Raw genomic sequence first — 72,089 nt, 5'->3', positions numbered from 1 at the left:
ATAGAGTCACTTAATACATTTTTTGAGCCCAGATACATATTTTGCGCCTTTCCTTTTACATTTTTATGTATTTTATTCTTTGTTGGATCAGAGGAAGTATGTTAAAGCATGAACTAACTGGTGTACTTTAACCAGAGTAGATGAAATGCAGAGTGCATTGTATTTATTTTAAACTAAAATATTTATGAAATATCCAGTTTTACTATATTTGGAGTATATTTAGAGATGGATTATCTTTTGATGCTTCTTTGAAACACATTGTAATGTGCAGCAGTAGTAGTTTAATTGAAAGAAAAGGAGTATTTGCTCATAAAAGCATTTTAAATGTTTTTGGTCAATATGAAATTATATCTTGTTTTTAAATTCTAGTAGGGGGAAATTTTTCATATGAAATGTGAAAAAGAAGTAGGAGGAAATGAAGAACAAAAAGAGAGGTAGAGAGAAAAGGAAAGACAAAGAGGGAGGGAGGTATTGGAGGGGGGGGCTGTCCCCATGTCCTGCAGGAACCTTTGAGTCTTTCCGGAATTCTCTCAGCTCAATTGTTGAAAGGTGTCAGGTTAGTGGTGGAACCTGTTGCACACATGGCCTACACACTCCACAGGAACATATTTGGAGGGAACGATATGGGCCACGACCCTGGTACTCTCCTGGACTGTAAGTCATCCTAAAGAAGGTCTGTCGAAGGCCGTGTTAGAGTGGATGGTTAACAGCTCCAGCATACAAGACTTCCCAAACTATTCCCACTCAAATCCTGAGGCAAGGCATATGGTTAGGCACTAAGGAATAGAGCAGACAGATGGAAGGACTCTGGTCACGTCCTGTGTCTTTAACTTCTACTTTTTGTGCCCTTCCCATTCCTTGCTCATCTATAAACTTAAACAGGAAGCAAGAACGGATATCTCTAAGGCTCACCTGTAAGAGAATGGCTGATTTGTAATTATTGATCCAGCTATTTAATCACATTAAACAAGAAGAGATTTGGCAATGGGTTTATGAAACGATGCTGATGGCCAGGCTTCAGTCGACAGGGCTGTGTTTTCTGAGTCACTCAAATGTTCTCCTTAGTTCCTCTTCGTTGATTTGCATCAGCCAAACACTTGAGGATGGGAAACTGAACTTTGACAAACTCCCGGATGCTGAAGAAATATCTAAGTGAGGAAGTCAGTGCTGAGTAGTTGGGGTTGACTCATAGCACCTCTACTTCTGGGAGCTGGAAGCACAGCATAACACTCTGTAATTCGTGAGACAAGAGTAAGTCAATCACAGTCAAAGTCTCCAGAGAAGAAAGACGGGTGTGGGGGGGATGGGTTCCATCAGAACTCCTGGAGAGTTGGTGTTACTGCCTGAGAATTAGCACAACATGGGCTATGGTTATTTTAGTTTCTATGATGCTGGAAATAATTTACTAGGAAATAATTGATTCTTCTTGTGATTATTTTTCAACAGGGAGGGAGAGAAGTCACATTTACTTAGTCCCCTGCACATAAGATTCCCCTTGCATTAGTACTTTCTAATGCATTGGTCTCCTTTTAGATATGAACTGGAGATCTGAGACAAATACTTTGGCCAACATCTTTGGCCTTAAGTGAGATGTTTAGGATTGAAACCTGGCCCTCATAGTATACTGGGTAAAAATAGAAGCAGCATCAGGAAAGAGAATTAAGTCAATCAAATTTCTAAAAATATAGTACATGGCCTCCAAGATACATGGTTAGAGAAAGAACAGAAGGATATCATAAAATACAACTACACTAATCAGCCAGTTGGGTTTAAGCTTGGGTGTATAACACATATAATAATGGTTGTATGCATGTGTCCAGGGACCTGGTTGGCATCATGAGCCCTACAAGGTCAAAGTAGCAGACATAAGAAACACACTGAGGCTTAAGGTCATTGCATGATTGGCGCCACTCTCCCAGAGTGTGTATGAACCACCTGACTCCAGTTATTCTACACACATGTCTGGCTTTTCTTTATTTCCTTCCTACCCCTTATTAGTGTCCAGGGATAGGGTATAGCTATATAACATTACATCTATTGTCTTCTAAGAGCCAGTTTTACCAGGGGAAAAATTATATTACTAAATAGTTAGCAGGAATCTTGATTTTAGATAGAGATGTCTAATGAATTTTTACAAGTCAAACACTTCCCTCTTTGTTGAGACTAGGAGGAAGCTGGACCCAACATGGCTGCTCTGATCACCATTAATGCTCTCATGTGCTTTCGCTCTTTGGTTTGATTCTGTTACCCTTACCGTAAACATCCCCTTCCTCTTTGCAAAAACAATCCATCTCAAGTAGGTTTCACTAGAGCTAATACAAATGGATGAAATCGCAGACGTGAGCTTATTTTTTCCTATTTGTACTATTGTTTCTCCATTTCCCTAGGTTTCTAGAGCTGAGGCAGAAGTCCATGACATGAGTTTTGGCTCAATCCACTTGCCATCTGCTCTCTCTCTGCCCTTAATCCTTTGCCTATTTTCTCCCATTCCCTCCCACCAAAATGCTGTCACAAGATAAGGCTTCCTTTGCATTTGCTCCTGCTGCTGCTACCAACTCCGATACCTTAAGATCCTGCCCTGTGCCATAAGCTGGTGTTTTCCCTGCGTGCTCCTACTCAGCTGTCTCCCCTTGCCCTGCTCACACCAACACATTTGCTCAGTCTTTACACTCTTCTTTTGTAATATCACTAATGCTCCCACAAGGAAAAATGTCTACCAAAATAAGACCCATGCCATTCCCTTATCCTTTTCCGACCCTTGAAACCTATTTGCTTTTACAGCAATTCTTCCAAGCCTTGGTGTTCCTATCCATCGATCATTAACCTGAGTTTCTGACATCATAAATTATTATAATTATACTCGGTTGCTTGGTTAATTGTCTTCATGAATAGTCTTTATGTCACTGCAAATAAACTCCCTAACCCCTTTTATCTAAACTGTGTGATTAAATAGTTGTGCATGTCTGTATTTGCTATAAAATCCTTTCCAGGAGTCTGAATGTCATAAATATAGCAGAAGAAACTATCAGGAGGATGAGAGGCCGTTAGAAAACGGAAAAGACACAGTACCAATTCTGCAACTGATTAACTGCTTCTCTATTGAGCACAGGATGTAAATGAGGACTCCAGCCTGAAAGCCGAGTGCTCATCTTGGGGATTAAGTTCCTGCAAATGTGCATGTAGGCAAATGTATTGCAGTCGGGCACAGGGTTCCAAATTCATTACTTACTGCAGAGCGTAGCATGTACTAAATTGGATCGAAGGAGACTGAAGGAGAGATTGTAGGAAAATAAAGTAGTCTTACAAAATGAAAGACCCAGTTTTTCATGGAAATTGTTTAGCAGAAGCTATTTGACGAGGTGTGTGGAAGGAACTGGAAGGAACCTGGGCTGTCTCGTTGCTTTACAAACGATGTGCTTCAACTTGACAATAAATCATCTTAGGAACCTTTTACTGAAAGAGATGTCACTATAAATTAGCTTTTACATTTTTGTCTTAAGTAGTATCATCATAAAACATTTAATCAAGACACTAAACCTATCAAAGTAGGTGAGTAATTTGAGTCATAGATTTTCTTTAAAAAAAAAATCCTTTTCTTTCATGTTGCAATTTTATTTTGTTTCTCCCTGTACATAAATTTCGACCCATGAATTTACCAGATCCTGTTGTAGTAGTAGTAAGTAGATAATCTGTTCTGGGGTGATAACATCCAAATGTTGGTAATCATGTGTACTAATTAAATATGTTGGCTGAAGACCAACATGAAACTAGCAGCGAGAATTTCTTGTTTTAGTTTGTTCTGCCACAGGAAGGAAGTCATTATCAGCATGTAGCTGTATTTAGTTGTTTATTTTCGCTCTTGTAGGCTTTCTAGATATGTCTCAATTCTACATCAAGTGTTAATAACTAAAATGATTATGATATGTCAGACTCTACTTTCAGGGTGGAACTTGATCTTCATAAGCAAGGAGAGCAGAAAACAGAAGGTTCATCCTGAGAGGGGTACTGGGTGTTACTGTTGCGATCCATGGGTTCCACCTTTGGTCGTGTTCTTCAGTACCTGCCTGCCTGTGTCTTGGTGGCAGGCCTTTGTTTTTGTTTATCCAGGTTCTTTGACTTGCAGGCTGTATGGATGATCTTCTGCCTGCCTCTGAGCTTTCCTTGACCTGGCGACTGGCTCAGCTGGGCATCTCTGACTTTGTCCTTGATCTTAATTGTTTACTCCCTGCCTCTGTAATTACAGAGGCCTTACTCCCTGCTGCCTACCTCATTCTCTCCAGCCCATTTGAACCAGGCCAGGTCTGTCCAGCCTCCCACCAGGACCATGAGATAACACACACAGCAGGGAGCAATGAGTTTGATAACTCATGTGAAGGCATTATAACAGATGTCATTGAAAATGACAGGGATCCTGAAACTGTGATTGTCATTGGTTATTCCAGACAAGGCTGAACTGGTTTAAAGAAAAAAGAAAAAGTAAAAGAAAACCGAAAGGAAGAAGAAGAGGAAGAATAATTATCATGAAAACAGATTTGTGAATGCTACTTCCCTTTAAAAACTCAACATAATAAATTCCCCTCTGTAGACTGCAAATAACATCTGTTGACTTAATTAGAGAGGAAATGCTTCAAGGATGAATTCTTTCTGGAAAGTCCACTGTCTTTTTTAACAGATGACAGAACTCAAACAATAGGTGAGGAGCAGGTGTGTAAAGCTCCGAGTGTTGACTTGCACTTGGCAAAACTCTCACCACAGAGTGAAGCCATTAGGGAATGCTGTCAGCGAGATTGATGATGCCACGCATTTGGAAACTGTCCTTGACAAATTTTATAAAACTTGCAATTCTTCTCCAAAGAGACACCACGGGTTGTGGCGAGAGGCAGCACACAGCCTATCCTTTTGCAGAGACAATGATTCGATTAACTCAAGGAGGCACATCTGGATCGAATTAAGACAGGTCTGAAATAATTCTACTGAAATGTGTCACCCCAAACAGTGTACGGCCAAGCGCAAGAGAGAAGTACAGAATGGGCTGAAAAGAAAGGAGGGTCTCTAAATAACATCATGACCCTTCTGTTATTGGATTTCCCTCTCTGTGGGGTAGGAACTTCAATCTTGACAATCACCAGAGGCAAACCAATTCCACCATTTGGGGCCAAATTTAAAGCAAGCTTTATTAAATATAAAATAAATACTGACCGAGAAATGGACTTTGATTGGGACCACTCCCTGGAATTTTTTCAGCTGAATGACCCTGAGACATGTGTTATATGAGTTTATAAGGACAAACCTATCAGTCACCATACTTTCCCATGAGGCGTTATTTTTCCAAGAACTGTATAACTCCTAGTGATGTGTTTATAAAAGCATAAAGAGAAGGGGGATATGTTCTATGGAGGTGTGGTGAGGTGTGGGAGAAGGGGATGCCTCAGTGAAAAGACATCCCTGAGGGACCAGCCACCACATGACAGTATAGTATAGAAGAGAATAGAGTTTATTCGGGACATGGGGAGGGGAGTTAAGAGCGTAGTAGAGAGAGAGAGAGAGAGAGAGAGAGAGAGAGAGAGAGAGAGAGAGAGAGAAACACGAGTAGAGGAGTGGAATAGTGGAGAGGGAGGAAGGGAATGGGGAGAGAAGGGACAAAGGGGAAAGAGGGGAAGAGAGTAAGAGAGCAAGAGAACAAGAGAGAGGAGGAGGGAAAGAAGCTTCATTTAGAGCGGCAGGCATACATGGCTGTTGCCAGGTAACTGGGGCGGAGCATACCTGGCTGTTGCCTGGTAACTGTGGGGGTGGAGCTTAAGCAGAATGCTAACATTCCAGGAAGTTACCTGCTCCTTGGGTAGGTGGGTCTTGCAGGTTAATTCTGAGCATCACAGAACCTCACATGTTAAAGCAGATGAGCTATAAAGATGATAGCTTAGTCCCAGGGCTGGGGGAAAAAACCCATAAGCAATAAACGTGAATCCATTGTGCTGCTCGAAGTGTGGGTCTTAGTGCCAGATCTGGACCACATTCACCATGTATGTAGAAAGAAACCAAAGAAATGCCTGCCTGGATTGAGTAGGTTCTTACATTAGGTTTAACCAAACATCATGAAGTACAAACTCGCTGAGATGTTTAGGATGAAGAAACAGTAACTGAACTGTTGGCATAGACTGGATTATCCCAAAGCATAAAACCCTGTTGCTATGAATCTGCCCACATTCAGTTCTTAAGTGGCTGTAAGTATCTGGTACGGTACCAGTTAGGAAAGAGAAGGCCAAATTTAGAAAGCTCAGAGCACAGCAATTTGCAGAGCCTGGGGCTGAAAACCTTATAAGGTCAGATAAATATTTTGGGTTCCTCTTCCACTCTTTGTTTTCCCTTCCTCCAAAAACAAACAACCCGAAACGATAAACAACAATAACAGAGCTAAACTAAAACAGAGAATAAGTTGCGTGTATTCCCGGTTTGGGGGCTTTTGAAGAGTCACCAAGTCCATTATACAAAAATTCCATAGGAGTCCTTTTTTTTAATTCAAGGTTTATTTTTAAATTAATTTATTCTTATTTTAAGTGCATTGGTCTTTTACCCGCATGTATGACTGTTTGAGGGTATCAGATCTTGGAGTTATAGACAGTGGTGAGTTGCCATATGGGTGCTGTGAATTGAACTTCTATCTTCTGGAAGAACAGTCAGTGCTCTTAACCACCAAGCCATCTCTCTAGCCCCTCCATGGGAGTTTTAAGAAGTGGTTTGCAAGTGTCCAGAAGAATATCTTCAAGGGCAGAAAATACTATTTCTGCCCTCTAGGAAAGCCTGTTCTCTGGGAAATGGGAGCTTGAATAAACACTGATGTCTAAAGACAGACAATAACAAGGAGAGTTGCCTTTCAAATGTGATCATCCTGACTTCTCACTCAGTACTCTCTTTAGGAAACATTAGTAGTATTCCTGATTTTAAAATGGTCTGAAGGAAACTAACTTGGCTTAACTCTACAAGGGAAGTCCACATTCAAGTGAAGGGCAAGGAGCCAGGGATGTCAGGTGAGGTTGTGAAATCAGGTCTCCCCTGAGAAACATGCAGAGCTCTCCAAACGCTGGGACAGGAAGCTACGTTGGTTTGAGAACATTTCTTCTCTTGTTCCTCATTTTCCCCTTTCCAGTTTCGGAATCAGCAGGTGGTCTAAATATAGGCTGTTATCTCAGGGAGAAAATGATTAAAAATTGTCCTTTTCAACAAAAAAACCAAAGGATTCTCTAAGAACGATTACAATTGTTGATAGACAGAAATACACATGTACACACACACACACATACACACACACACATACACACACACATACACACACACACACACACACACACACACACACACAAGACAACCCATAGATCTCACCTTCAAAAGATTAAGAGATAATTTATTCTGGAGCCAGATTAGGGTGAACACGGCATGAGAATACAGATTTATGTTATCCCAAATTCTATGCTCCAACATGGTAACAGCTTCATGGATCATTTTACAGAACAAAGTCATAAATCAAGACAAGTTTAAAATACATAGGCGGGCACATTTGCAAAGTGGCAACAGCAAGACAGAAGAAGTGTTTCTATAGGTCTCAGACACTATCTGATGATTGGGGTTGGTGGAAGCCAAGACCTTCCTTCAGTGATTTTCGAACCCTATCAGCACAATCCATAGGAGTATCTTAATACTACTAAAATTTTGGTTATGAGTTTCATATGTTACAGAATGTACAACTCTGGTAAGATTCATCCTTAGGCTGCTGAAATGACCTGCTCTTTTAGCCTCCTACTTCCTGAAGATGTTTCCAGATAATTGCTTCCGGAATAGCTACAGAAATAACTGATGATTCCAGATGACCTCATTTCATCCAGCCCTTCGGAAGGATCCGCTCAGAACGTTAGTCAAATCCTAAGCCTTCTAAACATACAGAGACTAGATAACAGATACTAAGGCTGGCGTTCTTAAGTCTAATCAAATTTTCTAACTTTCCTATACCTCCCCATCCCTTTAAAGAATTTTTTATTGCCCCTATTCATCAGGAAGAAGTTATAGAGAGTTATCAACCTGATCCCTTTGGTTTGGGTGTCTGGTTATGGTTATTTTATAAATTATAGATAGGTTGTCATTTTAATGGATAATTTGGAAGTGGTTGTAATTTTGACCTGGAGTAAATAGCTGAAATGGATTACTAAATTTATTCTTAAACAAAACATTATATAACAACAATCTTACATTAGTAAAAATCTTTATAATTGATAAAAAATTGAAGGAATAATTTTATATTGGTTCAGAATTTATAGATTGATACAGATTTAAGGTTTTCATTGATATAAATTTCTTTTATTGATACAAAATTTGGAATTAATATTGTTACTCTTAGATAAGCATTGTGTCTGTGCAACCCATTTAAGAGTACAAGGCTTTAAGAGCAGCAGGACCCCTGCGCCTGAGACACCGCCGGAACCTGAAAGAACAGACCGGATAAACAGTTCTCTGTACCCAAATCCCGTGGGAGGGAGAGCTAAACCTTCAGAGAGGCAGACACGCCTGGGAAACCAGAAGAGACTGCACTCTGCACACATTACTGATTCCAGAGGAAAACACCAAACGCCATCTGGAACCCTGGTGCACTGAAGCTCCTGGAAACGGCGGTGCAGATCTTCCTGGTTGCTGCCGCCGCATAGAGCTCGTGCGCAGCACCCCGCAAGCAAACTTGAGCCTTGGGACCACAGGTAAGACCAACTTTTCTGCTGCAAGTGACCTGCCTGGTGAACTCAAGACACAGGCCCACAGGAACAGCTGAAGAAGACCTGTAGAGAGGAAAAACTACACGCCCGAAAGCAGAACACTCTGTCCCCATAACAGGCTGAAAGAAAACAGGAAAACAGGTCTACAGCACTCCTGACACACAGGCTTATAGGGAGAGTCTAGCCACTGTCAGAAAAAGCAGAACAAAGTAACACTAGAGATAATCTGATGGCGAGAAGCAAGCGCAGGAACCCAAGCAACAGAAACCAAGACTACATGGCACCATCGGAGCCCAATTCTCCCATCAAAACAAACATGGAATATCCAAACACACCAGAAAAGCAAGATCTAGTTTCAAAATCATATTTGATCATGATGCTGGCAGACTTCAAGAAAGACGTGAAGAACTCCCTTAGAGAACAAGTAGAAGCCTACAGAGAGGAATCGCAAAAATCCCTGAAAGAATTCCATGAAATCATAATAAACAAGTAGAAGCCCATAGAGAGGAGTCACAAAAATCCCTGAAAGAATTCCAGGAAATCATAAATAAACAAGTAGAAGCTCATAGAGAGGAGTCACAAAAATCCCTGAAAGAATTCCAGGAAAACACAATCAAACAGTTGAAGGAATTAAAAATGGAAATAGAAGCAATCAAGAAAGAACACATGGAAACAACCCTGGATATAGAAAACCAAAAGAAGAGACAAGGAGCTGTAGATACAAGCTTCACCAACAGAATACAAGAGATGGAAGAGAGAATCTCAGGAGCAGAAGATTCCATAGAAATCATTGACTCAACTGTCAAAGATAATGTAAAGCAGAAAAAGCTACTGGTCCAAAACATACAGGAAATCCAGGACTCAATGAGAAGATCAAACCTAAGGATAATAGGTATAGAAGAGAGTGAAGACTCCCAGCTCAAAGGACCAGTGAATATCTTCAACAAAATCATAGAAGAAAACTTCCCTAACCTAAAAAAAGAGATACCCATAGGCATACAAGAAGCCTACAGAACTCCAAATAGATTGGACCAGAAAAGAAACACCTCCCGTCACATAATTGTCAAAACACCAAACGCACAAAATAAAGAAAGAATATTAAAAGCAGTAAGGGAAAAAGGTCAAGTAACATATAAAGGGAGACCTATCAGAATCACACCAGACTTCTCGCCAGAAACTATGAAGGCCAGAAGATCCTGGACTGATGTCATACAGACCCTAAGAGAACACAAATGCCAGCCCAGGTTACTGTATCCAGCAAAAGTCTCAATTAACATTGATGGAGAAACCAAGATATTCCATGACAAAACCAAATTTATACAATATCTTTCTACAAATCCAGCACTACAAAGGATACTAAATGGTAAAGCCCAACATAAGGAGGCAAGCTATACCCTAGAAGAAGCAAGAAACGAATCGTCTTGGCAACAAAACAAAGAGAAGAAAAGCACACAAACATAACCTCATATCCAAATATGAATATAACAGGAAGCAATAATCACTATTCCTTAATATCTCTCAACATCAATAGCCTCAAATCCCCAATAAAAAGACATAGATTAACACACTGGATACGCAACGAGGACCATGCATTCTGCTGCCTACAGGAAACACACCTCAGAGACAAAGACAGAAACTACCTCAGAGTGAAAGGCTGGAAAACAACTTTCCAAGCAAATGGTCAGAAGAAGCAAGCTGGAGTAGCCATTCTAATATCAAATAAAATCAATTTCCAACTAAAAGTCATCAAAAAAGATAAGGAAGGACACTTCATATTCATCAAAGGAAAAATCCACCAAGATGAACTCTCAATCCTAAATATCTATGCCCCAAATACAAGGGCACCTACATATGTAAAAGAAAACTTACTAAAGCTCAAAACACACATTGCACCTCACACAATAATAGTGGGAGATTTCAACACACCACTCTCATCAATGGACAGATCATGGAAACACAAATTAAACAGTGATGTTGACAGACTAAGAGAAGTCATGAGCCAAATGGACTTAACAGATATTTATAGAACATTCTATCCTAAAGCAAAAGGTTATACCTTCTTCTCAGCTCCTCATGGTACTTTCTCCAAAATTGACCATATAATTGGTCAAAAAACGGGCCTCAACAGGTACAGAAAGATAGAAATAATCCCATGCGTGCTATCGGACCACCACGGCCTAAAACTGGTCTTCAATAACAATAAGGGAAGAATGCCCACATATACATGGAAATTGAACAATGCTCTACTCAATGATAACCTGGTCAAGGAAGAAATAAAGAAAGAAATTAAAAACTTTTTAGAATTTAATGAAAATGAAGATACAACATACCCAAACGTATGGGACACAATGAAAGCTGTGCTAAGAGGAAAACTCATAGCGCTGAGTGACTGCAGAAAGAAACAGGAAAGAGCATATGTCAGCAGCTTGACAGCACACCTAAAAGCTCTAGAACAAAAAGAAGCAAATACACCCAGGAGGAGTAGAAGGCAGGAAATAATCAAACTCAGAGCTGAAATCAACTAAGTAGAAACAAAAAGGAACATAGAAAGAATCAACAGAACCTAAAGTTGGTTCTTTGAGAAAATCAACAAGACAGATAAACCGTTAGCCAGACTAACGAGAGGACACAGAGAGTGCGTCCAAATTAACAAAATCAGAAATGGAAAGGGAGACATAACTACAGATTCAGAGGAAATTCAAAAAATCATCAGATCTTACTATAAAAGCCTATATTCAACAAAACTTGAAAATCTGCAGGAAATGGACAATTTCCTAGACAGATACCAGGTACCGAAGTTAAATCAGGAATAGATAAACCAGTTAAACATAACTCCTAAGGAAATAGAAGCAGTCATTAAAGGTCTCCCAACCAAAAAGAGCCCAGGTCCAGACGGGTTTAGTGCAGAATTCTATCAGACCTTCATAGAAGACCTCATACCAATATTATCCAAACTATTCCACAAAATTGAAACAGATGGAGCACTACTGAATTCCTTCTATGAAGCCACAATTACTCTTATACCTAAACCACACAAAGACCCAACAAAGAAAGAGAACTTCAGACCAATTTCCCTTATGAATATCAACGCAAAAATACTCAATAAAATTCTGGCAAACCGAATCCAAGAGCACATCAAAACAATCATCCACCATGATCAAGTAGGCTTCATCCCAGGCATGCAGGGATGGTTTAATATACGGAAAACCATCAACGTGATCCATTATATAAACAAACTGAAAGAACAAAACCACATGATCATTTCATTAGATGCTGAGAAAGCATTTGACAAAATTCAACACCCCTTCATGATAAAAGTCCTGGAAAGAATAGGAATTCAAGGCCCGTACCTAAACATAGTAAAAGCCATATACAGCAAACCAGTTGCTAACATTAAACTAAATGGAGAGAAACTTGAAGCAATCCCACTAAAATCAGGGACTAGACAAGGCTGCCCACTCTCTCCCTACTTATTCAATATAGTTCTTGAAGTTCTAGCCAGAGCAATCAGACAACAAAAGGAGGTCAAGGGGATTCAGATCGGAAAAGAAGAAGTCAAAATATCAATATTTGCAGATGATATGATAGTATATTTAAGTGATCCCAAAAGTTCCACTAGAGAACTACTAAAGCTGATAAACAACTTCAGCAAAGTGGCTGGGTATAAAATTAACTCAAATAAATCAGTAGCCTTCCTCTACACAAAAGAGAAACAAGCCGAGAAAGAAATTAGGGAAACGACACCCTTCATAATAGACCCAAATAATATAAAGTACCTCAGTGTGACTTTAACCAAGCAAGTAAAAGATCTGTACAATAAGAACTTCAAGACACTGAAGAAAGAAATTGAAGAAGACCTCAGAAGATGGAAAGATCTCCCATGCTCATGGATTGGCAGGATTAATATAGTAAAAATGGCCATTTTACCAAAAGCAATCTACAGATTCAATGCAATCCCCATCAAAATACCAATCCAATTCTTCAAAGAGTTAGACAGAACAATTTGCAAATTCATCTGGAATAACAAAAAACCCAGGATAGCTAAAACTATCCTCAACAATAAAAGGACTTCAGGGGGAATCACTATCCCTGAACTCAAGCAGTATTACAGAGCAATAGTGATAAAAACTGCATGGTATTGGTATAGAGACAGACAGATAGACAAATGGAATAGAATTGAAGACCCAGAAATGAACCCACACACCTATGGTCACTTGATTTTTGACAAAGGAGCCAAAACCATCCAATGGAAAAAAGATAGCATTTTCACCAAATGGTGCTGGTTCAACTGGAGGTCAGCATGTAGAAGAATGCAGATCGATCCATGCTTATCACCCTGTACAAAGCTTAAGTCCAAGTGGATCAAGGACCTCCACATCAAACCAGATACACTCAAACTAATAGAAGAAAAACTAGGGAAGCATCTGGAACACATGGGCACTGGAAAAAATTTCCTGAACAAAACACCAATGGCTTATGCTCTAAGATCAAGAATCGACAAATGGGATCTCATAAAACTGCAAAGCTTCTGTAAGGCAAAGGACACTGTGGTTAGGACAAAACGGCAACCAACAGATTGGGAAAAGATCTTTACCAATCCTACAACAGATAGAGGCCTTATATCCAAAATATACAAAGAACTCAAGAAGTTAGACCGCAGGGAGACAAATAACACTATTAAAAAATGGGATTCAGAGCTAAACAAACAATTCACAGCTGAGGAATGCCGAATGGCTGAGAAACACCTAAAGAAATGTTCAACATCTTTAGTCATAAGGGAAATGCAAATCAAAACAACCCTGAGATTTCACCTCACGCCAGTGAGAATGGCTAAGATCAAAAACTCAGGTGACAGGAGATGCTGGTGAGGATGCGGAGAAAGAGGAACACTCCTCCATTGTTCGTGGGGTTGCAGACTGGTACAACCATTCTGGAAATCAGTCTGGAGGTTCCTCAGAAAATTGGACATTGAACTGCCTGAGGATCCAGCTATACCTCTCTTGGGCATATACCCAAAAGATGCCCCAACATATAAAAAAGACACGTGCTCCACTATGTTCATAGCAGCCTTATTTATAATAGCCAGAAGCTGGAAAGAACCCAGATGCCATTCAACAGAGGAATGGATACAGAAAATGTGGTACATCTACAGAATGGAATATTACTCAGCTATCAAAAACAATGACTTTATGAAATTCGTAGGCAAATAGTTGGAACTGGAAAATATCATCCTGAGTGAGCTAACCCAATCACAGAAAGACATACATGGTATGCACTCATTGATAAGTGGCTATTAGCCCGAATGCTTGAATTACCCTAGATGCCTAGAACAAATGAAACTCAAGACAGATGATCAAAATGTGAATGCTTCACTCCTTCTTTAAAAGGGGAATAAGAATACCCTTGGCAGGGAATAGAGAGGCAAAGATTAAAACAGAGACTGAAGGAACACCCATTCAGAGCCTGCACCACATGTGGCCCACACATATACAGCCACCCAATTAGAAAGATGGATGAAGCGAAGAAGTGCAGACCGACAGGAGTTGGATGTAGATCGCTCCTGAGAGACACAGCCAGAATACAGCAAATACAGAGGCGAATGCCAGCAGCAAACCACTGAACTGAGAATAGGACCCCCGTTGAAGGAATCAGAGAAAGAACTGGAGAGCTTGAAGGGGCTCGAGACCCCATATGTACAACAATGCCAAGCAACCAGAGCTTCCAGGGACTAAGCCAATACCTAAAGACTATACATGGACTGACCCTGGACTCTGACCCCATAGGTAGCAATGAATATCCTAGTAAGAGCACCAGTGGAAGGGGAAGCCCTGGGTCCTGCTAAGACTGAACCCCCAGTGAACTAGACTGTTGGGGGGAGGGCGGCAATGGGGGGAGGGTGGGGAGGGGAACTCCCATAAGGAAGGGGAGTGGGGAGGGGATGTTTGCCCGGAAACCGGGAAAGGGAATAACACTCAAAATGTATATAAGAAATACTCAATTTAATAAAAAAAAAAGAAAGAAAAAAAAGAAGTCAAATCATAAAAAAAAAAGAGTACAAGGCTTAGACCCTATCCTTCTAATAACTGCTATTACAAAGTGTTTAAGATGATTAAGTAATGCAAGTTAATAATAATAAAGTAATAAACTCATGGTTTTATTAGATTCTGATCTAAGTATATTAAGGTATTTTGTGGATCAGAAATCTACAAAATATGACATTTAATATTAATTCATTATTATAGATCATTTAACTAGAGACATGTCTGCTCCTGACATTACCCCCTTGTTAGTTCAAAGTAGTAATTGAACATCAAAACCTCCTTATAGAATTGCTCCAGCAATGGCAAAAGAGCCACTGACAAACATTACCCTATTCATCTACAGACAAAAATTATCATACAAGATAGGACACACAATGCATACTAGTCAACAATTTAGCTCTTCTAAGACAGAGTAAACAAGTCCTTCAGAGTTCCTGCTTCACTTCAAGATCTGTCAGATGCTTCTGTGCCAGAAGACTGAAGACTGATGCTCCAACATTTTGCAGAGTAAGGGACTGGGCAGGTAGTCAATTGTCTCTATAAATTGGTTAAGCTTTTGAAGCTCTTTTGTGCTTCCTATATCTTCAGGTAATATTTAACTCGTTCTTGGATTTCTAATGGAGTTAAAGTCAAATTATAATCTTATAATCAAACTCAAACTGTTTAACATTGAGGAAGATGATACAGAAAGGATGGTTTTCAGATGGTAATACAAATTAAAGTCAAAACATTATTCAGATATAGAATTGTAAACTCTTTAAGTCCAGATAAATAGTAGAATGCTTTATCTAATTGACAAATATGATGGGCTGAATGTTAATTATATTTTGCAATTTACATAATTGTTATGGTTATGCTCAATTTGTATCATAGAGAAGAACTTTTTTTTTTAAATTTGGACAGAGAGGGTGAGATGTTGGGAATTAGTTCTAATGCTTTGTCCTGTTTCAACTCCCAAAATCCTCACCCCCAGCTGGCTTCAATTAATAGTAAATAATTGCCATACAACCAATGGCTGGGCAGGGAGATGGGGTGGAGCTTTTAGATTGTGCAGGCAAGGGACTGAGAGAGAAGAGAAGAGGAGAATCACCATGACTTGGAGGCAAAGGGATCAAATTTAAGAGCTGCCAGAGAGAAACAGCATTATAGATGGAAAGGGAATGTGGCCCTCTGGGGAAGCTGCCCAGGAGGTAACAGGGCAATAAAGATAAAGTATAGATTTAAAAGACTGTACGCCAGGAATACTGGAGGGAAGTGTGTGCTAGCCTTGAGAAGGTATAGAAGTGCCCAGCCATTGAACTAGTCAAGGCATATCAAAATTAGCTGGTGTGTATATACATCTTTCATTTGCAAATCCAGAGAGCTCTTGGGTGGGTGCAGCATACTTGCAACCTGCTGGGAGCCAAAGAGGGTTAACTAATTCACTGCTACATAATCCAGGCATTTTGGTCTCCTTGCCTCTCTCCTCTCTCTCCCCCACCCCTCCTCCTTCTCCTCCTTCTCTTCTCTCTTTGTACATGTGCCCTTTGCCCTTTCTTTCTCTTCCTTCAACCCCCACCCCCATTACCACCACCACCATGGTCACTTCCCTGGCCTCATGAACTCATCTGAGAGAAGCTTCCCAATAAGCATGCATTTAATATAATCTAATCTAGCTTGAATTAGTTCATTTCACCAGAAATAACTTATCAGATAGGACCAAACTCAAGAGGAGTTGAATCCCTAGCTCAGTGGCCCAGTTTTTTCCTAACCAGGTAGAGACCAATCCCTTGCCCACTTCGGACTCGATGAGTAACCACGTCTCAGCAACTTTGAAGCATCATGCGCTCCTTCTGGTTCTAGGACTCTGCGAGTGTTCTCTGCTGAGTAAAAGCTGTGCCAGAGTTAGGCCTATTCTGAAGAAAGACCAAGTGTTTGTTTGGGGGGAACCTTTGAAACAAAGTCATTTGATCTGAGGTTACTGCTTCAATATTAACCATTCAATCCCAGACTATCAACTGGGACACCACATCCATAGTCTCAGGATACTGGCAAAGCCTGGGCGGATGGGTGCCACTGGCTGTAAAGCAAGATTTCTAAGGAAGGAAAGAAGGAAGGAAGGAAGGAAGGAAGGAAGGAAGGAAGGAAGGAAGGAAGGAAGGAAAGAGAGAGAGAAAGAAAGAAAGGAAAGGAAGAAACAAAGAAAGAAAAAACAAATGGACTCAGCTGTTAAAAGCACTTACCGCTCTTGATCCAAATTTAGTTCCCAGCACTCACCTCAGGTGGCTCACAGCAGCCTCCAGGTCTGGAGGACCCAGCACCCTCTTCCAGCCTCCCTGTACACCTGCGTACATTTGGAATACATCAATGAATGCAGGTACACACACATTCACAGAAATTCAAAAGTTTAAAAGGAAAAAAAGAGAAAGAAACCCTGCCAAAGTTGAAAGGAGATTTTAAGTTAAAAGAAAAGACACAGACTAAGTCTATGTTCCTTTGTAACAGACAAGAACATGACTGTAAGTAGTCTGAGGTATACAACTCAGTGGTAATGAACATGCTAACCACACAAGAGGCTTTGAGTTCTATTTCCACCATCACACACACACACACACACACACACACACACACACACACACACACACACGTACATGCACACACCAATGAACAAAGATACCAAAGCAGAACTGTGAAAGAGATAACCAAAGTGGGTGGCAGATGGCTCAGTCATTAAAGCATGTGCTGCTATTCAAGCAACAGGACCTGAATTTGACACCCAGAAGCCACATAGAAAAGCTGGGTTTGGTGGCAGGCATTTGTGTCCCAGAGATGAGGAAGTAGAGATAAGTACAGTTTACTGTCAGCAGCCTAGCTGGATGGGTGTGGGGCCGGGGAGCCATGAGACTGGGAGGAACAGGTCTGGTGCAAGCAAAGTGGGGTCAAGGCATTTCCAAACCCTAGAAATCTCCTGAGACTAGCAAGAGTAGGATCACAACCCCCTTGCCCTGGGCCTACATGTTCTGGAGCATGTAGCTCTGTGATCCCCAGCCTTGTCTCGTCAGAAGAGGTCATGTGCCAGTTAAGCTTCCTTTCCCCTTATGAGGTCATGTCCAGCCGCACCTGGAAATGTTCCTCATGCAAATGAGACATCCCCAGCACCTTGGCCCCAGACAATGGCCAATGGTGTACATTCACCCCGATATCCCCCATAGTACTCTCACTGCCCAAAGGTTTAAATAGCATCTGTTGCCCTCCCCAGTACACTGAATCAGTTCTTCAAAGCTGTTCCTGAGTGTCTTCTTTATCCATGCACTTTTTAAAGCCAAGTGCATGCTACCTACAGCGGCCTGTCCCAGCTAAGGTTCTCTTCCTCCAGTCCAGCCCAGTGAAGAAGACTTTTGATGTTGACTTGACCAGATACATGTACACACACATATAAACATATGTGCCTACCCAGTGGGGGGGAAAGAGAGAGAGAGAGAGAGAGAGAGAGAGAGAGAGAGAGTATACCCAAAAAAGAAAGGTCTTCAGAAGAAAGGAGACAATCCTAGAAATCCCCATGCTGTTTCTGCCATTTTCTATATCGCTCTAAGGTGTGGGTAGTTTAGGTATACTGTCTTGAATCCGTCAAAGTAAGTCTCAGGTAGTTTTCCAGCGTCACAAACTCATAGCAATGCTAATATTCAAACTGTAGCTCATAGCTCTGGATTCCATCCCCTTAACCAGCATGCAGAGTACCATCTAATAAAAGAAAAATTAAAAAGTAAAACTAATGATTTTTTGTTAGTCATGACTATCAAAAGCAAAGCCAACAGTGTGTATGTATTGCAATAACTATAACTATAAAACTATAACCATAACTATAACCACAACTATAACTTTATATGACTATAACTATAAAACTATAACTATAACCACAACTATAACTATGACCACAACTATAACCATTTTCATAACTATAACTAACTATAACTATAACCACAACTATATAACAACTAAACTATAAACTATACTTACACACACACACACACACACACACACGAGGTTGGCTAACATATCAGATGTTACCCAGCTCCATGGTAGCTCCTTGAAGGCTGGAGAGCTAGAGAACCCTATAGCTGCTCATCCAAGAAGCCACCAGTCTCACAACAAGGGGACAACTGACACATCTCTGTCTAAGGCTAGAGGTCAGGAGGCTACTTGGAGAGCTGCTTCTGAGAGTTCATGTTCAAAGGCTGAAGAATCTGGAATCTGGTGTCTACAGGTAAAGACATAAGGCCATAGTAAACATAAACAGACAAACAGCGCTGCAGAAGAACTAAGTGGAAGTGTACATGCCAGTTTCCCTCTGGGCTGTTCTTTCCAGAAACTGAATAAAGAAGACCCTGGCCTAGACAGAGTAGCATGATAGAAGGATATAAAATAAACTCAAAAGGAAGAAGAAGAGATCACTTACAAAGGAAAAAAAAAGGTACAGACTGTCGAGGCTAGATGACAAGGGACCGGCAGCTCCAAAGTTTATAATCAGCCAAACCATACCCTTTCAACAAGAAATACCTGAGGGTATACTCCATGGAAACCACCACAGGGCTGAAGCAAAAATGGAGTCCAGGATAGCAGTGCCAACCTGGAAAGACAAGGAAGGGAAGTTGTGAGATAAAGGTATTCAAAAGGGTAAATGCAGAGCTAGACAGGAAGTGAGCAGAAGGAAAGACAGCCATGTACAGACATCTCTGAACACAACAAGGGTTTCTTTGTTACTAAATAGTAAAGCCTACCAAAGAGTATACATGGAGGAATCCATGGCTCCCGATACATACGTAGCAGAGGACGGCCTTATCTGACATCAGTGGGAGGGAAGGCCCTTGGTGGTGCAGAGTCTCCATGCCCCAGCAGAGGGAGATGCTAGGGCGATAAGGGGGAGTGGGTGAGTGGGTGGAGGAGCCCCCTCATAGAGGCAAAGGAGAGGAGGGAGAGGGGGAATGGGATGGGGGGGTTGTGGAGGGGTAACCAAGAAAGGGGATATCATTTGAAATGTAAACAAATAAAATGGTTAATTAAAAAAATAGTAATGAGCCAAAGGAGGGAAATTTAAATATTCCTAGAAACCCTTAGCAAAACATAAACAAAAAAGCCATTATGTAAAGAGCATGAGATTATAATACTGTATAATTTTAAACGATGTATACAATAACAGGAAAACAGAAGATAATGTGACCCCAGAACTTGTGAGGTGGGGGCAGGAGATCACCATTTCAAATCAGTCAGGAATGTCTTTCAGGTCAGCCTGGAGAACACAGAGAGATCCCATCTGAAACAAAACAGAACCAAACAAAACCAAGACTAAACAAAACAGAGGAAAATCGCTTGACTTAGATGTTGGGAATTGTCCCATGTCACCACAGGGCTCGTGAATTTGGAAGAAAGGGATACTTCTATTCACTAGTTAGCCCAACCGTAAGACACTGTTGTTATATAATAGTGATGATAATAATAATAATAACAACAACAACAACAAAAATAATAATACCATATATTGCTTTCCTTCAGTGTGAATATGATACATTCTGTAAAGGTAGTAACAATAATGACAACATCTGATTGTAATGGGGGAAAGTGGGTAGGAAAGACAACGGACTGCTCACAGCCTTAGCATAAGAAGCAAGCAGTTAAGAAATCGCACTCGGGGCTGGGGATTTAGCTCAGTGGTAGAGCACTTACCTAGGAAGCGCAAAGCCCTGGGTTCGGTCCCCAGCTCAAAAAAAAAAAAAAAAAAAAAAGAAAAAAAAAAAAAGAAAAAAAAGAAATCGCACTCAAACTTGAGGGGAAAAAATTAGAGGTTTGTTTTTGTTACCTAGCTTACATGGGCATAGTACCAATGGTAGATCCTGGAAAATGCAGGAAGGGAGGGGTGGCACCAAGAAGGCCGTAGGCATCCTCTGTAGCTCAAGAGGCACGCAGGGCCTGGGGATTTAGCTCAGTGGTAGAGCACTTGCCTAGGAAGCGCAAGGCCCTGGGTTCGGTCCCCAGCTCCGAAAAAAAAGAACCAAAAAAAGGCTGTGCCTCCAGTGTGTGAAGCTCTGGCTAGGAAAGAGCTGGGCGAGAGAACACAGCAGGTTTTTCATAAATTTCAGGACTCATTTGTTTGCTGTGCATGTCTCACATTTACAAACCTAAACATGACGTTATTTTAGGAGCTGCCACACTCTAGAAGGCAAATTAAGCCATAGGAATTGATAGGATGCCTTCGGTCTAGAACCCAGTGCAAAGCAAAGAAGGGGTTCCTGGGGCAGAGCCACAACGGGCTTTAAGAGGACAGTATGGTTTATATTGTTGTTCTTCCTATGGGGTTGCCAACCAGACCCCACCAGAGCTCCCAGGGACTAAACCACCAACCATGAGTACACAGGGAGGGACCATGACTCCAGCCACATATGTAGCAGAGGATGGCATTGTTCAGCATCAATAGGAGGAAAAGCTCTTGGTTATGTGAAGACTCATTTCCCCAATGTATGGTAATGCCAGGGCATTGAGGTTGGAGTGGGTGGGAGAGAGTGGGAGCATCCTCATAGAAGCAGGGGGAGGGGGAGGGAGTATGGAAGGGGGACAGGGGATAACATTTGAAATGTAAATACATAAAATATCTAAGAAATAAAGAAGACAATATGGTAGTAAGGACACAAAAAAAGCACAGAGGGAAATGGAGCAAAATACAAAGATCAGCTTAGGAAAGGACAGGGAGACTACAGGATCACTCAGCTGCACCAAACCTGGGAACCACTGATGAGTTTATTTGTTTTGTTTTGTTTTGTTTTGTTTTGTTTTGTTTTTTTCGGAGCTGGGGACCGAATCCAGGGCCTTGCGCTTGCTAGGCAAGCGCTCTACCACTGAGCTAAATCCCCAACCCCTAGGGAACCACTGATGAGTTAAATCAGCGGTTCCCAACATGTGGGTGGTGACCCTTTCACAGGGGTCACCTAAGATCATTGGAAAATACAGATATTAACATTATGACTCATAACAGTAGCGAAATTAAAGTTGTGAAAGGAGTGATGAAAATAATTTTATGGTTAGGGGTCATCACAACACAAGAAACTATTAAAGGGTTGCAGCATTAGGAAGATTGGGAACCACTGAGTTAGATGAACCCCTGGTCTGGAATTGGAAAAGTTCGTATCTCATAGGTGATTCCTCTATGAACGCGGCAGCTCCCACCAAAATCTAGCAAATATGTGCACTAAAGCTTCATTTGTTGGGTGAACCCTGCCCACTCGTGTCCCACTCCCAAGTATTAAACAGTATACTGTCAAGAGAGGAAGCAAGCAGGATTCATCCACTATTGGATTTGGGCCAGGTAGGCAAGAAAGGCAAGGGGCAAGCATATTCTAGAAACACAAGAGAAAGAACAGAAGGCAGGTCAATTAGCAAAAGGTGTATTAATCAAAAGTCAATTTTGCAAATGGTAAAAAAAAAAGTATTTCAATTATGTAATGAGCAATTCTTTTAAATGCAAAGCAGCAGGGAAAGGGAGTGTTGCGTAGTGCAATTCAAATAACTAGCACGTCATAAATTATACTTACACACGCTGATTTATCAACTCAGGCTAGAGGTGAGCTCCACACGTCGTCTGCTATAGCTGAGGCTCAAACTTCAGCACATTCTTGTCCAAACCCATTGAAGACTAGTCAAAGACTAAACAGAGGAGCCTAGCTGGAACCTAGACCTCTTGGTTGACACCAGCTAGATCCATAAGCATTTTCAAAGTGCTGTGGAACAACTCCATGAAGATGGAAAAACTGAAGAAGAGGTCATGGAATATTCTGGAAAATGCATGAGACTCATGGAAGCAGCCCATTGGGCTCTGTGAGAACTAGGTTCTGCTTTACTCAGCTTTCATGGACTGGCATTCAGAAACTCTGGTCTTTTTCACAGTCCGGGTGGGATTTGAATGATGGCTCAGGCTTTGCAAGAGTCTTGTCAGGTGATGGTGAACCATGGTTCAAACCTCTCATTTTGCAATTAGACCAAGAGCTAGGTCTGAACCTGAACCTGGCAGTCTTGAACATTGTGACATGAAATGTAAGAGCTATCCATAGGGGTGCACTTGGAGATGCAGGGCACCCCGGAAGGAGGTTGCCATCTTTTACCTTCCAAAGAGCTACCCTTATGGGTGCGTTGAGGGATACAGGGCACTTCTGAAGAAGGTGGGCATTTTCTACCATCCATGAGTAGACTGAATCAAGATCTGCTGGATGCCAGATACCAATTCTGGCCTTGGATTACAGTTCACTAGAGGAACACACATGTACAGAATTTAGAAGTTTTCCCCATACAGACTTAGGAGTCTGTCTTCTTTTATGCTTTTAGAACATCGGCAGCATTAGGAGCCCAATTAGAGATTGTCTCCCAATTAAAGAGTTCCACTGCCACCATAAACACATGTGATAAGTTGACTTGCAAAAATAGAAAGTTGGCTTTCCCTGTGGTTTTGGAAGTTTTGGTCGGAGGTTGGTTGGCCCCATGACTTTTGGCCTTTGTCCAGGAAAACTGCAGAGAGAAAGACATGAGAGAGCCATTCTCCCTCTAGCCTCTTTAAGACATATGCTAAATATCCAGAACCCCCCAACTGAACCCAATCTTTTGAGGGTTTCATCATTTTCCATTGGCACCACGTTCCAAATGGGTCTCTGGAGAACACATCAAAACAATGGTAGCATATCAGTCACCACCAGTGGCTTTGACCATTGCTTGCATATGGAAGCACTCAGGCTGGTTATGAGCACAGAATTGTGGGATACATGCCCATCAATTCTAGTAACACTTAAGCTATGCTACATGGCAGTTAGAAATAATGGAGAAGCAAAAGACTCTAAGGAAAATACAAGGAAGAAATAGCAAAGTAAGATGGGCATGGTGACACAGGCCTGTGCTCTCAGCATTTAAGAAGCTGAATTCAGAATTCAGAAGGATCAAATGTTCAAGGCCAGCCTGGGGTAACCATGTAACTCCTGGCCACTCTTGCATATACAATGAAATACAAACAAAGCTGAATGAAAAATCAGCCTTGGTTTGACATAATAGTAATTCTGACCCTCAAGATAGTGATGACGGTTTGCAGACCAGATTTGGAGGTCAACCAGATGTCCTTATCAGCTGTTGTACAATTTTTCTAGCTGGTTTGTAAGTAGGTTGACAATAGATCATGGTGACCCTCTTTCCCTCTATGGAAAGACAGGGGAGCAGAAATATGAGGACTTTACAATAGCATTTTATAAGGATGTGTCCATCTATGCATGCTTAGTTGGTATAGAGCTACAGAAGGTACTCCTTCCTGTATCAAACTAGGATCAAAGGAATCATTTATTCTTCAGAACTGCCCTTGAGATGATGCTGCAGGTAGGCTCAATAAGGACCCAAGCCTTAACTCCATTGCCTGCCTTGTTGACTTTGGCACTTTTATTTTGAAAGCAGTGTCCCAGTGACTCTCATACAGCACTGTCTCAATAAACCACACTGTTGGAAACACAGCCTTATATACATGTATAACCAAATTAGGTGTTTTAAATGGTGGAACATGACTAGTGGGGAGACATGGTCCTGCAGCTGATTCCTGTGGCATCACCTTGAAGACCAGAGTTTCATCTGTAGCTCCTCAGCGTCATGCCTGGCAGTCACAAAATGGGCTACAACTCTTATTTATTTGTTTGTTTGCTTGTTTACTTACTTATGTCAAACGAATTTGACTTGGAGCCCATTGAGTTTGAGAAAGCATCATAGCATCTGCCTGAGATACAGAACAGGGACCCAGGAAGGTTGTTATGCCAGCTAGAAATTCAGATCTCTTACAGGGGAGGAAGCAATTCAAGAAAGAGGTAGTAATTAGTGTCAAGTGCAAATGAAATCTGGCTCTTTTCAGTGTAAAGCAGCCAACATTTGTCTTTATCTCAATTAGGTACCTAATTCTCATTACTCTTAATCAATGAGTTACGGTCTTCTAGTAATGTCTGGGCACAATACCAATTAGTGAATTTTGGTCACTGTTCTTAAGTAGGGCTGGTGCAAAGAAGATGAATGTTAACTTAGGTAGTATTTGTGAATTTTGTCTTCTTGTGACAGATAATAGAACAAGCCACCAAGATTGTTAGAATAAGAAAATCAACTCATACCAAAGACGAGGTCAATACTCGTTTTTCTTTATTAAAATATTTTATTTAAAAAAAGTCTAAATATGGGATAGAGGCATGGCATTGAGGTATTCCAAAGGTGCATTTGTTTATCTTTTTAAAATCTGTTTTATATTTTGAGATTATAATGCAATTCTATCCTTTTCTTCCTCCAAACTCTCCCATATATCTCTCCCTTCTCTCTTTCAAATTCATGGGCCCTTCATGAACTGCTGTTACACATACATGTGTGTATGTGTGTTTATGCGTACTTTGATATCTTTTAATAGATAAATACAACCTTCTCGATCTGTATAATATTATTTTTATGAGTCTTGTCAGTGATAACCATTTGCTAGTGCATGTAAAAGTAGGTCTCCATTATCCAAAAGAAGGTGCTTTCAACTCTACTTCTCCAGTTTCTTCCCATATGCTGTAGCTATAGATCTTTATAACATGCTTACAACCCTCCTCCTGGTAGAGGTTTTACTTTTCAAATGTGTATAGGCTACCGTCATGGCTTGGCTTTTCACAAATCTGTACATATTTTATACCTGTAATACTTCTTATGAATCAAGTTTCTTAATGTTAAGTCAATTTTCTTAGTTCTTTATCCAATTTGTCTTCATATTTTGATATAGTGCTAATTAAAGAAAATGAGATGTTTCCCGTACAATTTATCCAAAGGTCGTTTGGATGTGTATAAACTTTCCTTATCCTGGTTAGAATTCATGACTTAAATGTGCAGAATTTATTGGTACACTTAGAAAATTTATAAATTTTTCCACATATGCTCTCCAAAAATCTCATGTCATTTCTAGTTTATTGATGATCAGGAAACAAGTAGGAATTAAATGAATGTATAATACACTTGTGCATTTTATTTATTATGCAATATTGAACCACATGTCATTTTATTTATATCCATAAACTATCATTATTCCTCAATGTTCTTTCAAATGGGGAATACCTAGAAATGGAAAAGTATATTCAGTCCAAATGGTTTTTGCAAACTTCACTTTTAATCTTTCAACAGAATGCCTTCTTTTCAATAGCATTTTAGTTGAGCACACAATGTCATTATTATGACAGTTTAATGATACGATTCCTTTTGATTCTGACTTGAGACTTGAGAATCTTAGTACTGTCTTGATTTTTTTGTAACTTTTATTTACATGTATTTTTTTATGTGGGTGGAATGCATGTGGAGGACAAAGGCGTGACAGAGTGGATTCTCTTTTTCCACCATATGCAACTCAGGGTTCAAACTCAGGATGTCAGGCCTCTTGACAAGGCTTTACCCACTGAGATATCTTTCCAATCCTTGTATCTTGTGTGTGTGTGTGTGTGTGTGTGTGTGTGTGTTTGTGTGTGTGTGTGTTTGTGTGTGTGTGTGTGTTTGTGTGTGTACGTGTGTGTGTTTGTGTGTGTATGTGTGTGTGTTTGTGTGTGTGTTTATGTGTATGTGTGTGTGTTTGTGTGTATGTATGTGTGTTTGTGTGTGAGTGTGTGTATGTGTGTGTGAGTGTGTGTATGTGTGTGTGTTTGTGTATGTGTTTGTGTTTGTATGTGTGTATGAGTGTGTGTGAGTGTGTATATGTGTGTGTGTGTGCAATAGATATTGTATGTCCATTATATGAAATGGCCAGGGTTTTCTTCCTCTGTGACTATATCCTATATTTATAAGTTGTAAGTTTTCAAATACATCTGTTTCTTCTTACTATAAGATATTCGTTTGTCTCACTGTTAACACATAATGCTGATATGGCTCCTGAAGGTCCCACTTAGCTCTGTGTTTCCCATGCTTTCCTGGGCACCTTGTTTGTTCATGAAGCCTTCTGAGGAGCCCCCAGAGAGATGTTTCCTTGTTGCTTTAATCTATACCTCTGTGAGAACATTTGTTTTACTCAAAAGACATGCTGTTATTTGTATATCACTGTCTCCCACACATCATAGAGTGAACTTCTTTTCCTTCTGCCTGGGGACTCACAAAAGTGATCTTAATTCCTAAATGTAGAATAGTGGCCGATTAGAGTTTTCTACAGACAGGATCTGAGGGGACAATCCCATCAGCAACTAGGACATGCATACTGAAAGTGCATTTCACAGCAAACAGGGTCCTTTGCTTACAGGATGTTTGGGATGGCTTTGGATAAATTGAGATGGATCATAAAAGACTTTGTCCTAGAGTCTATACAGAGTTCTGTGTTCCTTTTGGACTGGAAGCAATCACAAGACAAAGGAAGTGAGGATAGCCAGGCTTGGAATGATGGAGTCGCACACAGAGTCATATCATAGGTGACAGAAGACTGACTCTTGGACTCATGGTATCATCCACATCAGTCATTTATTCCACTAGACTCAAAGTGTTTCTCTTAATATTTACTTAATATTTACATCACACAGGTAAGACGACATGTCTTTGCTTACATAAACTACCCTTTTTTATCTTGATTCCATATAAATAAGAAAATAGAAATCACCCCAGAAACTTCACACCGAGGGATTTGCACACAAAGTATTGACATTTTAAAAGTGTTGTAGGACCAACAAGATGGATCAGTGGGCATAGGTGCCTGTCGCCAAGCCTGACATTCTGAGTTCTGTCTTGGAACCCATGTGGTGGAAAAAGAGAATCATCTCTGGCCATTGCGGCTCAGATGGTCACAAGCATGTCATGGTAAACATGCACACACAATCAGCCAATCAATAAACATGGAAGTGTTGGAAAGCCTAAAGGAGCACAAGACATGGAAAGTAGAACCAACTACAGGAAGCTCCCCCAAGGCTGGATGCACACAGTGGAGACCTAGGAAGTCACTCACCACGGGACACTGCAGTAGGCAGAAACCACACCATTGCCAATTTTGTTGGCAGAGTTGTTGTAACAGTGAAGGCCTCGAGGGTTGGAAGTATACATTGGTGATTGAATTCTATCCTAGGACGAACAATGCCCTGGGCTTAGTCTCCAGCATTGCAAAACATTGTCTACCCAAGAAAGGCAGTGAAAGCCTGAGAGGGTGGGGGTAATGGGACTCTCACCTGTGTCACAACCACAGGTAGTGAGTGCCTTAAGCCTGAGGCTACTCACTGCTGTCAGATGCTGAGTTTAGAAAAGAAACACACACACACACACACACACACACACACACACACACACACACACACAAACACACACACACACACACACGGTCTCTCTATTTCTATCTTCCCAGTATCCCATGGTTGCTTCTTTGTGGAAGATTCCTTACTCTGAAGTCTTTTGGCTGTGAAATACAGGGAATTCAATATTCTGTGTTTCAGCCCGAGAGCCTGAAAGGATAGAAAGACAGCCAAGCCAGGGGTGAGGAGTGGGTGGGAAGAGTGGGGACAAGTGAGTGTCACATATGCATAGTCAGCCAAAGCTCTGATACAATTCCAATTCTGTACCTTCTCCCTGATCCTGGAAATGACTGTTAAAGTCAGACATCAGAATGCTGTGTCATTTATAACCTGGCAAAGTTAGTTTTCCAGCATTAAAATTTTGAGATCCTTCTTTAAATCAGGATTTCCTGTTCTATTTTCCATAGCACACATATGAAAATCAGGTCCAAGGAATGATGAGTTTTGGAAACTGTACACTTTATACACCCCCACCCCGGAAGTTCACACTTTAGGTAGCATGTAAAGACTCAACATGCATCCATTCCAACGTGTATTTGACTTTGCAACTGTGTGCTGTAGTGAACCCAGTGGTCATAATTTCTGATACCTGGAGTTTAGGATGCAGAGACAGAGAATAAAGTGTGTGTGTGTGTGTGTGTGTGTGTGTGTGTGTGTATTTGTGTGATTTGTGTGTGTATGTGTATATGCATGTGTGTGTTTGTGTATATGTAGGTGTTTTGTGTGTGTATGTTTTGTGTGTTTGTGTGAATGTATATATGCATGTGTGTGTTTGTGTATATGTAGGTGTTTTGTGTGTGTATGTTTTGTGTGTTTGTGTGAATGTATATATGCATGTGTGTGTTTGTGTGTATTGTATATGTGTGTGTATGTGTATATGCATGTGTGTTTATGTGTATATGCATGTGTGTTTATGTGTATCTGTATATGTGTGTGTTTGTGTGTATGGGTATACGCATGTGTGCTTGTGTATATGTGTATATGTATGTGTATATGTATGTGTGTTTGTGTGTGTTTGTGTGTGTTTGTGTGTATGTATATGTGTTTATGTGTATGTGTATGTGTGTATATTTGTGTATATGTGTATGTATGTTTGTGTGTGTGTTTAAGTGTTTATTTGTGTGTTTGTGTTTTTGTGTGTTTGTGTAGGTATGTGTATATGTGTTTGTATGTGTATATATGCATGTCTGTTGGTATGTGTTTATGTATATTTGGGTGTTTGTGTATGTATGTGTATGTGTTTGTGTGTTTATATGTGTGTTTGTGTGTGTGTTTATGTGTGTTCACCGAAAAAGAGTGAAGTGATAGAATTTAATGAAGCACCTTAATGAGGAAACAGGGTCAGGAAGACTGAGTCCTAAACAAGCAGATGGCATTAGCTATGCCCAGTGTCCTCAGCAGCCTGTGAATCAGACTCCATTAGCAAACTGCTCCTGGATCCTAATTAGTTTCATTGAGAGTAAATATTTGTAACCTATAAAGTGATTTGATCAGACCACATTTTATGTCTGTTAAATCGGAAACTAAATATCTTTAATCTTTTTTCTAATAGTTTGAGGATGTTGCTGCCTTTTACAAAGGTGTAATTACATGACAGATTCACAAGAAAAAAGTCCTTCACCATGCATAGTTTAAAAGGTTCTTAGTAAACCAAAGTAAACCACAGTTGCCAGAGCCCCCAAGAAAGAAGCCATTGAGTTTGAGGAACAGACAGCATGCTCATGAGTGGGAGTGTAGCTATGTGTTATGTGCAGAACTTTGAGGAAAAGTTTGGGTCATAGCCCAAAAAGTGGAATCCACTGCAGAATTTTAAATAGCTCAAACTGACACGGGACACATCTTTAGAACAGTCATCGAGTGCCTACTGGATGGGGAAATAAAAAGTGTAAAACAGGTTAATCCTGTCAGAGCCATTCAGAAGCTTGCAGAGAGAGGATGTGGGGGCGTGTGTGCAGGAGCAATGGGCAAAGTTAGGTAGGAGAAAAGAATGAGTTGGCCAATATGTGAGAGACCGATGTGGAGAAATGGAAAAATAGATCAGGAAGATGCTCAGCTTTCTCAGAGGAAAGCTCAATACATGTAGAGATCATACTTACTAAGTTTTCATAGCAACAGAGACTACATGACACTGAATACGACTTAAAACTGAAAAAGTTGAAGAACTAGGACTGAGTCTTTTTTTAAAAGAATTATGTATTTATTTTATGTATATGAGTACACTGTAGCTCTTTTCAGACACACCAGAATAGGGCATCAGATCTCATTACAAATAGTTGTGAGCCACCATGTGGTTGCTGGGATTTGAACTCAGGACCTCTGGAAGAGCAGTCAGTGTTCTTAACCACTGAGCCATCTCTCCAGCCCCCCAGGATTGAATTTTACAGATTATCTTAGATCCTGTAAGAGCTCCTGGAGCCTGGTATACAGAGAATTGACAGCCTCGAGGCCATGTTGATTCCTGCATGTTCGATTTCTGTCTTGTGTTCTTAACATTAAATTCTTCTCAGTAAGTTTACTCAGTTTCTCATTCACATAAGAGTTCATGAAGAGTATTGTAAAAGATGTAAGGCATACAATATTTTAAAGGATTTTCTATCTGGAAGGTTTCTGAAAATATGTGCAAAAGTTCAACACAGACCTGACGATGCTATGAAAGGATTATTTTAAAAAAGAAAGAAAGAAAGGATTATAAGTCAAAAGGGAATCTGTAGAAGTCAGGGTCTGAGGCATCACCAAAGGTATAGCATTGAGCTGGCCTTGGGGTGCATATATTTAAAAAATATATAAATATATGTGTATATTTGCTCCATACACATATATTTGCTTTTGTACTGTATTAGTCTGTCTATATTGTTCTCTGAGTTCATAGTTCCAATCTAATTCCATTTAAATGCATTAAATGGAATTTAATGATTCGTTCTTTGACAAGGAGAAACCTGGCCCTAATGGTTTACAAAGTATTTCCTCCTACTGTACCCAGGATATTTCAGAATTGACAATCATATTTCTGTAGGAAATACACCACTTAGAATATATCAATATATATACATATCTTTAGTTTGTAATAGCAGCCTATTGAAATACTGATCCCTAAGTTTCCTTTACTTATTTCTGTCCTCTCTCTATTTTGGTGTGGTAATCATTCACAGGTAAGGTTGGTAACATTTGTTTCAGTTTGTATTCTACTTAGCAATGCCTTCACTTGTGGTCTTCTATTTCATGGATGAAGAGTAAATCACACTTCTCGTAGTCTTTCATTCTTCAGGCTTTGACAAGTGCTTAGAGTTCTGTACCTATCATCACAGTCATGGCACAGAATGGTCCTGTCATCTCAATGTCCTTGGTGTTCGCACTTTTGCAGAGAGCAACTCCCACTACCTCTAAACAGTTGTCTGCTTCTTTGCAACTTTGTATAAATGGAACAAATGCCTTTGAGTCCGGGTGCTCTCACTTGGCGAAGTACATTTGGAACTCACTAGTGCTCTTGCAAGTGGCGATAGCTCATTCATTTTTTTAATGGTAACTGGTATTTGATTGGTTGACTACACTGGGTTTTATCTGCTCACAGGTTGAAAAACATCTGACCTGTCTGATGAACAGAGCTAGGATGGATATTCAGGTATAGAATTTCCTATCAGAATGGTTTAAGATCTTTTGGGTGAAAACACAGAGAAGGGTTTCGATCTTTTCTCCTCTTTGTTTTTCAGTTGAGTTAATTACCAGTGCCCGGTGTTCAGTCTTTTTTATTATTATTATTCATTTATTTATAAACTCTATATCCCAATCGCAGTCCCCCCTCCTCCTAGTTTCCTCTTCACACAGCCCCTCTCTCACCTCTCTCCTTCCCCTTCCCTCTGAGGTATCACCCCACCCTGGCACATCAGTCGCTGAGGGACTAGGCACACCCTCTGTCACTGAGGCCTGGCAAGTTAGGGGATTGGGATTCACAGCCATGCAACAGATTCAGGAACAGCCCCCCTTCAGTTGTTGGGGGACCCTCATGAAGACCAAGGTGCACATCAGCTACATAGATGTGGGGAGCCTAGGGCCAGCTTCAGTTGGCGGTTCAGTCTCTGGGAACCCCCAAGAGCTCAGGTTATTTGACTGTTAGTCTTCGTGTAGAGTTCTTTTCCCCTTCAGGTCCCTTAATCCTCTCCAAACTCTTCCACAAGACTCTGTGAGCTCCATCTAATGTCTGGCTATGGGTCTCAAGCCTCTGCTTTGGTCAGATTTTGGGTGGAGCCTCTCAGAGTTATGGTAGGCTCCTGTCCTCAAGTATAACAGAATATTATTAGCGTCGGGGGCTGGTGCTTGCCCATGGGATAGGTCTCCAGTTGGGGCAGTCATTGGTTGGCCATTCCCTCCACCTTGGCTCCATCTTTGTCCCTATGCATCTTATAGGTAGGGCATGTTTTAGGTCAAAGGCTTTGTGGGTAGGTTGCTATCCTTATCCCTCCACTGGGAAAATCCTGCCTGTCTACAGGAGATCAGGAGGTGGCCACTTGAGGCTCCATGTCTCTCACTGCTGGGAGTCTCAGCTAAAGTCACTGTCATGGACTCCCCCGAATATGAGCTGATGCTTTGTTTCAGGGCTCAGGAACCCACACCAGGCACTCGTCCTACAGTTCTGCAATCGTGGTTTTCACTGCTTTATTAGTTCCCATCTGTTTTCATTTATTCCCACCAGTGCTTACACATTTCTGAGTTGTTTTAAATTCCCTGCCACAGTTCCTATGTCTCCTGGACTACCTGAGTTTGTTTGTTTTGTTAGGTTTTTTTTTCTTTTCTGTTTGGTGACCTGTGACTTATTTTAGGACTTGTGATCTGTCATTTAAAGCCAAACACATGGCTTAGGAAACAGAGACCAGAAAGTAGAGTTTATGCTAGAAATGGGTACCTGGACCCTGCTGCCACAATTCCAGAGTGAGTTTCACTAGGAGTTGGGGTGTCCTCGCTTCTCCTCTGTGCTGCATGGGGATCAAACTCCCCAGCAGAGGTCAGGTCCGGTGTGTTGTGTCTGTGATCTCAGCCTGGGAATCATCTGCTTCCCCTTCAGCGTCAGGGTAACACCTTGTTCTGTACTTACTATGGTCTTGGTCTTCTTCCAGCAATACCCCACAGTCATTTGTGACTCAATTTGTAGGCCTGATGAAGGGAAGGATAGCTCTCTATCATGAGCCTTTTCTTTGGTGGCTACTGGGGTCTGGGGCCAAGGCCCTCTCAGTCTTCCTAAATGTCTTGCGGCTATAGTGTTAGGGCTCCATGAGGGTTAGGGTACCCAGCCTTTCTCATTTTGTCTGAGACTGATTCTGTTTTACCACAGAACATTCTAGAAATTGAAGGGTTATTTTATCTCATCAAGTTGCAGTGATTTCCCAAGAGGTGTAAGCACCACCATGTTTGTTACTATTATAACGCATTGTGGTGGTTTGAATAGGCCTGGCCCCGTAGACTCCCGTTTGAATGCTTGGCCCATAGGGAGTGGCACTATTAGAATGTGTGGCCTTGTTGGAATAGGTGTGGCTTTGTTGAAGTATGTCACTGTGGTAGTAGGCCTTAAGGCTATATATGCTCAAACCGCACCCAGTCACACAGCCTCCTCCTTGCTGCCTGAAGATCAAAATGTACAACTCTCAGGTCCTTCTCCAGCACCATGTCTGCCTGAACATTGTCATGCTTCCCACCATGATGATAATGGACTGAACCTCTGAAACTGTATGCCAGTTCCAATTAAATGGTGTCCTAGTTGCCTTGGTCATTGTGGTGGTTTGAATGTCCTTGGCCCACAGAGTGACACTATTAAGAGGCGTGGCCTTGTTGGGATAGATATGGCCATGTTGAAGGTACTATGTCACTGTGAGGGAAGGCTTTGAAACCCTCCTCCTAGTTGCCTGAAAAACAGTCTTCTTCTGGCTGTCTTTAAATCAAGATGTAGAACTTCTCCAGCATCATGTCTAGCTGGACACTGCCATGCTTCTTGCCATGATGATAATGGACTGAAGCACTGAACTGTAAGCCAACCCCAAGTAAATGTCACCCTTTATAAGAGTTGCCTTGGTCACAGTGTCTCTTCACAGCAATGACAGCCTAAGATACCCATATAGATGTAGGCGTTTGTTCCAGATGATAGAAGTAGGAGAAAGGTCCTGGTTTGGGATTTTCCTTTGGTAGAGGTGGTTACTGAGCTCTTTCTGTACACATGATCAGTAAGTAACACCATCTAACTGGTGGGGTTGGCAGATTTTGCCCCACAGGAGTGGGCATGCTCCCCCATACCCTGAGTTACCAAGGGCTATGTGTTTGTCAGTCATCCCACATTCAACCTCTAGTAATCCATTGATTCTTCTATCCAAGTGCTTTCTATCAAGGCTGTGTCTAGCTAGGTTCTTCTTTCTTTTGCTATAGCTGCCTCTAAGTCCTTAATTTACAGATTTGGCAAATGTTGATGTTCTCTCAAGATCACATTAGAGTTTTTCTGTTTTGTAGTAATAAAAATAATTTTTTAATTACACACACACACACACACACACACACACACACACACACACACACACACGTGTAGCGCATCCCTGCCATTCCTGGGCATCCTCCTCGTTGGCTTTTAATAGCTGACTGTCCAAGTTAGATGTAGCAGACAGAGTTGTTGTAGGTAGAAGGGCTGTCCTGAACAAATAGATTTCTTTCTCATGAAAGGAATATTGTGTGAATTTTCACTGGCTTAAAGCATGTTGGCCACCATATTGACACTAAGTCTTAATGACACTATAAGCCCTGGAAAAGATTAATCTATTGATTAGGTCAGAGACCTTAGTATCCAATCACTTTCTAAAAGTCATTCAGCTGGCCACAAAACCTTTACTGTGTAAGTCTACAAGATAAGCTACAGATCCAAGCTATTGTGTCTAAGTTTGGTTTTGTTGCAGTAGATTCATTCCATAAATAAAACCCTACAGGGAGCAAGGCAACTTGGACACATAAATATAAGAGGTATATTGAGTTTTTATGGAAAGTATCAATATCTTAATAGTTTGGGACTCAAGGGTGTATTAGAAGTTAGTGCCTGAGTATTTGCAATGCATTCCAAGTATCAGTGTTGTGAAGTCTTGTTAGCAGATATTTGGAAACCCTCGGCTAGCCTTTCTCCCCCATGATATGTCCTTGGGTATCATTAGCATTATATTTTAAGCCAATCAGTGTGATAACTTTTACCATTGATCATTCACTTATAGCTATTATAATACAACCATGGTAAACAGCATTGTTTTATAACCTAAAACTTTTCTTTGATTAAAATTAAAATTTAAATATTAAAATTTTGATTTGTTGTTTTAGGAGACCCTCAAAACTGTTTATCTAACTATACCGAGCTTTGTGTGGTTTACCAAATACCCAGTCATATGCTATTCCTGCAAAGAAAATTCTCTATAAAAAGTAGACAATATCACCTTTAACTTGTTTTGTGTGTGTGTGTGTGTGTGTGTGTGTATGTGTGTGTGTGTGTGTGTGTGTGTGTGTGTGTGTGTTTTAGATGGTTGGTTTTGTTTGGTTTGGCTTGGCTTCAAAGAGATCTACCTACCTCTGTCTCCCAAGTGCTAGGGTTAAGTACCCTTAATGTGCCATCACTGCCCATAACTTGTATAACTTTTCATTAAATATATCCACACCTACCAATTTCATGGTTGCTTTGGTTACCAAAACATTACAAGCAATTTGAGTAACTATAAGGATGTCTCTGGAGGAACTCTATGGAATAACTTAATTCTGATTTCTATTGTCTTCATCTCTATTAATATTTTGTTCTGCTAAGCACGGTGGTTCATGCCTCTGATATCAGGTCTAGGGACACCAAGGCAGAGTATCTGCAGGTTCAGGGACAGCCTGGGCTACATAGAAAGACCCTGTCTCTAAAAAAAAAGGAAGAAAGAAAGAAAGAAAGAAAGAAAGAAAGAAAGAAAGAAAGGAAGGAAGAAAGCAAACAAACAAAAAACACACTATATTTTTCTTGAGTTAACATAGTACAACTTTCTTGTATGAATTGTATCTGACGTGATGCACGCCTAGATTCATGTGAGCACTGATACAATAAGGATACATGAGTTCCATTCTTGTTAGGCTTTTCTTGCTGGTTACCCCTCCCCCACCTTCCCTAAGCACTGAATCTGCTCTGTTTCCACTTTCCTTTTCTGGACGAAGGATGTAAGTTCTGGAGGCTGAGGCATTCTAAGACTGACCTTCAGTCAGTACACTGCTTTTGAGTCCCATCTTTGTCATTACTGTGTCAATACTATGTTCTCCTTTAGTCCTGAGTAGTATTGGTCGGGTGAGCATCTCCACCTTCTTAATCTCTTCTACTGGTGAACTCTGAGAACCGGGTAGAACGAATCAAGCTGCTGTGTTCACCAACATTTATTATGATTTTATTTCTCTAGGTTTCTTGCTGTCAGCTTTCGTCACTGTTACCAAATACCTGGAACACAGAACTTTAAAGTAGGAAAAGTTTCAGGGTCCCCATTAATGCAATTAACATTCTCATGATCCATTTGCCCATGAAAAGCTAAAACCCAAGCTTTTAATACACAAACTTTTGGAGGGGGGAGCATTTCATATCTCCAGCATAAAAAAGGTTAAATAGAACAGCTGAGACATTAGTAGAGTGCATGCCTAACTGCATAATAGTCTAACCTCTGGTTCCACGATGTATCAACCGCTTTAGATTTTCCCCTAGCAATGCAAGCACTTGGCATTCCCAGGCGTTGACAGGTCAGAGTAAGTGATAAAGGCTTGCCAGCAAAGCCAAGCTCCCAGCTTAAAATAGAAACAATGCAAGCGTTAGGTAGAAAATAAGAAAATATTTCACATTGATATATTTACTAAGAAATGAGCTGACCATGTGATCTGACAAAGATGAGAAGAGAGAGGGTGAGCAGAACCATATGAGATCCTGAGAGATCATGGAAATACTACTGGGAAAGACCAGGAAGCGAGTTACTGAATTTTGTATGTCAAAGCTGTAAGTAGAATGTGACATTTCACAGTGATATATAAAGAACATAGGAAAAGTACCACTATCTTAAATGAGACCCAGTGCTGAAGATTTTTCTCTACAAGGAACAAATAAGAACTCATCCAGGAGGAATGCAAGGTTTGAAAGACAAGAACTAAGAGAATGGTAAGGAGATTGAGGGAGACCGTGACTCCAGAAGGAAGAAAGACCATGGGTTCAGCCTAAGATAGCCTGTCTGACCCAATTATGGTCCAAACATCTTGGATCTCAGCTCCCAGCATTTTGCCTAATAGCCAACACATATTTTTCTTAAAATACATATAATACTGAGACTCTGAGATGGCAGGGACATTGAGGAAGGCCGTGACTCCAGAAGGAAGAAAGACCATGGGTTCAGCCTAAGATAGCCTGTCTGACCCAATTATGGTCCAAACATCTTGGATCTCAGCTCCCAGCATTTTGCCTAATAGCCAACACATATTTTTCTTAAAATACATAATACTGAGACTCTGAGATGGCAGGGACATTGGGAAGGAAAGGTGTAGGAAGTAAAGGTGGTCTTAAAGTCAGGAAATTCAAACAAACCTACTTAATAGGTGGCCTATGGGTATAGCATAAGAATGTATTCAGTGACATTGTATGCTATGTTCACTGTGACTGTCCCAATTGGCAGTGGGTACCCTTGGCAAAGTACTAATGAAGTCTGTGCAGGTGGGGTGTCTCCATCATGCTCACCAACATACCAACACAACACCACCATCAAAAAAAAAAAAATAGGTGCTGTGCATTTCTCAGAAGAGTTACAGCTCTAATTTTTCACTTTAAAAACCCGTCTTTGGTTTACCAGAGAAAGTACTGAATACAGCTCAACTTCTGAAGTATAAGCAAGATCCATCTCCAGATGTTCTGGCTAATGGTAGAGCCTCCTTGGAGGATGAAGGTGAAGGAACCAATGACTTGGGGCAGTTTCGGAGAGGGGTAGAGAAGTGGAATTCAGACAGCACTGCAAGAAATGCTCAATGAAGAGGAAGCAGGCAGAGCACCTGCCTCTTGTGATTTGGACCCGAGTAAGTGGAAGTTTAAAACAGTGCAGTGGTGATAGGCGCTTCTGGCCGGGTGAATTGTTAAAACGTGGGCCGAAGACGGTCACACTATCTCTCTCGGTCTCTGTCGCATCCAAGGGTGTGATCGCTGATGAAGGATACACTGACAATGTAAAAGAGTAGTGGGTGCCGAGACTTGAAGGCCTTCCCTGGAAAGGAACTACGGAGCCTTCCTTGGAAACCAGGTATCCTGTGCCTACCTCTGTCCAACCCAGAGTAACAGGCAGAGTATTTACACCTTTCCAAGGATGGCTAAGTAGTCTGGGATACAAATGTTTTCACAAGTGCCGTTAATATGTTCGGATCAACTTTTTCTACTGAATTAATTCAGGCTTGTTTCCTACCGGAGAACATTTCATGCTACAACTTCACATCAGGGGTAAACACTCATTGCAAAACTTCCCTCAGTATTTGCAATACACACACTGATTGGGCTCTACCCTAAACAGCTAGAAGTGACAGTTTGACTTACTAAAATAGAACCTTGAAAATACTTTACTGAGAATTATTTTATTTTGAGTGCTACAATTAAGATTGTTTTCTTTTTATACAAATACTAAAAAAATGGGGAAAATTTATTTACGAATGTATTACTCAGTGAATGGAAAGACTGGTTATAACTTAGAAATCACGGAACTTCTGGGAAGAAAGAGAAGATGACAGGATAATTCCCTATTTACTCTCAAATTAAAACAATACATTGATTTCGTTTTGCAGGTGTGGCTGGTGTATCTATGATTAGACTGAGCCGTGTCTGTACAGTGCTTCCTGATTGACGGTCATACCAACTCCAGCGAAGGGCGGAGTTACTCCAAGGATGTTGAAACCCAGCTGGGAGGAGGTGTGGAGGGGAAGCAAGTTCTTGGCGTTTTGTTTTCTCCTCCCCACTAATATTCTTGAAAAACAGGTGTGTCTTATACACCAGCATTGTCTACTTTCTCTTCCAATTTCTCATGTATATTTTTAGCCTTCTTCAGAAAAACGGTCCAACTCACAGCTTGCGTCATTTCCCCTTCAGGAAATATTAAATTTCATTGCACTTTTGAAATGCAAAACAAACCTCCCCTTTTCACATTTTACAATTGAAAAAAAAATCAAAGGTGAAATGCTATAAAACCAGTAATCGTGGCATTGTTGAGGTCTGTGAGCCTCTATTTTTTTATACAATATAAAAGATAAATGGAGACAAGTTTGTTCTCAAATGGATTATTCAGTGAATTGAAAGGCCAGCAGTGAGCTATCTTTGAAGTAACACTATTCACAGGCAACTTTTATAAAGTGATAGACGCTGACTTTATGAGCCTCTTAGGTGTAAGAAGGTCTTAACCATTTTAGATCTCCCTACCAATGTAAGCACTTGACATGGCCTGTGGGTTTTGCCCCCACTTTCACAGGTATATGCACTATGTCACTATAGATGTGATTTTCATTTCCACAAATAGTTAATGAATTGAAGCATCTTTTTCTCTTCTTGCTTGACTCACCCTTTGATTCTGTTTTTTTTTTTTTTCTGGTGAAGTCTCTATTAAAATCATTTGTCATTTTAAAAGTTGTTTATCGTTAAATCTTAGCAAAATTTCAAGTATGCCAGATATAAGTAAGCCCCTTTGTGTATGTATGATTTTTAATATTTTCTCCTGAACTATATAGCCTTCTCTTTCATTTTCTCAGTTGTGTTGTTTACAGAACAAAAGTTTTACATTTTCATGAAAAATTATGACTTTGTAAAAATTTTATAGATTGTGCTTCCGGTTTCATACTGAAAGATCTGTGTCTAATACACAATGTCCTCATGGGGACAAGTCTACTCAGGGCAGGCATTGATAGGTTAGAGCAATGGATTTCAACCTGTGTGGCACAGCCCGCTGGGGTTGTATATCTAACATCTTGCGTATCAGACATTTACATTACGGTACCAAACTTACAGTTATGAAGTTGTAACAGAATAGTCGGGGGTCACCACAACATGAAGAACTGTGTTAAAGGGTCAGCATTAGGAAGGTTGAGAAGCAGTGGCTAGAGTATGGGCAAAGCTAAGCTTTCATGTTAGAATGGAAACATTGCCAGTGCTGGACGGGGAATTCGTAGGGAGTTAGTGGACGCCATAGGTACCAGTTTTGTGAGTCTATTGCTAAGCTAAGCTATGTTGTTTCCTCATACTTACCAGAAAGCTTTAAAACATGAGTATAATATGTTACCTCCCATGTAGCTCTGGGAAGGAAAATACAAATTCCCTTGTCATTTGCTAATGTCTATTAGAAGCAGTTCTTGGAACAACAATACAACAATATTAGACATTCAAAAACCTGGGAATCCAGGTTCCTCTGAATACTAAGTTTGGATTCATCATTGAATGGGCTCAGATTGAAAGCGGAAGTTGAGACAAAGACTGGTGTCCAAGTTTCTAACAGTTTCCACCACACCCCCGTGATCTCTCTTCCTTCCAACTACCCTGTCACATCCCACAGGAGGCAGAACAGGGAGTCTCCACAATGCATCTTCCTATTGCCATTACGCGTGGCCGGAACCCATGACATACGGCTTCTTGTAGATTTGGATAAGCCTGCCTGGGCAGACCATTCAAGTGGTCAAGTCATTGATGGGCAGAAAAGCTAGGGTTGGAAGTGTGTTGTGTGTGTTGGTATGCTGTACCACAACATTTCCCAAGGGCAGAAGGTACATTGTGGTTCTCCCAAATCTTTACAAAAGGAGGTTGTGGATTTGGAGAGTGGAAGACTTTGAAGCTGTAAATCCCATAGTGCCACCCTGCCCTCCCCACCCCCTTTTCCTCCCCCCACTGTTCTATGCTTACCGAGTTGAGTGGGGTAGACTCTGGAGGGCAGCAGGCTTGTCAGGGTTCTTCTTGTAAATTAAGAAGTGGAATGTGGTTTCATGGGCTGGTCTCTTAAGAGCTCCCTAACGAACTGCTAAGACGATGGTCAGGTACTCTCAGGTCAGGTAAATGCCACCCACTGGCCCTTCAAGGGTCTGAGTCTGTACAGCTGATGTCCGTGAGCTTGACTTGCAGAATGCCATCCAATGATCAGTAGAAGGCAGCTGGGCTTTCAAGAAACTCTTCTGTGCTTACATAGGCTTATGCCTAAGAAGCATTAAAACCATCCCAGTTACCGGCAATCCATTTCCTACATTGATGTATAACCGCCACTGTGTATAAGCAGCTATGACATTTGTGACAGCCGTTCCATTCTTTTACAGAGCTCATTTTAACGTCAAAAAGCAATCGCTACTTGCAGAGCTGTGACGAGGTTGCTAGAGCAATGGTTTTCAGGAAATGTTCATCCTTTGGGGTCTACTGGAACCCCCACCCCGCCACCAGTGGGCTTGCCTGTGTTGCCTGTATCTAGGCTGGAGGACGTGGGAAGCAGCTGCTGGAGATGAAACGATGAAACCGGCAGCTAGAAGGGAGAGGAAGCAAGCGCTTGCCCTTTCTCTTTTCTCCTGACCACTAACACTCTTGAAAATGTGTGTGTGTGTGTGTGTGTGTGTGTGTGTGTGCGCGCGTGTGTGTGTGCGCGTGTTTCTTCACCCGCAGTCTCCCTGCCTTCTTTCTATCCCAGTTTGGTATCTATTTTTACCATCCTACAGAAACTGGTCTAAGGTCACAGTATGCCAGATCCGATGGCCTCGTTTTAACTTCCCTCCACCAAGTTATCTCCTTAACTTTCCACAGTGATCCCAAGGGCAGACATCTATCCTGTCCTTTGTGATTTCAACCAGCATCTGTCACAGAGCACACATGACTACTTCCTAGGAAATATGAGAGACAGTTACTGCGAGAGCCAATAACCTTTTCTCATCAATAAAGAAAAGTGTCCCTTTGTTTTTGTTTTTTAACAATATTTTCCCGAAGAATCATAAATCATATATTTTTTTCCTTCCGCATGTACTCATGGGTGTTCCAATAGAAGTGAGGACAGCCATTGGGAAGAGGGGATGTGGCTCCCATCATAGGTGATCAGTAGAACTGATGATTGACGTTGGTGACCTTGACTCCGTGGTGTCCCTGTGACTTTGTAGACTTTGTGACAAATCAGTCCCTGAGCACAGAGCTTCGGATAACAATCACTTACATGCTCTTTTCCATTTCCAGCTGCTTAAGAGTTGAGGAAGGGCTAAGCTGGCCACTGAGAGGGCTCTAGCAGGGCCCTAGCATGGCAACAGGGCACTGGCACGCCTTGCCCTTCCCCCTTCTCCCACCCTTGCTAAACCATAGATTACATGCCTAGAAGTGAGCCACCAAGGTCTAGTCCCTTATTAGCCCACTTCCCCCTCCTGAGACTGACAACCAACTTCCAGCTAAGTATTGAAGTCCAGCAATCAAAAGCCCCTTTGGCTCACCTAATTAACATGTGCAATTAAAATGAAATACCTCATCCTAACATAGGGTTTCCCCTTTAGCCTTTACATAAACCACCATTTGCCTATGGGCCACATCTGCCTCCTCTCTACCCAAAGGCAGTTCTTTGTCCCTCCAGAGCAAATATCCCTCCCTCCCTCACCCCCTTTATGCTTGGAACTCGGTCTTGGTGTATAGGCTGTGGTGGTGAGGTGTCGGGTGGGATCTGATGGTTTGCCTTGGGTTAAAGAATTGGTTTCCAAGCAAACTACATCTCTATGGCCTGGGGGCCTCTATCCCTTTCCCCAGGCTTGCCTGAATGTCCTCAAAACAGGGTTTCTAATTGCCCTTAGAGTGAGCAATCAGGACACCTGGGTAGAATCCACAATGCCTTTAGAACCTTGTCTCATATGTCATATGTCAGGGTCCCACCACGACTTATTGATCATACAGAGGTCCCAGTTAGGGGGCAAGATACTGACAGTCAGAAAGCTTGCTTGTAAATGGGACACGGAGAGCTTAGCCATGGGGGAAACGGCTTTGAACTGGGACAAAGCTCAGGTTCGCAGTATTAGGAAGGAAAACATTCGGTACAAAGCCACCAAACAAACAAACAAGCAAGCAAACACATTGTTATCCGAGAGTGAATGCCTCTCCTGTTCCCACCCCTCCCTTCTGTCCAGATGCACTGGCTGGCCACCTATGCACAGTTCTTCTTTAGGTCCCCAAACAGCACACCCATCTCAATTGTTAGCTTTCTATCTAAGCTCCACCCACAGTTATCTGGCAACAGCCAGGTGTGCCTGACACTATAAAAGGGGCTGCTTGCCCCCTCCTCACTCTCTTGCCCCCTCTTGCTTCTCTCTTGCTCTCCTGCTCTTATGACTTCCCCCTTTGCACCCTTTCTCCCCATTCCCTTCCCCCTTCTCTCCTCCCACTCATGGCCGGCCTTTCCTTCTCTCTTCTCCTCTTCTATTTCTGTGTCTCTGTGTCTCTGTCTCTGTCTCTGTCTCTCTCTGCCCCTACTACTCTCTTAACTCCCTTCCCCATGCCCTGAATAAACTCTATTCTATACTATACGTATACGTATACAACAACTATACGTTGTTGTTGTGTGTCTGGTCCCTCAGGGGGAAGGGGTGTCTCAGCATGGGCCTGCTGAGGCACCCCTTTCCCTCCAGACCGCCATAGAACATAATCCCACCTTCTCTATCTTTTATAAATACAACATCAATGAAGGCCAGGCAAGCATTTGGGTGGGTTTAATCTTAAGCTGTTTGGGCTGCCCCTTCGGCAGAAATGTGAGCGAGTGTACGGGTGCTGCCAGCAAGTCCCAGATAAAGTCCCAGATGCTTGTCCTTTGGCCTCACTGATTCCCTGGGCTGGAGCTCGGGGCACCAAACAGCAGAACTATTGCTTCTGAAGTGTGCTCATAGCCGTATCTGTGCTCAGAGTTGCCTGGAGGAAACACATTTCTTTACGGTCATTTCAAAAGACCAGGAGCAGGGCAGGAACTCCCAGGGAACCTAGAGCACATCCACACAAAACAAATGTTCCCCGGCTGTAACCGTTTAGGCTTTCCTGTGTCTGCCCTGTTTCCTGAAATAATTACACAGAAGCTTATTTGTTCAATAATTAATGCCCAGGCCTCAAGCTTGGCTTGTTCTCTAACTAGCTTGTAACTCAGTAACTCAGTTAACCTGTTTATAGTAGTCTATGTCTGACACATGGCTAGTTACCTCTCAGTTTCCCATGCCTCACTTTCTTTGCCACTCAGTGGTGAATCCTCCAGCACCTGACTCTTTCCAAAAAATGTTCTCTCCTCCCGGAAGCCCTACCTTCTCTCCTGCCTTGCTATAAGCCATTCAGCTCTTTATAGACAGGTGATGCTTTTACACAGTGCACAAAACATCCCTACACTCAGCTGTTGGGTTTTATAGCAAATGTCCTTCCAATCTGGGGAAAGTTCCAGGATGTGTTTACGTGTGTGTGTGTGTGTGTGTGTGTGTGTGTGTGTGTGTGTGTGTGTGTCAGTTACTGCAATGCTTTTAAGTAACTAGAAAAATTTAAAGGACCAAGAATTATGTACGAAAAAATAGTGGAATAATTTTTGAAAAAAACTATATGATACACATCCACTTAATTCAGGAAATCGACTTTGAAAGCAAGCATTCTTGTTTCATAAGATTTATGGTGTTTATTTTAAAATAACAATATGCAGTTGGATTACGCAAATGAGAACTGTAAACTATAGTTTTGAATGAGTGTTATTTTGAACTCTGTAGACTGCCCTGCTTAGTTCTCAAGCTGACTTCCTCTGTATAGTTATGCAAATGATGATTTCTTACCTGGTTCCACATCAGTTTCTGCTTAATTTTACTATTAGTGTGTCCAGTAACTTAAGGATGCCCGGATGCAACACATTACACACTCTATACCTATAACCTTGGCCTTAGGAAGAACTTCAGTGTGATTGGTAGGTACAAAGGACTTTGTGCTGTGAAAATACTCAGTACCTATCGTGACTATGGACATAGCCTTTGAATTGAAAAACAGTTCTTAGAAAGAAACCTGTATTTTAGCAGGTTTCCCTCTTAGTCACCTACCCCATTGTGGAAATTTTCAGATGTAGAATTTTTTTGTTTTTGTTTTTGTTTTTGTTAGAATCAGTGTGTCTTGGATTCCACCACACACAGTTAAGTTAGGGCTTCGCTGCATATCGCAGTACTGCAAGTGTCTCAAACAACTTGCGGCTGGGGGCTCCCTCCTTACACCTGTACTTTGTCCCAGAGTAATAAACAACGTAAGCCTTACAGAAGTAATTAAAGGAGGGTTTTCTTGATGGAAGTGGCTGGCTAGTAGTTTTTAAAGGAAGGAAACGAAGCTGGTTGCTCAGACTCTAGCTGCTCTGGCCAACTCTGGCCCTCTCAAGTTTGTCTGTGCTGGAATCAGTCTTGCTTTTGGCTGCTTTGTCCACACCAGCATCTTGGCCAGAAACTCTTCTCATTGCTCCTCGTTCTGTTGTTTCTCCTTCTAGCCTTCACGTCTTCACTTGCGTGTCACCTCCCTCAGAGGGACCTCCTAACGCCACACTGCTGTCATCTTGTCTTGTCTATATTGTACTTAAGCTTTGTGTGGCTATTATTAAATTTATTAAATTGCTGTCTTCCCTGATGTTCTCTAAAACTGGAAGTCTGTAGCCCTGGCTTGCACAATGGCCATCCCTCCCTGGTGAATGCTGGTTAAACAAATCAGTTGCTGGGAACCAACGAAAACAAACTAGAATCACACAGTTATCATATTTTGTCATTTTGATAGATTGGCTGTGGCAATATTTAAGTCCCCCAGGGATGGAACAGAGTCTTGGCAGCAGTTTGACTGCCAGTGGGAAAATTTAATTCATTGGTACCAAGACTCAATAGCACAATATTTGGCATCTTCTATTAATTATTAAAAATACAGAAGTCTCTTTGTTATATAAAACTTGATTTAAGTTGAAACAAGGTATATGTTCTTTTACGTCCATATCTCATTTTAAAACAACTTTGAGAGCTTTGGTTCTTCTGTTCTAGAAAATTTGCTCGAATTGAAGGCTGGGGGCGGTGGAAATAAGAATATTAAGAAAGAGTCAATGTGTAGAAAATATCCCGGAAATGAGATCCTATAAAGGTAAGAAATAACAGGCTAACAGGCTGGGTGAAATAGCTGGTTCTTAAGGAGACATCGTACTGCTGACAGCCCATGCAGAAGGGCTAGAACCAGGCAGTGGCAGCTAACATACAAAGCATCCCCAAATTTTATATTCATCAATGAAAACATATTTGCCAATTCCTTATTTGGAAAGGAGAGATCGAGGGAAATCTCCAGTGAGCCCCAGCTTTGTCAAAGACTCCAGGAGAGGTTGTACAGGTTGTGTCCTTGGGTGGGAACTCTGGTCCTGTGGGGCAAAGAGCATCTTCTTCTCAAGGGCATGGTAGCCCTACAAGTCTTAGCAGAGACTCCTACTGTGGTGAATGGAAGGAACTGGTACAGCACTCACCTCTTTCTTTGAGGCATCTTTTTTCCTTTGGTGTCTAGGATTCTAGGGGCTGCTGCTGCAGAGTTAATGCTTGAGGTTAAATAAAGTAGGCCTTGGCTGACCTCTGGCTTTATTTGGAAGAGTCTTAAAGGACATAGCCAACACCAGACCTTCTTCATTAATATTCTTAAAACACAACTCACCATAAAAATCAAGTTATGCCAAGATGTGTTTGGGCACCTACCCAAAAGGTTTGGTTTCTGAAGTGTCTATTACTCCTTTAATGCTTCCCAAACAAAATTGAAAGAGCACAAATCTGGGAAGAATCTGGATGTAGGGAGGAGAAACCATGTTTCACTGTTATTCACTCCAGTACCCCCACAGTGATTCACTTCCTTCAACAAGGCCACACCTACTCCAACAAGGACACACCTCGTAATAGTGTCACTCCCTTCTATGAGGGTCAACCCCATCGGAACCAGGACAGTGCTCAATTTGATATTCTTGAAAGATGTTTTAGATGAATAATGACCAGAACTAACGTACACTTAAGGTGTTTCCTGGTGATGGGTTAAGTGATGAAATTCATTTTGTTTTCAGACAAACAAAACCCTATGTTTCTTGGGTTGATTTTGAACTCCAGGGCTAAATTAACCCTCCCACCTTAGTCTTCTGAATAGCCAGCACTACAGGGGCTGTGCTGGCTAGTTTTATGTCAATTAGCACTACAACCAAAAGTCATCAAGAGGAAAGATCCTCAATTAAAATCCCTCTATAAGATCTGGCTGTAGGCAAGTTTAAGGCATTTTCTTAATTAGTGATTGATGTGGGAGGGCCCTTCGCAACGAGGCTGAGTCCACCCCTGGGCTGGTGGGCCTGGTACTATAAGAAAGCAGGCTGAGCAAGCCATAGGGAACAAGCCACTAAGCAGCATTCCTCCCTTCCTCTCGTTTCCTGCTGTGTTTCCATTCCTGCTCTGACTTCCCTAAGCAGTAGAGTTTGACCCAATATTTGTAAGATGAAATAAACCCTTTCCTCCCCGAGTTGCCTTTTTGGTCACAGTGTTTTATTACAGCAGTAGTAAGTCTCATTAGGACAGGGTATGCTACCATATCCAGCAAAATGATGAATTTCTAAAAACATGCTTAACTGTTAATTTAAGAACATTGTATACTCTCAAAGGTAGGAAGTTTTTTAAACGTAAGTATTAATTAAGGGCAATTCCTTTATTACAGGACCTAAGAGATATTCAGAATTAACTATTAAAAACATATGTTGGATACAATGTAGGCAAATTATTGCTTTGAAATTACTTTAAGAGTTGTCCTATACTATGCTTTAATATATCTCATATAAAACTACATTCATCAATAAATACATTTCACCCCTTGGCAGATGATCTATGACCCTATAAAAACTAATAAAAATGCCAAAAGGTATAGGAAAATGTAAGAGCTTAGCTGTAGCAGTTACTTATGTTTATATGTGTAAATATATGTAGGCTTGCATGTGTGCTCCCCATTGTATAACACAGCACTTCAGAATTTAGTGACCTAAAAACAATAGTCATTTAATCAAATTTCACAACTCAGAAATTTGAGCAGTGCTCTATTGGGTGTTTATTTTGTTCCAAGTAGGATCAATGAATCTCACTGAATGAAATTCATCTGGTGAATGGAGTCAACACGAAGCAATTCACATTTAACAGGAGATACTGAGAGGCAGGGATTAGTTGGCAGTCCTGGCCAGAGTCCACCTCCAGCAGCCTTTTCAGTGAGGCAGTATCATGGGAGTTGAATTTACATGTCAGCCCAGAACTATCAGAGGGAATAACCCAAAATAATACACTAGGAAATACAAACGTTCCCTTTGGCTTAACTTTGAAAATCTTAGAATATCTCTTATCTCAGGTTCTATGTTTTAAGGTAGTTAGGTTAGAACCAATTCGAGAGTGAGGGTTAAAACTCTTTCTCTTTTCTTAACATTTGAAGTTAAAATATAATTACCTTATTTCTGCCCTTCCCTTTCCTCCCCCCACCCCTTCCCATGCACCTCTACTCCCTTCTATCTATTTTTGTAAAATCCAGTTCATGGACTATGCTTTTTTTTAAAAATTCTTGTTACCTAAAGTGGAAGTGGTAGGGAAAAGCCTGTGTGTGCCAGAGGAACGGGAGTTTGCTTTGCAGTTTCCTCTTCTAGACACGTCAGGGAAGCTCCACCCAGGAAGACTCATGAGCTTGCCCTGGGCAGGGATGGCACCAACAAACATGCTAACAGGAAAAGGGGGAAGTCCCATGGGGCCTCAACCCTAAACAAAGAACTCAGTGCAACTAAGGCATTCTGGGAGCAGGGGAAGTAGATTCTTAATTACAGGAGAGCAAAGACAGCACAATGGACTTCTACAATACAACCAGGCAAACGGGTAGAGCACCTGGGCACCACATTACCACTAGACTTCCAGCTTTGCCCTTGGACTAGTGAAATGTTCTAGTCCAGTACCAATGGAAGACCAACGGAATCCCTGGATTTTAACGGTGTTGGATTGATCTGTTTTACAGCTGCCCCATATTTTTTTTTTTCCTCTCAACAAGTCATTGTCAACCACAATCAGAGGTTCCCCACAGTGACCTGGCACCACATTACCAGGTGGGAATGAGCAGTGGGAAGAGCAGAGCATTGGGAGAGAGGAGACAAACAAGAATTAACTGCAGATATAGTCAAGAGGGTTTGAGGAAGGATAAGATTCTAAATTTAAAAAGAGATGAATTTACATAATCATCTTGAATATCAGGATTGGGGGTTTGGAGGAGGGAGGAAGAAGTGGAGATGGGTTCACTTGTACAGTAGGTAGGCTTGCCAGGAAAACAATCTGCGTGAACATTTATATGGGCTGCTGCAGTCTTACTGTTACAGATAATCCAACTCCCCACCCCTCGCCCCCAGGAGTGGGAGAGGTACACGAAGTCAGCTGGTCTATTAAAACAAACACAGGGGGTTGGGGATTTAGCTCAGTGGTAGGGCGCTTGCTTAGCAAGCACAAGGCCCTGGGTTCGGTCCCCAGCTCCGAAAAAAAGAAAAGAAAAAAAAAAAAAAACACAGATCATATGAGCCAAAAAACAAAACAAAACAAAAAAAAAAAACTACTTAACCTCAAACGCCCCTCCCCCAATAATACTGTCTGGTTCTTACTTTGTTTGGGGCTGACAAGAAGGACTTCACCTCAATATCATCAATTTTTATGATATCCTGACCAGAACATTCTTTTTGCGTGTATTATTAGGTTTTGAGCCTCTGCTAGTCATATGGTCATTAAAGGTGAAGCTAGATGTCACTCCAGAGAGAAAAGCCTGGCTTCATTTTGAAGATGAGGAAACTACTGGGGTCTCAAGAAGCTACCTGACATTTCCAAAGCCAGAAACTGTAATGTTTGGAAAGATGCAACTGTTGATCTATCTGTGGAGAGGGATCTGCTAGCTGAGTCTTCCCTAAGCAATGACCATCTACCTGGATTTGTAATTTGTTTTTAAATTACTAGTTCTGAGTGCAATCGATACATCTAATAACCTATAATCCCAGGCAATGTCCCACAGCAGAAAAAGTCCCGTCAAGATTCATGTGCAGGCAGAGGGCCACTGTTTCACTGGATTTATTTCACGCTCTACCATTTTCGGATTCTTTGGTTATTTTGCCTTGAACTATTCTTGCAGCATGGTCGCCTCTGGACCTTAGGACTATAGTCCTTAGCACTCCAGCCTATTCCGAGATTTTTCTGCCCCGAGCACAAATGTGGACTACTCACAGATGAATAAAGGTGCTGGTCTAATTCTTCTTGTTCCTTTGGTTTTGAGAGAAGTTTGCTCTTTAGATGAGGGGACAGAGAGCTCTGACTTTTATTTTATAGACCGCAGAGACTCTAGGTGGCCTTAAGTACTGTTCCCGAAGCTTGGATTTCCTGTTTAGAGGGTGCACTGTCACGATTAGCTTTTGTCTTCGGCTGCGGCTAATTTGTCTTCCTCTTGGATCCGCCGTTGGGGGCTGGGGTGTGGGCAGGACCCGCCTGCTGATGGAGATGCCTCCTTCCTCTCTCTGACCTGGGCAGGATCAGACATCCCGCTTGGCTGGGAGGAGCCCCAAGGGGGCGGATCCAGACCCAAAGGGGGCGGGGCAGCAGCTGACCCCTGGCCACTCCCGGGGACCGTGGAGGGGGGCCCGTCCCGGTGGAGCTGGTCCAGCGCGCTCCGGAGTGGGTTGGCTTCGCTGGGGCGGGGCGGGGCGGCGGCGGCATGGGCGGGATGGGACTCGTGCGGCGGCGGCCCCGGGGCGCCCGGCTCCTCCCCGCCTGTGCGCCGGAGCGCCGGCGGCCGCGTTGAGCTGTGCGGCGCGGGCCGGGCGAGCTGCCGCCTGCGCCCGAAGCGAGCGGAGCGCGGCCATGCCCGGGCCCTAGCGCGCTGCCGCAGCCCGCGCCCGCCGCCGCCTCTTCAATGGGCAACCTGCTCGGCGGGGTCAGCTTCCGCGAGCCCACCACCGTGGAGGACTGCGACTCCACCTGGCAGACCGACTCGGAGCCCGAGCCTGAGCAGCCGGGGCCGGCAGGCGGTGGCGAGGGCCAGGAGCAGGACGAGCGGGAGCAGCCCGAGCAGCCTCCCGAGAGAGCCGGAGGGCGACCCCGCGCCAGTCCGGTGCCCGAGGACCACGCGGAGGCGGCGGGCGCGGAGCAGGTACGCGGCCCCCGGACCCACAGTGGGCCCGGAGGGGCAGTTCGCCCAGTACGAGGGAGGGGACTGTGCGCGGCCCCCCGGGGGGTGCAGGGCTGGATGCTCGGCGTTCGTGGCGCCGGTACCTGGGGGAGCCTGCGGTGTTCAGGATCGCCCGGTGGTTCGCTGCTGGCCCGGGGGCCTTGCTGTGAGCACCGCAGGGAAGTCCCCCAAGGCAAACCTCGACTCCACTCTTGTTCTCTCTGCCTCTGCAGCGCAGCTGGGTGATGCGAAGGTGGGGTGGGAGGAACTAGACTAAAAATAGAAGATTCTGAGGACCCGGCCGGTGCGTGTTAATTGATTTTTATTTTCATCTTTTTTTTTACAAAATTAAAATATTATTCAGATTAAGACAACTGCAGTTGTGGAGCGGCCCCGCAAGCCTCCCCTGCCCCCCAAGCGGGGGTCTATGACCATTAAAAGTATCGCAGAAGGTTCCCAAGCAAACTTAAAAATAACACCGTTTTTTTCCCCAAGAGAGACCTTTCAACGACTTCGAGTATTCCTTAAACATTTCGTTTCACCCAGAAGACTTGTTGATCCAACCAAGCTTAATTCAGTTGACCAATACAATTAGATAGATAGGTTAGAAGAGAGATAGATGGCTTCCCTTAACCTCTTGTGGCTTCAGAAACTTTTAAAAGGAGGAACTGTGTATTTTTAAAGAAGTCTGCAGCGTTTAAGGTTGGAGGTTCTGTATTAGGCCTCCCTTTTATAACTTGAAGGAAAATGGAGCCAATGTGACTTTAGGGGAAACATCACCTTTCGAGGAAGTTCGAGCCTTCCCATCCGAGCTAATTGAGCATGTTATTGAAAGGAATGCTATCCAGGGGCATTCGTTCCATTCCACGTCCCCATTTTGGAGAACCGAGTTGAGGCTTTCAGAGAAAATCTTGCCCAGAGCATACAGGGAGAGAAGATGCAAGCTGAAGTATGTCCGGGGCCAAAGTGTGGGCCTTGGTCCTCCTGGGTGAAATCGTGACCATCCTTGCCTTGTCTTCCGGTTTCTATTTTGCACTTAGTATTGTGTGCTCAAACCCGAAACAATGTCGCACGGCACATTTCAGTGTTTTATCCTTCCATTTGTCTTCCAAGTATATAGCCACGGACAGAAGTTTGGAATAATAATAATAATAATAATAATAATAATAATAGTAAACAACTTGGTAATCAATTAACTAGGTCAATTGTAAAATAACATTTCAACCACTGCCCTACAACTTGAGTAAAAGTAGAGTATCCTTTAATTTGTTAATTTTTGTTTCCAGAAGTTCCACCAGACTTCTTAGGCAATCTTAGCGACATCGTTTTGATTCCTCACCCTATTCGTGCACTACGTGGACAGGTCAGTTCCCCCTTAATTAGGCCAAAGACCAGCTGTCTTTGCTCTCATCCATCTCTGTAAATGTTAGACAAAAGATGGTACCATTAGCTGAGGTGAGGAAGCCTGGGGCGGGAGATGCCTCAGAGGTTAAGTTAAGGCTTCTGTTAAGTTTTCTGTCCCATTAGACACCCAAGTGGATAGGCGAGTAGTTGATGGTCTCTATAAGTGGATACTCAGTCTAGGACTGGAGCTAAAGGCAAGCATTTAGGATATAGTTGTACTTTAAAAAAAAAGGAATCAATGGAGGATAAGAGGTCATCAAGGAGTCATGAGAGATGTGGGTCAGCCTTCTCACCCTCTGTAAGGGGGTGTGATTAAGAGGAGGAGCCAAAAAAGAGGGGAGCAGTGGTACAGGAAGCAAGGCAGGGGAGTGTGGTATTCTGATAGCCAAGTGTTAACACTGCTCCAGGGTGGAAGGCCTTAAGGGGTTCAGAATTGCAGGGAAGTCCCTGGGGTGACCACTGAGATGGGAATGGAGTAGATGGAAATTTAGTTGGAAAGTTCCTAATAGTCCCATTTTAAAGTCGGGTCGTGGGGTAGGCTGAAGAAGAGAGACTGCTACCCACAGTTCCTGGTGAAGATTGACTTCAAAAGAAATCAGAGATACAATCTGCAAGTAGGCTAGACCTGGGTCAAGGGAGATATACTTCCGATGGGAGAAATTACAGCATAGTTGGTGGTTGCATGGAATGGCTTGGAAGAGTGAATTTTGATGATCCAGGGGAGGGAACTGTTAAGGAGCAGAATCCTTGCTGAGGAGGAAAAGGTGGCCAGGATACAGAAGTGAACAGGACAGATGCCGGCAGGGTGAAGGATGTCATCATTTACATGGTAGTCTTGGGGAACAGGCAGGACATGAGTCATTAGCTTTGTTTCGAAGATGATAAAACTCCGATTCAGCTAAGTGATTTGCTTAAGGCCTCACAAATGTTAAGGAGCAGAGCCAAGCCTCCCCTGGCTCTCCTGGCTCCAGATCTTGGGTCGTTGATCTTCATAACCAGATTTTCAAATATCCATCACTTCTAGCAGGGGCAAAACTGGTTCAGACCCAATTAGTCGGACGCAGCGAGCTCTTGCACAACACTGGGCTCTGAGCCTTGTTCTGTTCCTCCAAGTTTCAGCAACCTTGTTCCTGAGATGCCAGCACTAATAACCGTCAGTCGGGCGTGTTGTGCAACCCAAATGAAGTAATGTACACGTACACAGACGTGTTTTGTAAATGGGAGCGCGTGTGTTTGTAGCTCAGGCTAAAAAGATCCCGAAACTTGCTAGGCAGAGCTATTTTGAAAAGTGTGGCAAGAGCCTGAAGTCGAGCCTTTCCTAGCTTATGTAACGTGACAGTGTAACTACTGTTAAACAGCAGAGGGTTTGGTGTTAAAGTATCTCTGTACTTGTAGTAAGAGTGAGAAATCACACCACTTCAGAAATGCGCGAAAGCTGCTTGGAAGATGCCAGTCTGTCAACGCAGACAGACAGAGGGTGGGAGGGAATGAGACAGAGGGTTTCGGGCAGACTTCTTGGTGAAGATTCACATTTCAGCACCGCAGTCGTCTTCATCGCGTCCAGTCTCCCGGTTCTGTGTGTCACCGGACAAATGCATTTTGCCATACAACATATGGTCCGGACAACTAGAGGTTATTAGACTCATGTCTTATCCATTTAAAGTGACATCACAGCGCTGGCACTTCGTAAACAGCGTGAGCGAGCCACCACCTAGAAAGGACTTCAGTCAGTGTTCGTTCCGCCCGAGAGCGCTCTGCCTTGCTCTGGGTTATTTGTATCAAGTTTGCTGATTTCTATCTCACTGATCATTGAATGGGCAGATGATTGCTCATGCCTTATATGTTTGCTATGGTACTTGGAGGTAGTTTAGCAAGCTAATTTAGTTTGAAACCCTCCCTTCCTTTCACCTGAGTGTCAGGAGCAGCCAGGAGACGCAAATTTAATGAGAAATCTTGATTTACCGACTTAACCCTTTCATGGCACCATGGAAAGTAAGCTTTGTCATGGGCTCTGCCCCATAACGCCTGGTGGAATGGAATGTGTTTTCAATTCACTGAGTGATGCTCTGGGTGGATGCTAATCCTTAGCATTCACCCTCCAAACCTCCAAAGGCATTGAACGGTAAAGGTTTTTTTGTTTGTTTTTTGTTTTGTTTTGTTTTGTTGTTGTTGTTTTTGTTGTTGTTGTTTTTCTTATTTAGTGATATACCTTTAGGAGAAAAGCTTTTAGTGCAAATAAGGTAGATGGATGCCAGTAAGCACTGCTTGTAAGCGTCACTAAAGAGACAGAATGGTTTCCTTTACCTGGAGCTGGTTGCTCAGGGTTCTTTATGGAGGTTCAGTATTTTAAGTTTGTTCCAGAAGTTTCTCAGCATAATCCTCTGTGTAAGTGGAGTTTTCGCGTTGTGTCCTAGGGTGGTGATTCCACGGAAGGAAATGCTAAACCAAAGAGAAGCTTCTATGCGGCGAGGGATCTGTACAAGTACCGACATCAGTACCCAGTAAGACCAGCGCGATGATTTTTCTTTTTAAATGTAAACTTTTGCCTTTCTGTTTTTCTGATTTTCCTCTGCTGGTAAACAAACTTGTCAGAAGGGTCCTTGGGCCTGTGTGTGTGTGTGTGTGTGTGTGTGTGTGTGTGTGTGTGTGTCCATACACTGAAGATTAACTTACCTTTTCCTTTAGCAGAACTTCAAAGATATCCGATACCAAAATGACTTGAGCAACCTTCGCTTTTATAAGAATAAAATTCCGTTTAAGCCAGATGGTGAGTAAGCCACCTTGATCGAAAGCAAGTTTTGAATAACAGCATGTACCTGGGTGTACATCTCTTGTTCTGGGCCTCGTGTGTTCCTGCTGCATTTGGTGGCTGGTTACCTTTGTTTTGCCTTGCCGTGCAGGCTGATGTGGACACAGAGCCCTGGGTTTGAGAGTGGCCTCCATCCACATAGTGATCTGTGGAGAAATAATCGGTTAGCTGTGCCTTCTTACTCTCTGTGTGTCATGGTGGTTACTGACACAGTAGGAGGGGCAAGGTTTCTGTTTGCTGGTTTGGTTTAGTTTAGTTTTGGGGGAGGGAGGGTTAGTCTTCTTTTATGATCAGAAAAGAGATTTATAGAGCTATTGAATTTTAAGTGATTAGACCTTGGAGGGGGTCAGAATCAGCTTCTTCATCTCGAAGATGTGGTTACTGGGATTGGAAGCCTGAACGACTGACTTGCTGGGCCACTGAGTTCATTCGAGAGTGGAGCTAAGTCCCAGGGGCCATGGTTCTTTCTTCTATGCCATACTTAAAACCTCCTTAGAAGATGAGTAGATATAGTGTTTGAGTTTAGAATTTCCTTTGTCACTTTTCAAATTCAAGGGTTGGGGAACTACAGCCATCCCAGTTCAAACCATGCCAAATAAGCATGCAGCATTCACAACCGTACGACCTCCCTCGGAATAGCAGCTTTCCCAAGCCCGTGGCAGTTGCTATGGTAATTTGATTACAAACTCATAAGCAAAAAACTGAGGCATCACACTGTGCCTCACAGTGGGTATCTGAATTGTGTGCAGGCAAAAAGGAGCCAGATACACTCCCTGGAAGTCCTGATTCTTGTCATTTGCTCTCAGCAAAAGCCGAATGAGTCAGCTTGTGAAGGGCCTAGATTGTAAGCTGTGCCGGCTGGCTTTATGTCAACTGACACAAGCCGGAGTCGTTCGGGAAAGAGGGAGCCTCAGTTGAGAAAGTATGCCCACCAGATCGGCCGGTGGGCAAGCCTGGAGGGCATTTTCTGGAATGATGACTAATGTGGCGGGGTTACCTTACCATGGGCAGTGCCATCCCTGGTCTGGTGGGCCTGGTTGGTATAAAATAGCAGACAGAGCAAGCTAGTAAACAGTATTCCTCTATGGCTAAACGTTCCAGAATGCTGGACTCATGGGAAGGAGGGAATCATGGGAATGGTGGAAGGAGGGCTCAAAGCTAGGACATTATGTCCTGAGGAGTGTTGCTGAAATGGGCAAATCCAATCAACTTGAAGTTTTGAGTATCTCAGAAGTCTGGAGAGTATAATACACAGTGCATTTACCATTGATTTAAAAAAACAAAAACAAAAACCACAGGGGAAAATGACGTTAGCATGTTAATAGCACTGAAGGACAAATGTGGGACTCTACACAGACTTTCTGGAGGAGCCTTGGTGACAACCTGCTGGTCTTTGAGGATGAAAAGGAGATGAATTGTGGGTGTGGCATTTTTTGTTTTTGTTGTTTGTTTTGTTGTTGTCATTTGCTTTCTGTAAGACTAGCTCAGGATAAGGACCTTGACGGACTTGAGAATCACAAGGAATTTTTTTAGGTTCTTATTGGAGAGAATGGGGCATAGTGAAAGGACTTGCTTTCTGTAGTCACAAAGATCTGTGTTCCACTCCCACACGACTTTGTAACTATTGTGAAGTATTGAACAAATTGTCATTATTAATTTACTAATGTGAGGCTCTGAACAAATATTCCACTTAAGAGCAGCGTTTTCTTCTTAGTCATGCGGAGATGGTAATGTTTGGAAATGTTTTCCTGCACAGAGGCAGACAGCAAATATGTCAGGCTTTGGAAAATAGTCCATTGAAGCACTCGGGCTTGTCTTGTACTAAAAAGCAGGTGTGAGCAATATTAAAAATGGTGTGCTTGTCAGTGTTCCAATAAAACTTTATTTACAAAACGATTGTTAGGCCGTCATATGCCACCCTCTGTATACATCAGCCAGTACAGACTTCTGTAATCTGAGGTGCTGCTATTTTTATTTTAGTTAAGCTTTTCACATTACTGGGCATTACTCTGGCATGGGATAGCCCTCTTTTAGGAGCATTCTGGTGTGTTGCTTTTAAACCGAAGGTTTTAATGTAAAACTGAAGAGACTCATGTGTTATAATGCCTTCACTGTGTTGTGATGAATGGTTCCTTTTCTCAATATTCGCCCTTTAGGTGTTTACATTGAAGAGGTTCTGAATAAGTGGAAAGGAGACTATGAAAAGCTAGAGCACAACCACACTTACATCCAATGGTCAGTTAAGTGTTCTCCACCTTGAACCGTGTCCTATCCCATCCTGTTCTGAAGACGACGTTGATTGAAAATTGTTCTTTCTTTCTTTTTTTAACAAACCAGGCTTTTCCCCCTGAGAGAACAAGGCTTGAACTTTTATGCTAAAGAATTAACCACATATGAAATTGAGGTAATGCAAGCTCACTTCGCCTTACAGAAGGTAGCCAAATGTATCGTTGTTTTATTGTTCCTGGTAGCTACTAAGTCATTTCAGTCGACTTCCCTTCTTATATTAGGAATTCAAAAAGACAAAGGAAGCAATCAGAAGATTCCTCTTGGCTTACAAAATGATGCTAGAGTTCTTCGGGATAAAGTTGATTGATAAGACTGGAAATGTTGCTCGGGCCGTGAACTGGCAAGAACGGTTTCAACATCTGAATGAGTAAGTGAAGCCCCTGGCCTTCTCCTGTAGCTCTGTTCTCTGCAGAATAGGAACAGCTAGCCATTGGCGTAGGTCTGTCCGGCTGTTGAGCATGGAGATGGCTAGTCATGGGGTACTGGATAGACTAGCTATTGACCATAGGACTAATTAGCTGTTAGGCATAGGACTAACTAGCTGTTGGGCATAGGACTAACTAGCTGTTGGACATAGGACTAACTAGCTGCTGGGCATAGGACTAACTAGCTGCTGGGCATAGGACTAACTAGTTGTTGGGCATAGGAATAACTAGCTATTGGGCATAGGAATAACTAGCTGTTGGGCATAGGACTAGCTAGAGGCAGGACACAGGAACAGCTAGCATTTGAACACAGGAATACATAGCCGCTGGGCATGGAAATGCCTCGTCATTGGGCACAGGACAAGCTCTGGGTATTGGACATGGGACTATATAGACACTGCCCACTTGTAGATGTCGAGGAAACAAGAATGAAATGACGCTATCAGATATTGGCCATAGGACTAGCCACGTTTGACCACAGGACTAGGTAGCCATTAGGAATAGGAATCAAAATCGAGTCAGAACTACATTTGTTCCCTCTTGCGCATTCTAAGGAATGACAATGAACAAATTCTACAGAGAGCTGGCTGTTCTCCTTCAGAATGCTTTCTTCTTGAACCCTCTGCCTACAGCCCAACGTGGCTTCTCTCCTTATATGTGCCACGTTTCAAGGAGTTTACGGGTTTTTTTCATATGTTCTCTCTGTCCTAGGCTATAAATTGTTTATATTATCTTCATGCATGCTAACTTCTTAGGTTAAATTCGTAAATGTGGTCTATAATGTATAAAAATGGCCATACTTCTAGCTAAAATTGAGGGGAAAGTCCAGTTGTCTTCATGACGTAGGTAAAGGAAAAGTACCTCTTTCTGGTTCATTACAAACTCTATAAAGGGAAGTTTAGCAGCTTTCCTGGATGGGTTTAGCTGTACTGTTTTGCTTGGATATGTGTATTGGTGATTAATACTTATAACCAAAGTTTAGTTTTAAAAATATTTTCTTCATAGGCATACTGATTTTTTTTCCTTTTTAATTATAGAGTGACTTATGAGTACTGGACGATACAACTAACAATTTTAAGAAACTTTTTTTAGTACCTTATAATTAGCTGAACTGGGCAAGTATTAAGGAAAAAAAAAACAACGCAAGCAATTTCTCTTTGGCAAAAAAACAATCAGAGTTTTGGCATCAGCTCTTTAAACTTTTCCCAGAATTCCCCTCACTTTGGTAAAAGGAGTAAAATATTAGCGTTGAGACATCTCTTTCCTTTGTTGTAAGTAACACTCTTAAAACAGGAGGTTCAGCTAAAGCCTTGAACGTATGGACGTAAAGCTTTACGACCCTGAATGGAGACTCATTAACTTATAACTCAGGTTAAAGTTTGATACGTAAGCTAATGTAAGGGCAAGACATCCGCATCTGCCTATCTAACGCAGGTAGGTAACCATGTCTGGATGGTTTCTCTGTCCTGCTGTTGCAGAACTCTATCTGCAAGTAAGGCTTTGGCAAACAGTGATCGCACCTCACCCTTTGGGTACCTACCACTCTCCTTCTGTTATTTTTTGCTTAGAGTGGCACTCTGGTTTGGTACATTGTTGTGGAAGTTATAAGTCATGGACAGAATGTGAGCAAAGGCTTAGAGCTTTCCTAGGGTATTATTGTTAGGGCTTTTCGTTTATAGCCCAAACCAGAGCCCTTTCTGAAGGCTTTATTTAATTAGCTCCTCTCTTAGCCTCTGATGAAGAATGGCGGAACTCACAGCCTTTTCACTCTGTCCCAACTAGCAAGCTCTCTTCCTCTCATCCAATAGCTCTCTGCCTTCCTAGCTCTGGGTGAACTCTCCGGGGGGGGGGGGGGGGTGATTTAAAAATTAAAAAATAATTCTTTTACATGTAGATATGTGTGCCACACGTGTGCACATGTGTGCCTCCAGAAGTCAGAAGAGGGCATCAGATCCCCTGGAACTGAGGTCCCCCGGCAGTTGTGAACTGCCTAATGCGGGTGCTGGGAGCCAAACTGGGTTTCTGTGAGGCTGTTCTGCTTGCTTATTTTTGAGACTGGATCTCTGAGTCTAGGTTGACTTCAAATTTGCCACTGTTCTGGCACCATCTTCTAAATCCTAGGATTGCAGACACAGACGCTCCTTCAATCCTTTCTCTAACTCCTCCAATGGGGACCCCGTTCTCTGTGATCTATTCTTAAATGTCATTGCTTATCTGTGATTGAAGCTGGAAGACATTTTGAGCTTTTCACAGTAGGCTGGTCAGGACTTGGTTGTGTTTATGGCTCAGCGGAGGAAAACTGTTTAATCAGAGTAAACTGGAGTGAAATTGAGTGAAGAGGTGACCTGGATAAGAGTGGCAAGGTGTGTTCAGCTATTGAAAGTGCAGATGTGCAAATCCTGGTCAGGTTTGTGGTAAGCTAGGATTCCTGAGCTGTACTGAGCCGAGTTTGGGGTTTTATGTTCCCGATGTGCCCTCTCTTAACCCATCTGATCTTCTGATAAAATCAGCACTGTCCTTTGTCCCCATAGCGGCCTCTTCCTCCAGTCCCTGGTGTGGAAGCCATGGCTGTGCAGATTTAACTCCTCCACCCACCATTTGCCTTTCACTGCGACACTTACTTCCTGAAACAACCAACTCCTTTGTTTTACAGATACTTTTGTTCTAGAATCCCAATCGTTATTTTCCTCAGCTGCTCTGGCTTTTACCTTCTTTTTTTCTCGGTTACATAAATGCTTTAGCTTGTGGATATGCAAATGCCAAGTCTCCAGTTCATCTTAGATGTGGCTCTGGCTGCAAATGCGGCATCCACTGCATCCTGTAGCACAACTTTTCTTTTAAGCAGTCACCCTCTCCTCTCCACCTCTTCTTATGAAGTCAGTTGCAATAAGTTCTTTCACTAGAAGAACCCTGCATGCATGTGACAGCTAACCGCCCCCGTCATTAGCGGAACCGTGCCTTCACAGTACCCCAGATACGTTGTCTCAACACAGTGGACAACAGTTACTGCTCTCCACATGGAGGTCCAAACTGTCTGTACCTCCGTTCCTGTGGGTCAGGCACCCTCTTCCGACCCTCTCTGGCCCTTGCACACACATGATGCATAATAAACTTAAGCAGGTACACACAGACCCATAAATAAGTTTTTAAAAGTTCAAATGTTACCGATTCATAAAACTGAGACAAATGTGCTGAGTTTCACACTTTGGGGCAAATATCCAAAAGGGTGGAAATAACACATTTTTTTTTATTCCAGCAGTTGCTTAGCTCAAATAATACAAATTTGTATTTTGTCTGTATTCTTTCATTAAAATATAAGACCAGAAGCTATGTGCTTCTATATCTCTAATAATTTGACATCTTTTCCCAACATTCCCAGGAGACTGGGTAATTACTACTAATAAAAAACTTGAGCACTTTTGGAAGCCGAGGCAGACGTATACACAGTGCTTCCAAGAAAGTTCAATGTCGGATATAAAACAGAATTTAGGGAGTTAGGAGTAAGTACTAGTTCTGTTGTGTCACAATCTTGGGTAAATACATACCCAACCTGCTAACATCAGACATGGTTCTGTAACGGAGGAGAGAGGGTCCTTAAGGGTTCAGCCAGGGGTGTGGGTGTGGGTGTGGGTGTGTGTGTGTGTGTGTGTGTGTGTGTGTGTGTGTGTTCAGCTGAACAAGGCTGGGGAGGTGAGTTATGAATTGTGACAAAATTAAGTTTGGAAAATGCTAGTCCAAGCATGGCCTCGGTTTTGAAAGAAAAAGGTATGTCATGTGGGAGAAATGTATGTTCGGAATCAAGGTTGGTCTAAGTGTAGATCTGAAGCTTTTTAGCAAGTCGAGGCCAGCAAAGATGGAGGGAATAGGTTAAGCTGAATACAGATGTGCTGTTACTCAGTCCTAAATTCTGCTGTCATAGATGATAGGAGGAGGAACATTCGTGCTCACAGCTGAGGGTGGTAGATCACACGAGCTTATACGCTTGCAAACACATGTGTGTATACGCCCCCTACACACGCACCATTGCATACATGAACACATGCACACACAGAATAGTTCTAAATGATGTCCCCGTTTACTGGTTTGCCCATTCCCTTCTTTTGTGTCATCTCATTTGATGATAAGGGGGCAGTTAGATTGGGATCCCTTTTTCCCTGTTTTACAGGTGCAAACGCAGAGGCTTAGATAGGCATCGTACCTTTTCATCACAGTTGAATAGCCTGTCGTAGGTCCTGAGGCTTAGACACAGCCACAGTTAGGCAGACATGGTGCTAGCATGGTCGCTGAGAGTTCTACCTCTGGATCAGCAGGTGGCAGAAAGAGAGAGCAACACTGAGTCTGTTTTCAGCTTCAAAATCCCTAGAGCCGACCCCCAAGGAGACACACTTGCTCCAACAAGGCCATACTTCCTAATAGCACCACTCCCTATGGCCAGACATTCAAACACATGACTCTATGGGGGCCACTCCGATTCAGAGCACCACAGTAATAAAGCCAGGGTGAGACAGACTGGCTCTGAGGCCCACACTCTCAACAGCTGAGGCAGGCACAGTCAAGTAGTTTTGTTTTCTTTGTCAGAATTCTTCTAGCCAGCTGTTCAGCTGTTAGCTAGTGCATCTGTTTAGCCCTGGTTACCTGTGAAACTGTAGCATCCTTCTTTGATGTTGCAAGTACAGAAGTTCCCTGTAGAGGGCAGAAGTCATAAATTGTACAGAGCCCTCCACATGCTCTGTTTTGTTCTGCAATGAGATTTATAAGTTAGGCGTGGTAAGAGACAATAATAATTCATAAGGAAGCAGAGCTGTTATAACGTTACCATGATAAAGGCTACGTGCTTGGCTCTTTCTGTCTCTCATCTCGTGCCGTGGCCACTACTTCCCTTATGGCAGCATTGGCTAATCTGATGCTTGGCTGTGTGTGCGAAGCTGCTCTTGTAGAATGCCTGGTCCTCGGCGACATTAATAAATAACGTAACACCAGCCAGAACACAGTCAATCTCAGTGCTTGATGTGTCTCTTAAAGAGGAGAGTTTGTTTTAACATTTGAGTTTCACATTCATCAGATTGTACTGTTACAATCCACATGGGTTAAATGAAATGCATCCTATTTTTTATTACATTAAAGTTGCTGTAAGGCTTATTTTCTTGCTTTGCATTTCTAAAAAATCATCTTCTCCATAGTTTGGGTTTTCTTACTTTTCTTCTCCTGATTCTTTTTCCCTCATTTTATTCGATTCTCTCTTTCAGGTCTCAGCACAACTATTTAAGGATTACCCGAATTCTTAAAAGCCTTGGTGAGCTTGGGTACGAGAGTTTTAAATCTCCTCTGGTAAAATTCATTCTTCACGAGGCTCTCGTGGAAAACACTATTCCCAATATCAAACAGAGTGCCCTGGAGTACTTCGTTTATACAATTCGAGACAGGAGGGAGAGGAGAAAGCTCCTGCGGTTTGCCCAGAAACATTACACACCATCAGAGAATTTTATATGGGGGCCACCTAAGAAAGAACAACCAGAGAGAAGCAAAGCCCAGAAAACACCTACTCTGCCCACTTTAGGCTCGAACGGCCAAACTTCTACGCACAAGAAATCTAAGGACTCCAAAAATTCCTCAGCAGCTAGTCACTTAAATAACAAAACAGTGGAAGAAAAGAAGGTGGCATCTAGAGAGCCCGGGGAGGAGACAGACAAGCCAAGCCCAGAGGCCAGCAGTGAAGATACCAAGCCAAGAAACTCGGAGGACGACAATGCTGCCGACCAATCAGAGTCTCCACCCGAGAAAACCGTTAATGATTCCGCAGGAAAAGGGGAATGTCCGACGACTTCTTCTGAAAAAGATGGAGAAGGGGAAAACCAGAGCAAAGACTCTGAAAACCCTGAAAATACCAGTTGTCATGCTGAGGTAGTGTCACAGCAAAATGTCACAAACCCACAAACCAGTTCTGGTTAAGGGAGTTGAAAGAAAAACCCTGCTGTCTAATGTATCCTGAAGGACAGAGATGAGGTCGCATTTAAAATGTTAGCCACCTGTGACTTTTGCTGTAAGCCCTTTGTTCTCCTTTTTTATTTTGGATCACGATGAATTGAACATTTAATAAGAAATCTTAAGACCAGATCCAATAAAAGAATGTATTTAGGATGTGTTTTCAAATTCTGTACATAACAGTCACTTGAAAAGTAGTTTCAAGTTGTCTAGGCACACTTCCGTAGCATATGCTCTCCAACATGTTCTCTCGAGAGATTCCTGCAGACATTAGGCCCCTCTGGTGATGCAGCAGCGCCTGGCTTTTAGATTAGCGGAGGATGATGAGTGAGGTGTGCCCAAATGTTTCCAGAAACTAATCTGGATTCTCAGATTACGGCGCCTCAGAGCTCTGCCGTGGTTTGCTGCCCTCCTCTTCTCCCTCTCTTCTTGCTTGGGCATCACCGTCTCTCTCAGCCACCACACGTTTTCCAGTATACGGCAGGGCCCTCTCCTATACCGGTGTCCAGGTGGAACAGAGGGGATATTTACTAGTCTGATTTCATGATTTTTTTTAAGTTTCATAATAACAAAAATATTCTCAGTATTAAGTGTTTAGAAAGGATTTTTTTTTGTCTGTATGTAAAAACAAGGAATGAAAATAGACTTTTGGTTTTTTTTCATGGCTGTTCTATACAAAATTGGTAGTTGATTATGGATGCAAATCACTGAGGAATGTTATAAAAAACACAAAAAAAAATTAGTCATTTTGCAAAGATGACTCTTCATACTGTCAACAAGTTTGTCAACAGTTGTTGCTCAATTGTCCTTTGAGCCATTAGTGTAGTGGTGCCATGAGGACTATGCTGATGTCACCAGTCCATGGTGTCTACATGTATGTAGTATGTTCATCTTTATGTATGCCTGTTCATCTCATCTTCATGTAATATGTGTAATGTTCATCTTCATGTATTGTATATAACATTCATCTTCATGTATTGTGTATGTATGTTCATCTTCATGTGTTGTGTGTGTAATGTTCATCTTCATGTATTGTGTGTGTAACATTCTTCTTCATGTATTGTGTATGTATGTTCATCTTCATGTGTTGTGTGTGTATGTTCATCTTCATGTATTGTGTGTGTATGTTCATCTTAATGTATTGTGTGTGCAACATTCTTCTTCATGTATTGTGTATATATGTTCATCTCCATGTATTGTGTATGTATGTTCATCTTCATGTATTGTGTGTATGTTCATCTTCATGTATTGTGTGTGTATGTTCATCTTCAAGTATTGTGTGTATGTTCATCTTCATGTATTATCTGTGTATGTTCATCTTCATGTATTATATATATATGTTCACTTTCAAGTATTATGTCTGTATTTTCATCTTTCATTTGTCATTTGAAACTGAGGACAGTTTGAAATTATATATACCCACTTTAAGTAAATATTAGATTTGCATAGCATTGGTTAAAAGCTTTTTTCTACAGTTATTACTAATTATTAGTGCGTATCAGAAGACAATCAAAAACACTGTGATAGGAACTTTTGAACACTCATACAAGCCGACGAAGTGATGAACAGAAAATATTTTTACTTTTTTTTTAAATGAGCAAAGAATTGACTTTTAAAAATCTCTCTTCAGCTTTTAAGAAAAGCCCCATGTGCTTTTACCCACCCCACCCCCACAGCCCAGGGAAGCCTTCCTATTTCCTCTTTTGTAGTATGTCATATAATCGTCTTCTTGGCATTTTCAGCCCACGTCAGGGTGATTCCTACAATACTCCCGCCAATCTTATGCTTTTAGAAATAAGATTCTATTGTTTTTAAATGTACACAGCCCAGTTATTTATCTCTGACTTTATCTGTGCATCATAGTGGCACAGCTATGAGACACATGTATCTGTCAATCATATCCCTGTAAGGCAAGAAGCACTTCATCGTTCTAGGTAGGTAATACATCAGCTTCCGCTTGTTCCAATGTGAGAAGTGTTAAGACTTTCAGGTAGCAATCCCAGTTTAAATCCAGTTCAGTGCAAGGGATGCATGGACTCTCCTAGGAGACGTTTGTAGCACCAGTCTAAGATGTCAGTAGACGTTTGCACGGGGTTCATGAATGGAAGAGGATTGCCAAGTTAGGCTGAACTGTAGGGATATGAGCAATTAAAGATGTCTTAATTTTGAAAACACAATGAAGCATTCAGACCACTTTAAAGGTGTTTAGTATAAAAAAATGTGGGACCAGGAGACTAGAAAGATGACTGTAGTAAAGAGCTCTTGTTGCTCTTCAAGAGGACCAGGGTTCGGTTCCTCTCCTGGGTAGTTCACAACTGCCTTTACTACCGGGGATCTGACTCCTTGTTCTGGCTTCTGGGGCGGTGGGACCTGCATGCATGTGGTGCACATACATTCAAGCGCACACATACACAACTTTTAAAAACTAGACATGGGGCCAGATACTAAAAATAGTTTTAAAAAACAAGCTACCAGATACTAAAGTTAATATAATCTAAATTACTTAGAAATTACAGTAGGCCAGAACCCTTAGAAATAAAAACATCTAACAATACAGATTCTAGAGTATTCTTCCTCATTAATGATTTTGTTAGGTTATGCTATTTAATTTGAGAAGACTTAGTCTCTAGAGGAGAACTCCCTGGCTTCCATCTAAAATAGTGGCCTTTTTCCTATGGCGGTTAATTAAACTGTGTATTCATAAAACGACAATGTTTCCTACATTTAATCTGTAAATAGCAGAGAAAATAACTCAGCGAAGAACAAGTTGAAGGAAGTCGTTCATTTTGCTGATAAAAATTGAGCATCTCGAATTTTTTCTATAAAGAGCACTTTGTACATTTAGTAGTTTTTTAACATAAGATCGATAGACAATGTGTTTATGTGCGTGTTGGATATCAAACAGTGGTCTGAACTTGACTGATTTGCGTTGCTTACACCATATGCTTACAGTAATTTACTGAGAAGCTGTTCCAGACAGTGCCGTGCCGCATGGCCAAGTAGCTAGAAGCATCGCTAAGCATCAGCAGGTGTTCTCAAGGGTCTTCCTTGGACCCCAAGCCGCAAGGCTACAAAGTGTCAGCTGTTGATAAAGTTACATTTCACAACAAATAGATACTATATTGCTTGATTAGCTTGGTGCATTTCTAATACTTTTTTTTGCTTTCATATTTCAGAGGGGAAAATTATATGTGAAGATATTTTGAAATACTATAAAGTGATAAATAGTTCTATATTTCTGTACGGTGGAGATGTTTCTGACATTAAGATTATTGTATTCTGCATTTTCAAACTCATTCTAATAGGAAAGTTTAAATCGTCATCATGGTCTTGAAAAATCTTATCGGCTTCCTCCAAATCGAGGCTTGTTAATTAAATTGTATAGTTTTGTTTTTAGGTTTTGAAATTCTAATTCTTAGTTTTAAGGAACGGAAGATCTACAACTCAGGAGTTACTAGGAAAGTTTTAATATTTGATTTTTTTTTTGGCGTTACATATATAAATACTTGAATGTGTAATAGAAACCTGTCCTAGCCATGACACATTGTACCACGCCCTCCTGATTTTCATAATTTACCAGGAATGAAGGTAGGATGGGTTGAGAAGGAAGAACCATACACCTAGGTAGTCCTTAGAAAGATCATTTTGCTAAGTCAACCTACATGTCAAATGGTATTTTAAAGTAGTTAATGAACACAGCATATTTGCTTAGTTATCTTAAAGTCAAAGTTTGTCACACAGCCATTTAGCCAAGCAAATTTAAAACTATTCTCCAGGCTCCTCTAAAAAGAACATTTAAAAACTTAGTTATAATTACATCAACAGACCTTTGATGACTATTTGGAGTAAGATTTCCTAGTTACAGGAGGATTGGGGAGTAGTTGATTTTGGACTATTTTCCTTTTCCTTTCACTGCGTGCGTGTGCGCGAGTATCATTCAAGGTGGGGGTAGTTTTAAAGGAAGATGGCTGCAGTGAATGTCGTATAGAGTAGCCTAATAATGCTTGTCTACTTACCTCTTTAAGCATTGACTTTGTTGCAGGAACAGATTTGTGTGGGAAATCTCTAGGCTGACAGTGAAAACTACCCTACCTCCCGCACTGTTCTAGGGAGCCAGTCCCACCAAGCAGATTGCACTCAGGGACAGTCTGTATTTAGAAATCTCATTATTGAAATAAACACTATAGTTCTAACTTGAATGCCTAGAGGTTTCAGATGTGCCTTAATGAACGTAAATGGTTTTCATTCAGAAGTTCTCATTACTATCCCATTGTAAACTCTTGCCACGAGGAACCCTGAGCACCCATTCTTAAAGAGTATTCATCTCAATATTTAACAATGTGTCACCTTTGCTGAAATGATTCAGAGGAGCAAAGATTCGTCTGCACTGGTTATTTTTGTTTCTCAGTTCTGTTACATGCTGGCCTGTTTAAACATCCTTTGGTTAATACAAGTCATAATGGTTCCTCTTATCTTCTGTTCTTGCATTCAGGTGGCTACGTGAAATGGAATGTTATTAGAGAAATTACTCAAGCCTTCATTCTCGTAGTTGTTAGGAGGAATCTGAAATTAGTTTGAAAAACCTTAACATTACCTTCTTAGTCGACACGTTTAGAAAGGCTTGTCCTTGCTTTCCCTCTAGATTAGAGAAAGTATTCAATGTCATCTAATATCACCAGTTCTCTTGTGAAATTTGTTTTCATTATTTGTGGAAAGTATTTTCTTCTTGAATTAAAGTTTCATGTGGACATTCTTGTCATGTACTCGTGTGGCTCTAACCATGGCTGGCTGGAAGTGGAGTTGAGAAAGGAAGACCCAGCTAAACAGCATGGGATCATCTTGAAAGCAGAGTAAGCCGCTTTCACGGGCATGAGGGACCATCAGCCGTGTCTCTGGATCATGAAGACACCTTCATCTGATCTCTGATGTCCGGGATAATAGACCTTCTTGGACCCCGTGCTTGCTCAATTTAAAGGGGTGTAACTTTCCTGCTATAATTCATCTGCTACCATTTTATGGTAGTTCAGAAATTTATGAGCAATTGGACATCTGCTATGTAAATTATTTCTATCTTTATACCTATCCTGGGAAATGCTGAAATAGCATCCATTACATTGGTTCTTCAATCAAAGTTCTTTTGGGCTATTTTTTAAATGGCTTATTTTATAGGCAGAGCTCTGGAGAAATATAGAATATGTGTATGTGGGTACCATATATGTATATATATATGTATGTATGTATATATATATAATGTTCTATATATATTTAGAAATTTATCAGACTGGCTCACAAGCTGTGGTCTAGCCAGTCCAACAATGGTTATCCACCAACAGAACATCTAAGAGTCCAACAGTTGTTCAATCCACCAGGCTGGATGTCCCAGCTGGTCTCCAGCGGACACTGGAATCTGTAATGGTAGTAAAGGAATGGACTTGCCAGAAAAAGTAAGGATGAGCAGGAAGAGGGTGCAAGCTTTCTTTTCCTATGTCCTTTATGTAGGCCACCAGCAGAAGATGCGGCCCAGAGTAAAGGTGATTTCCCACCTCAAAAGATCTGGATTAAAGAAAGATATATCTTCCCACCTTAAAAGTTTGTTTTAAGAAGAAGAAAAAAAAAAAGCCCTCACAGGTGTGCCCAGCTGCTTGGGTTTTAGCTGATTACAGATGTAGTCAGGTTACCAATCAAGAATAACTCATATTTATATTTTAAAAACAACAGAAACAACAAAAATGTCCTTGAAAAGTGGATGCAAAGGGAAGCTCAATGTCTGTTTATTACTCTAAAATATTTTTCAAATCATAGCACCATAATTAAAAAAACATTTTAACTATCCTATCTTTTTTAATTAAAGAATTTGAGGACTATAGACAGCTAAGGAATGCTACAAGAGAAAGAGATCGTCTTCACCAAAGAAGAGCACACCAATTAATTATCCAGTATGGTCAGCGCTGAGAACATACAGCACAGGGCTGAGAAGATTGTATTTATGCATTTGAGAACATATATGTATGTACACACACACACACACACACACACACACACACACACACACACACACACACACACAACCCTAACAGGAAAAGAATCCATGAAACTGAAGGACAAGGAGGCAGCCACTTGGGAGGGTTTGGAGGGAGGAAAGGAAAGGGGGCAATGGTATAATTGTGGTCTCAAAAGAAAACTTTAAAAATTATGGAGCTTGTATTAATTAGAGAAACCAGGTATAGAAGATACTTTTATCCTAGGGAATGCTCAGCTACTGAGCTCGCATATTTCCAACACCAATCAACTTAGGCTTTTATGTGAACAAAGACATACCCAAATCTAAGTTACTGCGAACACCAGAATTTTTTGAAGCAGGAGAGGAATGGGTTAGAGCTGCCGTGGGGTATGCTGTGACAGTCATGTGTGAGGCAATCAGCACTTGGTGTGGAAGCAGACCCATTAATACTCTCCATGAACTGAGTTCCACATTGACACCTTCAATTAGACTAATGGAATTAATCAAACGATCAGTACAGGATTGAATGCCTTTTTATGTGCAGACAATCAGAGTTGCTAAGCTGACTCAGTGATAGGTGGCAGATGGAGACTCCTCCTTTTGCACTATCTAGTTGTCTGCATAGTAATTGCACAACATCACAACTAAGAATAATGTGAGGGACAGAGAGAGACCAGCAGGAGGTAAAGATGCTTTCTACCAAGCCCGATGGCGGCTCAAGTTTGAGCTTCCATGAGCTACAGGATGGACAGAGAGGGAGAGAGCTGACTTCCTCAAGTTGGCCTCTGACCCTCCCAAGTGCACCACAGCCCTCTCACAGGTGCACACTCACATGCGCAAGCGCAAGTGTGTGTGTGTGTGTGTGTGTGTGTGTGTGTGTGTGTGTGTGTGTGTGCATGCCCCCGAGTTCCATTTAGGGGTCACGGGGTCTACTTCGCTTTGCATTCTTCTGCAGTGTGAACCACCCAATGCTTTGCATGCGTGTCATAGCAATGCCATGTGTAGAAGTTGTAACCAGTTTCTGGGTCTGTATGGTACGACGGAATACCTCTTTTATAATTCTGTAACTGCATAGCACAATTAATGCCGAGCAAGTGTAAAGTGAGATATTTCTGTTGCTAACTGTTGTGCATTGTTTCCAAAATAATATATTTAGACTGCCTTTAGGATTGTTATTTTTTTAAATAGCTATTGTGTTTAAGAACTATTATGCCATGAAAATTAATAAAAATCAATCAACCTTAGGGAACAATTCAGTATTGTGCTAGAGTACACTGTGTTGATTTTGCATGATTAAAATGTTTTTTAAAGAGCTAGGGAAAAAAAGAGAGAGAGATGCTGTTTTTCCAATGATTAAACGTGGTTTTTCTAATGCTTAACATCTAAAATATCTCCTTTAATCTTCTAAAATAAATATTTTATTATAAAGGGTAAAATATTACTCATCTGAAGTTATTTCTACTGCGAGATTTTACATGGCGGATTGTGTAGGCACGTACTTGAATATGGATCTTGCTTTCTTTTCCATTTTTAAATGCATATTCAAAGATGTATCTGTGCAGGTTCATGAATATGATGACCTTTTCATTTAAGTAGGATAAAATTTGTAGAAAATTAAAATTTTTTTAAAGAAAAATCTGGTCACGAGATACAAGTGAGATGGAGCGGTTCTCAAGCTTCCTGATGCTGTGTCCCTTTCAAGCAGTTCCTTGTGATGCCCTCCAACTGTAAAATTATTTTCGTTAAGGCTTCATAACTATAATTTTGCTACTGTTATGAATTGTAGTTAAACATTTGATATGCATGATATCTGATATGTAACCACTAGAGAAGGGTCATTGAACACCAAAGGGGTTGTGGCCC

General features: G+C 41.8%; 1 protein-coding gene across 4 annotated transcripts; it reads left to right on the top strand.

The window, feature by feature from the left end:
* The first annotated feature begins 50,923 nt into the window (after window positions 1-50,923).
* Ogfrl1 (opioid growth factor receptor-like 1) lies at window positions 50,924-64,381 on the top strand. Of its 4 annotated transcripts, none has more exons than XM_087565916.1 (8): window positions 51,132-51,298; window positions 52,603-52,679; window positions 55,135-55,221; window positions 55,409-55,487; window positions 57,686-57,764; window positions 57,867-57,933; window positions 58,040-58,185; window positions 63,490-64,381. In XM_087565916.1, exons 7-8 carry the CDS (start codon window positions 58,091-58,093, stop codon window positions 64,190-64,192), a joined length of 798 nt encoding a protein of 265 aa, XP_087422042.1. In that variant the 5' UTR covers window positions 51,132-51,298; window positions 52,603-52,679; window positions 55,135-55,221; window positions 55,409-55,487; window positions 57,686-57,764; window positions 57,867-57,933; window positions 58,040-58,090; the 3' UTR covers window positions 64,193-64,381.
* The last annotated feature ends 7,708 nt before the right edge of the window (window positions 64,382-72,089 follow it).

The sequence above is a fragment of the Rattus norvegicus genome, chromosome 9 (genome assembly GCF_021556685.1).
Source record: "Rattus norvegicus strain SHRSP/BbbUtx chromosome 9, alternate assembly SHRSP_T2T, whole genome shotgun sequence".
Classification (NCBI taxonomy): Eukaryota; Metazoa; Chordata; class Mammalia; order Rodentia; family Muridae; genus Rattus; species Rattus norvegicus.
The sequence above is the reverse complement of the archived record's forward strand: the minus strand, read 5'-3'. Positions and strand labels throughout refer to the sequence as shown.

Bases quoted from the DNA above. Each gene is read 5' to 3' on its own strand.
- Ogfrl1 (XM_087565915.1), top strand. From the start codon at position 51,062: ATGGGCAACCTGCTCGGCGGGGTCAGCTTCCGCGAGCCCACCACCGTG. The intron at 55,222-55,405 runs GTAAGACCAGCG...CTTTTCCTTTAG, and splicing joins AGTACCGACATCAGTACCCA to CAGAACTTCAAAGATATCCG. The intron at 58,186-63,489 runs GTAAGTGAAGCC...TCTCTCTTTCAG, and splicing joins CGGTTTCAACATCTGAATGA to GTCTCAGCACAACTATTTAA.